Source organism: Rousettus aegyptiacus, unplaced genomic scaffold (genome assembly GCF_014176215.1).
Source record: "Rousettus aegyptiacus isolate mRouAeg1 unplaced genomic scaffold, mRouAeg1.p scaffold_m13_p_1, whole genome shotgun sequence".
Taxonomy (NCBI): domain Eukaryota; kingdom Metazoa; phylum Chordata; class Mammalia; order Chiroptera; family Pteropodidae; genus Rousettus; species Rousettus aegyptiacus.
The window spans coordinates 88,119,901-88,188,924 of NW_023416284.1; the positions used below are offsets into that span (position 1 = coordinate 88,119,901).

A 69,024-nucleotide genomic window follows, 5' to 3' on the forward strand; every position below is an offset into this window, starting at 1 on the left:
CATTCAGAAAAAGTGAGAATAGTGGTACTAATATTGGATGAAATAGACTTTGAAATAAAAAAGGTAAAGAGAGATACTGAGAAATCTTTCATAATGATAAAAAGGAATCATGCACTAAGAAGATATAACATTTATTAATATCTATGCTCCCAATCAGGGAGCCCCAAAATATATAAAAACAATTACTAACAGAACTAAAAGGAGAAACAGACCAAAACACTGTCATAGCAGGAGAACTGAATACTCCACTGTCACATATGAACAGATCACGCAAACAGAAAATCAATAAGGAAATAATATCCTTAAATAATACATTAGACCAACTGGACATATTTGACATTTGCAGAGCCTTTCATCACAAAACAACTGCTCATATATTTTTCCCTAGTGCACATGGAACATTCTCAAGGATTGACCACTTACTGGGACACAGAGATAGCCTCAACAAATATAAGAGGATTGAAATTATACCAACCATATTCTATGATATAATGCCTTGAAGCTGGAGATCAACTAAAAAGAAAGCAGGAAGAACCACAAATACATGAAGATTAAACAACATGTTACTGAAGAATGACTGGGTAAGAGAAGAAATAAAAAGAGAGATCTAGAGACATATAGAAATGAATGATAATGATAGTACAACATATCAAAACTTTTGGGACATGGCAAAAGTAGTCATAAGAGGAAAGATCATATCATTACAGGCCTACCTCCAAAAACAAGAACAAGCCCAAATAAACAACCTAACACTTCATTGTAAAAAACTAGAAAAGGAACAACAAATGAAACCTAAAGTCAGCAGAAGGAAAGACATAATCAAAATTAGAGCAGAAGTAAATGAAACTGAAAAAAAAAAGATAGGAAAAATAAATGCCACAAATTGCTGGTTCTTTGAGAAGGTTAACACAATTAGCAAATCCCTGGCTCGACTCACTAAAGAAAAAAGAGAAAAGACACAAATAAATAAAATAGGGATGAAAGAGGGTAAATTATGACTCACATCGCAGAAATACAAAGGATCATGCAAGAATACTATGAAAAGTTTATAACACCAAATTTAATAACCTAGAAGAAATGGACCAGTACTTAGAAAAATACAACTTTCCTAGACTGAATCAAGCAAGAAGAACTGGAAAATCTAAGCAGACCAATCAGCAGTACAAAAATTGAAGCAATCATCAAAAACCTACCAAAAAGTAAAAGTCCAGGGCCACACGGCTTCACTAGTGAATTCTACCAAACATTCAAAGAAGATTTAATACCTATTCCCCTCAAACTCTTCCAAAAAATCAAAGAGGAGGCAATACTTTCCAACTCATTTTATGAGGCCAATATTACTCTGACCAAAACTTGGTAAAGATAACACACAGAAAAAGAAAACTACAGACCAATATCTCTCATGAACACAGATGCAAAATTCCTAAATAAGATACTAGTGATCTGAATACAGCAACATATTAAAACAATTATATACTACGATCAAGTGGGTTTCATCCCAGGGGCACAGGGATGTTTTAACATACACAAATAGATAAATGTGATACAGCACATAAACAATTTAAAAAATAAGAATCATATGATCATATCAATAGATGCAGAAAAAGCCTTCAACAAGATACAGCATCCATTTATGATCAAAACACTTAACAAAATTGGTATAGAAGAAAAAAGTACCTTAATATGATAAAGGCCATATAGGACAAATCCTCAGCCAATATTATACTTAATGGTGAAAAACTGAAGGCAAGGCTGTCCACTATCGTCACTCTTATTCAATATAACATTGGAGGTCCTAGCAAGTGCAATCGGGCAAGAGAAAGAAATAAAAGGCATCCAAATAGGAAGCGAAGAAGTCAAACTGTCATATTTGTGGATAACATGATTCTCTATACAGAAAACCCTAAAGACTCCACAAGAACACTATTAGAAACAGTAAGCAAATACAGTAAAGTTCCTGGATACAAAATCAATGTTCAAAAATCCATAGCGTTCCTATACTCTAATAACGAAGTGTCAGAAAAAGAAATGGAAAAAAGAATTCCTTTTGCAATTGCAACAAAAAGAATAAAATATCTAGGAATAAATCTAATGAAACATGTGAAGGACCTATATAATGAAAACTACAAGACCCTGTTAAACGAAGTTGAAGAAGATACAAAGAAATGGAAAGATATTCGGTGTTCTTGGATTGGAATAATTCACATAGTTAAAATGACCACATTACCTAAAGCATTATACAGATTTAATGCAATCCCTATCAAAATCTCATTGGCATTTTTTTTTTAAAGAAATGGAACAAAAAATCATCAGATTTGTATGGAAGCACAAAAGACCCTGAATTGCCAAGCTATCTTGAGGAAAATAAACAAGGCTGGAGGCAACACTCTGCCTGACATTAAATTATACTACAAAGCGACAGTAATCAAAATGGCATGGTATTGACAGCAAAACAGACACACAGACCAGTAGAACAGAATTGAGAGTCCAAAAGAAAACCCATATTTATATGGGCAAATAATTTTTGACAAAAAAGCCAAAAACATACAGTGGAGAAAGAAAAGACTCTTCAATAAATGGTGCTGGGAAAACTGGAAAGCCATCTGCAAAAGAATGAAATTAGACTGTTGTCTATCACCACACACCAAAAGTAACTCAAAATGGATTAAGGACCTGCATATAAGACCTGAAACAATAAAATGCATAGAAGAAAACATAGGAACTAAACTCAAGGACCTTGGACTTAAAGAGGATTTTATGAATTTGACCTCAAAAGCACAGCAAATAAAAGCTAAGATAAATGAATGGGACTACAACAAAATAAAAAGCTTCTGATCAGCAAAAGAAATTGCCAACAAGATAAAGAGACAAATGGGAAAATATACTTGCAAGCAACATGTCTGATAAGGGCCTAATATCCAAAATATACAAAGAACCCATATGACTCCATAACAACAAGAAAACAAATGATTCAATCAAAAAATGGGCAGAGGACTTGAACAGACACTTCTCCCTAGAGGACATATAAATGGCCAACAAATATATGAAAAGATGCTCAACATCACTAGCTATTAGGGAAATGCAAATCAAAACCACAATGAGATACCATCTCACACCTGTTAGAATAGCTATAATCAATAGGACAAGTAATAACAGATGTTGGAGAGGATGCGGAGAAAAAAGAACCCTTATACACTGCTGGTGGGTCTGCAAATTGGTACAGCCACTATGGAAAACAGTATGGAGGTTTCTCAAAAAACTGAGAATTGATCTACCATATGATCTAGTATTTACCCCCAAAGATTTGAAAACCCATATCCAAAAAGATATTTGCACACAGTTGTTCATAGCAGCATTATTCACGGGAAGCAACTGAAGTGTCCTATGATAGATGATTGGCTAAAGAAGCTATGGTACATATATACAATAGAATATTACTCAGGCATAAGAAGAGATGAAATACTGCCATTGCGACAACATGAATGGACCTCGAGATAATCATGTTAAGCAAAATAAACTAGACAGAAAAAGTTGAAAATCACATATCACTTATATGTGGGATATAAACCTAAATGTAATAAAGGAACAGTACAGAGACTCATGAACATGGACTATAGACTAGTGGTTATCAGAGGGTAGGGGGTGGGGGATGAGAGGGGAGGTAGACGGGGTATAGGGGGTCAAATACCAGGGAGTAGGGAGAGGGTGAAGTGGGTAAAGGGGGTCAAATCTATGGTAGCTCAAGGAAACTGGACTTTGGGTGGTAAACATATAATAGAATATACGGACGTCAAATGATAATGTACACCTGAAAATTATATAATTATATTAACCAATGTTACCTGAATTAACTTAATTTTTAAAAATATATATGGGAGGACTGAAAAAGAATGGCATGGATGATAGAGGCTCTGTTCATCCCTCTGGCGACCAAATCAAAGTTGTGACAGAAACAAGGAGCAGCATCAAGGAAATACTGCCTGGGAGTTAGACGTACAAGTCATACGAATATGGAGGAATCCAAGAATGCACCCTGAAACAGCAGAAGGTAGGATGGGGCAAGGACATGGTGCTGCCCGGTCCCCAGTGCTGAGTGAGACAGAGGCTGTGGCAGCAGCAGTGGCACCGGCAGGAGCCTCTTAAGAAAGGGGCCACATCCGCAGGTGGATTTCCGCAGTGATGGACCTGCTCGCTCTGAGCACCATTGCCAATTTGGCTGCACACAGGGAGCACCAGAAGCTTACAGGGAGACATTGTCAGAGTGAGAGCCAAGACGAGACTCGATCGGTACAGAAGTGCTGGTGGTATCCATTGTTCCCTGTTGAGCCCTCCCCACTATCAGTGTGCTGGACCTAGCGCTGCCCTAGCTGTGACGTCATCAAGCTGGATAACAAAGGTCGTTCCACCCAAAGGATTCCCTGAAACCCCGCCTACCCCAACTTGGGCCCCACCCAAGCTACATCCAGGTGTATTCTCAGCCAGTCAGGTGCTCCTTACTGAAACTCACACTGGTGGAGGCAGCTGGCCTTGTTTCCTGGTGTGGCCTTTTGAGGCAACTATAAGCACAGCACCTGTGGATTGCTTGTGGAATCTTAGCAGGTGGTGCCGGAGGGGTAGAGGCTTGGGTTAAGTTTGGCCTGCAGGTGAACCCCTCTCAAGACTGCACTTCTGGATACCTACTTCACAAATCCACACTAATAAGAGCAGAAGCTTTGCTTAGTATATAGAAACAAACACAAAAAGGAAGCCAAAATGGGAAGACAAAGAAGCAGAAACCATGTGAGAGAACAGAACAGAGATCCAGATATAATGGAGTCAAGCAAACTAACAGATGCAGAGTGCAAAACACTGGTTATAAAGATGTTCAATGAACTTTTGGGAAGTGAAGAACTTCAACAAAGAGATAAAAAACATAAAAATGGAAATATAAATTATAAAAGAAAACCAGTCTGAAATGGAGAACACATTATCTGAGATGAGAAGTATATTAAATGGAATAAACAAAGCAATAAACAAAGTGAATAAAGAAGAGGAAACAAGGAGCAAACAGCAAAAAAAAAAAAAAAAAAATCTCCTGGGATCTAGATGAACAAGCCATACAACTAGAGAGAGAAATAAGAAATCACTCTGCAACAGGAGTATCCTTGTCTGGAAAACAAAACAAAACAAAACAAAACACCAAGAGAAAAGCAATTAGTTACCCTCAAGGGAGCTCCCATAAGACTGTCAGCTGATTTCTCAACAGAACTTTGCAAGCCAGAAGGGATTGGCAGGAAATATTCAAGGTTATGAAAAGCAAGGATCTACAACCAAGATTACTCTATCCAGCAAAGGTTTCATTTAGAATCGAAAAACAGTAAAAGAGCTTCCCAGACAAGAAAAATCTAAAGGAGTTGATCATCATCAAGCCAATGTTACAGGAAATGTTAGAGGGACTTCTTTAAGAAGAAAGAAAAAGAAAAAAAAAGATCAAAAATATGAATAATAAAATGACATGTGTAGCAACAATTACTTTAAATGTACATGGATTCAATGCTCCAATCAAAAGATAGAGTGACTGCATGGATAAGAAAACAAGCCACTTGCATATGCTGCCTACGAGAGACTCGTTTCAGATCAAAAGACACACACAGACTAAAAGCAAAAGGATGAAGAAAAATGTTTCATGAAAATGGGAAAAAACAAAAACAAGCTAGGGTAGCAATACTTACACAAGACAAAATAGACTGTAAAACAAAGGACTTTAAAACAAGAGACAAAGAAGGACCTGGAAATTTCACTTCTGGGCATTTCTCTAAAGAAACCCAAAATACTACTTCGAAGGGACATGTGAATCCATATGTCCATTGCAGCATTATTTACAATAACCAAAAAATGAAGGTCACTTGTGCATTCATCAATAGATGAATGGATAAAGAAGAGGTGGTACATATATACAATGGAATATTCCTCAGCCATAAAATAGAATAAAATCTTGCCATCTGCAACAACATGGATGGGCCTAGAGGTTATTGTGCTGAGTGGAGTAAGTCAGACAGAGAGAGACAAATGTTATATGTGCAGTCTAGAAAACAGGATAAACAAACAACAGAAACAAGGTCATAGATACACAGAGTATTTTGATGGTTGTCAGATTGCGGGGTGGGAGAGATAAACAAAGGGGAAGAGGATTAAGAGGTACAAATTTATAGTTACAAAATAGTCATGGGGATGTAAATTATAGCATGGAGATATAGACAGCATGATTGTAATAACTATGTATAGTATCAGATGAGTACTGGTTTTATTAGGATAATCATAAGATACATAAATGTCTAATCAATGTATTGTACACCTGAAACTAATATAATATTGTATGTCAACTATAATTTAAAAAGAAAAAAAACTCGTACTGTTTTTCCACATAGCTTGCAGGAATTCTTTTTTGGAATGTTGGCTATCATGGCTCCTAGTAGTTTTAATAAGCCTTGCTTAATGCCTGTTCTGCCTATATCACAAATTATGAATGCCTGGCACAATGCCAATCTTATTTACTTCATCCAGAAAGACAATTCCTTGTGTGCTTTTTCTACATCATAATTGGCACCTTGGAGCATTTTGGCAATTACAGATTCAATATCTTCACCTATATATCCAGCTTGAGTCAAAGACGTACAGTCACAGACAGCAAAAGAGACATCAAGGCGTTTAGCTAGGGTTTGTACCAGCAGAGTTTTGCCTGGCCTAGTTGGTGTATGCTTACACCAAAATTTTACTCTTTTCAAGTTTTATGTCATCATGAGAAGACTCCAACACTTCACCTCCTGAGGCATTTGTTGATTTACCTGCTGCTGCATTGACTGTCCTAAAGCATTACCATGTGGATTAGTTCCAGCAATCTGAAGTAATTTTTTTAAATCTGTACTCATCCTCCCGTCTTCTCTAGGTGTTAATAATGTCTGCTTCTCAACCTCTGCTTGCTGTCTCAGATTAGGGGATATTATTTATAGTCTCTTATAACCATAAGAGCAACTGAAAGCACCTTCTTAGCAAATAACTGGCCAACGACTTGTTGAAGTAGTCATAAATCTTCTTGAACACAATGCAATATATATATACCTTACTGTTAAATTGTACACCTGAAACTTACTGGATTTTGTTAACCAATGTCTCCTTAATAAAAATTAATTTAAAAAAAAAAGAAGAAGAAAGAAAAAAATAAATCTTCTTGGGGAGACGAGGTGGTTGCTGTTGGAATACCAATTTTACAGTTTCTGCTGCTGATTCAGTTTCTTTATGCTTTTCTTTGAGTCTGCTTTAGATAGCACAAATAAAATGATGACATTTCTCACACTTTATAAAATGAGTGGACAGCACAAGGTCTCTACATATGTATGCAAGTCACCACATTCAGGACAGCACAGCTGGTTTCCACTTTTCCCAGAATTCCCAGAGCCCAGTTTCTCACTGCTTCCCTCACTTGCTGATTTCTTATTTCCATCTCCAGAGCTATATTTATTTATCCCATCTTTTGAGGCAAAGTATGCTGGTATTTTTGTAAAGGTTCTAAAAGAGGCTCTTCATAGAATCTGAATTTCAAAAGTCTTAAGCCTTCCTAAAACAGGTATATGAATGTGACAAGAAATACCTAAGCAGGGGAGAATAAGGAAATGATGAGCCACATAGTGACTGCTCTGCATCTACAAGCCCTGCAGCCAGACATCTCTGTGGGGCTTCTCCCTCTGCTGCTGTTGGGGTCTCAGCAGTCTGACTCCTACTCAAAGGGAGTGTTGAATTGGCTCACCTTCTGCCTACCCTAGGCCCAGTGCAGAGTTCGCCTGCCTGGCAGCCAGGCCTTGGTGCTCTTCGTGCCCCACTGCCATCTACCCAACACAGTGGAAACCTAACCCCTTTCCCTCCCTCCCCTCCTCCGTGTCCTCCACCCTTACCCTTGTCTACTCAGCCCTCGGTCATTATTTCTTCAAATTAGTTATCAATTTCTTGCTTTCTTTTCTAGTACCCTTATGATACAAATGTTGTTAAACTTGGTGTTGTCCCAGAGATCCTTTAAAGTATCCTTATTTTTTCTTTTTGCTATTCTGTTGGGGTGTTTTCTGCTCTCTTATCTTCCAAATTGCTAAATTAATCTTCTGATTTATCTAATCCGCTTTGGGTTCCTTCTAGCATATGCTTCATTATAGTTATTGTATTCTTTATCTCTGACTGGTTCTTTTTTATGATTTCTATATATTTTTTATACTTACCATTTCTTTGTTGAAGTTCTAAGTTTCTTGAGCATCCTTATAATCAGTGTTTTGAACTTTGTATCTGATGTATAGCTTGCCTCAATTTCATTAAGTTCTTTTTCTGGAGTTTTGCCCTGTTCTTTCATTTGAGATATGTTTCTCTGTTTCCTCATTTTGGCTGCCTCTCTGTGTCTATTTTTGTGTACTAGGTAGATATGTCACATCTCCAGTCTTGGCAGGATGGCCTAATGTAGTAGATCTCATGTGGGGCATAGTCTCCCTGATAACCTCAATCAGGTGTTCCAGGAGTCTCTTGTTCGGGTTGTATTTTTTCTGTTGTAGTTAAGCCTTGATTGCTGTTGGCCTGTCAGTGGGTAGGACTGACCTTCAGGCTGACTGGTTGTGAGGATTGCCCATGACCACAGCATATACACTGCTGTGTGGGGGCTGACCCCTAGAGTGGGATTTGCCCCAACAGGTTCTGTTGTCTGCTGAGACCACCCTTTTTGTCTTCCATTTTGGGGGCTAATTGAGTAGTGTCTTCTGTGGTCTGATTCTGGTCACCAGGTGTATTGGTTCTGGGATCTCTTGGGAGGGGCTCCATTGCAGGCCAAGTTCAGCTACTGCCATGACAAGCGCAGGCCACCAGGTAGGAGCTACAAAGTGATCCGCAGTTGGTCGCTGCTTGTGCCAGACCTGGAGGCATGTGGGAGAAACCATGATGCAAACTGAGTCTGGTTGCTACCAGTACCGGGCCTGGGACAGTTCAGCAAGAGGCACAGGGCACTTCAGGCCTGTTGCCACCTGCCCATAATATTCAGCCATGGAAAGATCTTTGGGCAGTGTGTGAGTTGGGTAAGGCGGGAGCTCTCAGGGAGTCACCGAGGTGGGGTGAGTAGTGTTTACTAGGTTAATGCACATTTAGATTTGGTGCCAATACTGAGCTTTGAGCCATTTAGCAAAAGGCACAGGGTACACACCCAGGTCAGCTGCCACTTGCCTGGAGCCTGCAGACCTCTCATTTGAGAATTTGTTGTTTTTTTTTTTTAAAGACTGCAATCCAGGCCAAGGCCAGCTGTGTGCCACTGAAAGAACCTCTGTTGATGTGTGAGTTGGGTGGGATAGAGTCTTAGGGAGTCACTAGTCTGGAGTGAGAGTAGTTCATCAGGCTAATGCAGATTGAGATTTGGCTACATGGTGTGAAGGCTCAACAAGGGACCAGTGGCTCTCCCTCTAGCCCTCACCCTGAAGCTACACAACTCAATTTCTCTATGTTATGTCTCTGGTGCCACTCTGAGCCTGTTCCTCTGCAAGAGCTCAGGGTGAATTCCTGTGAGCAAGTCATTCTGTGCACGGGTCCTTTAAGAGAAGGCCTGGGTTTTCAGAAACCTTCTGTCTCACCTGAGTGGACAGAATCCCTGATGATTTTCATAGCCAGATTTTTGAGGGCTCCTCTTTCTAGCACTGGTGCTCCAGGCTGGGAGCCCAGTGTGGGGCTGGGACACCCTTGCTCCTCAGGGGGGACCTCCGCAGCTGAGTTATACCTCCTGATTATCAACCACCACTGTGGGTATGGGGCCAGCCTGTTTCACATCTCTGCCTCTCTAACAGTCTCAAGGTGGCTGCTTTTTTATAGCCTTAGTTATAGGACTTCTCTTCAGCTAGTCTTCAGATGATTCTCCAGGTTGATTGTTCTGTAATTTAATTCTAATGTTGATGTGATGATCACAAGAGGAGGTGTATATAGTGTTTACCTACCCTACCATATTGACTGGAACTTCATTCCTTCCCTACCTTTTAAATAAAGAATAGAATTTAGGAGGTTTTCAGTATGAATCTCTTAGTGGTAAATTATCTTAGTCTTAATTGTCTGAAAATGTGTATGTGCATGTTTGTATCTATTATAACCAAATAATGTTTATCCAAGGAATGCTAGAAGGATTTGACAAAAAAAAAATCTATTGACGAAATACATCAAAATATTAAATACCTCCCATAAGTAAAGTTCAACACCTTTCATGATAAATACTTTCAGCAAAAATAAAATTACCTCTACCTGCTAAACAGTTTCTACCAAAAACCTATCACAAACATCACACCTAATAGTGAAAGTTTAGAACTTAAATTCAGGAACAAGACAATAATGGCCACCATGATGATATTATTTAACTTTATTCCAGAAGTCCGAGCTGACATGAGAAAATGAAGCAAGAGCTTAAAGGATTGAAATATAAAAGATCAATTTGTTACTATGTGCAAATATCATACACAACTCAATAGAATCAAAGGACAACTAAATTATTAGAACTAAAGAGAACTGCTTGATGAAGATCTATAATAAAAGTCAACAAAACTCCTAGAGAGTAAACAAAGAGATTTTGATAACAATATTCTATCAAAAGATGGGGGCGGGGGAATAAAACAAAAGAAGACCTGAATTTAAAAAACATGTTAACGAACAGGCAAATTTAATTTACTCACTCTAGTAATTCTCTATTCATTTATAAATCCTATGTAATTACAATTAGAATTCAAGTGAGATTATTTTTGGATACATGTGTAAAATAGATTCTAAACTTCATATAAAAGGGCCAAGGTCCTAAAATATGATTTTGAAAAAGGAATCGAGGAAGTGGAGAATTGTCCTACCAGCTAGCAGAACTTATTACAATGCTCTAATAACTAGGACCAGGATATTGTCACAAAAATAAAAGGATAACTAGGTCAATGGAACTGAATGGAGAGCCCAGAGTGGATCAATTCTTACACTGATCTTTGTCTCATTGTTACGGAGGCAGCATCACAACCAGTGATGGGAGAGGATGAACTAGTCAAATTTTAGCACCTGGTCTAATGGCTTTCCCTCTACAGGAAGAGAGCTAGTATTTGATTCACATCTCACACCATATACAAAAAGAATTCTAGATGTTAAAAAACCTAAATTGGACAAAGTTAAAAAATTGCAGATTAGATAGATGGATAGATGACTATTTATCTAGCCATCAAACAAAGGGTTAAAATCCAGAATTTATGATAAACTCATATAAATTGATAAATCAAGTAATCTGTAAATTAAGCCATAAATTTAATGTGACCCCAAGAAAAATATCTATGGGTACTTTCAAAAATTGGAAAGGCAGTTTTTATAAGTCATAGGGTAAAATAAATAATAGAAAGGAAAAAGAGATATGATGAGGTACATGTAGGAAAAAGTAACCTCATTATATTATTAATATGTAAAGCCTCAACAGTGTGGCATGAACACAAGATAGATTATAGAGCAGCACAGAAAATCCAGAAACACAGCCAAATACATATGGGAATTTAGCATTTGATAAAGATGCCATCTCAAATTGATGGTGGAACAAATGATGTTGGGACAAGATTGCCACTTAGAAAAAATAAATTCATTCCTTAGACCTTAAACTAAGGTAAATGCCTAACATAGCACATACTTAAAAGTAGAAAATGAAAATACAAAAAAGAAAAAAGCCCACAGAGTTATTTTATAACTTCAGAGTGGGGAAGGTCTTTATAAATAGGATAAAACATGAAATATTGATAAATTTACCTACAGAAAAATGTTTCTGCATGGCAAAATTCACAAAAACAAATTTAAAAGACAAAGACTGAGGAAAATATTGGCAATTTATATCATAGATTAGTCAAAGGTTAAGGGCCAATTTCTTCAAGATACAAAAGAGCTGCTAAAAATTAATAAGATTAACAATCTTATAGAAAAATGAGCAAAGGACATGAATAGACAGTTCACAGAACAGGAAATATAATGACTCTTGAGCACATGAAAAAATTTTAGCATCACTCATAATGAAAGAAACACATTTTAAAATGACATTGAAATGCAATTTTCTACCTGGTAAAAATCTACCAGTCTGACAATAACACAGTGATGGCCAGTGTCAGGAGAACCAGGTTTTCCACATTTCTAGGCCACTGTAAATGGGCACAGGGTCTATTTATGTGGTTACATGAAAGAAAAAGACAATTATGCAGAACAATATATGTATTACACAACCATAAGGGTAAAAAATTATTTTCTTGAATATGCATATGAACTCTCTCTGGAAGGACAAATCTAACAGCATTAGTTGCCTCTAAGGAAGTGGACCCACTCACCGGGAAATAGGGTGGAAGAGAGACTTTTCGTTGTATACTTTCTTACATTTTGTGAATTTTTAACTTTGTAAACATTGTTGGAAAATTTAATAATAAAAAGAATGAACAGAGATTGAACTGGAAATTTACAGAGCAATAAAATCAATTGACCAATAAATATATGAAAATAGTGATCTTGAAAATGCAAACTAAAGTAAAACACAATTCTATACCTCAAATTTAAAAGTCTGGGAATGTGGCCAAGGACATGGGGAAATGCAGACTCCTATATCTTGCTGTTGAGATTATAAATTACTAAAATTTATTATTCAGTAGAATTTAAAATGTGCAATTTCATTTCAAGATTATATGATAATGATGATAACAATACTGGGAATACTAGTAATAAATAAAAGCTAACAGTTAAATGCTTACCATGAATCAGGCAGAGTTCCAAGTATTTTGCATATATTAACTCATTTGTATAGGGAAGTATCTCTATTTAGAGGACAAGTCAACTAACTTGAGGTCAAAAGAGACTAAGTGATTTACCCAAGGTCATTCAGTAAGTAAATGGTGGAATGGGGATTTGAACCCAAGTAGGCTCCAAAGCCTCCTTACATCCTATATGATTAGGCCCCTCCAGAGAAAATCTTGTATATATGCATTTAAAGACGTGCATAAGAATGTTAAGGGCACTATTATTTTTTAAAGCAAAATAATGAATAAAATGTATCAAAATTTCTCAATCGTAGCACTACTGACATTTTAGACGGGGTAATTCTTTGTTTTGGGGACTGTCCTGTGCCTTCTAGGATATTTACCAGCAACCCTGGCCGCTGGATTCCAACAGTACTCTCCAATCTGTGACAAACAAAAATGTCTCCAGACATTACTGTTAGGTAGTTAGGTAGGCATGAGGGACAGGAGTGAAGGCTCAGCTCTGTAACCATAGAAACTACCCTTGAAGACCTTCCTTACAGACCTCCCAGAAACACCTCCCTCTAGGGTTATAAATTACCCCAAATCCTAGAGCACAAAGGCCATAAAAGCTGCTGGCTAAACCAGCCACAAATGCATGCACAGAAGGTACTACACTAACCTGCTCATAACCTCAGCTTCATTATTATAATATCATACCTATGCCCAGAAGTTCATGAATCTCATTATAACAGACTGAATTCTGGGTTAGCACATGCGCAGTAGGCAGGGAATTATATAACAATCAAATGTCAATCAGAATGACCTCACATGCAGATCACCTAGGAACACCTTTGTATTCCCCTAACACAGCCCTAATACAGATCTCCCCATCTCCATGAGGTTACAGCTCTCTTTGCTGGAAACCCACACCTTCCTTGGAGCATACTCTTTTATCTTTTCACCTTCCAAATCCCACAGGGCTGCAGCCTTCCTTAGAGTAACCTGTCTCCTTCTAAAATGTACAATTAATATCTTACTCCTAAAACTTGCTGAGCTGGAATTCTGTGTTGGCAAAAAGAACCAAGAATCCCATGTTACCAGGGCAATGCTGGAGTTTAGATTACCCTGAACCATAACTTTACCAAATGTCCACGGGGGGCAAAACCTCTGGTTGAAAACCATGGATCTATCTGTATTCATACGGCTAGGTCTAAAAACAGTAATGAGTATGAGATTTGTACATATTCAAAAATACAAAAAACAACACTCCATGTAGTTTGTGATTCCATATATGTACTACAAAAGTATAAGCACATGGTCTGTAAGGATACATATCAAATTTATGATAGCGTTCACTTCTGGATAAAGAGGAGAGGAATGGAACTAAGAAGGAGCCTCAAATTTATCTGCAACATTAAATTTTATTTTTAAAAATTCTGAAGCAAAATTGTCAATTCTAAGTTATAGTTACAAGAGTGCTTGTTATATTATTTTCTATTCTTTCCCACATTAACTTTTTAAAAATAAAACAATTTAGGTAAAAAAAAAGGAAACATATTAAAAATGAACAATGGTTATTCAAAGTAATTTTTAAATTTTAAAATAAAAGTAAAAAGTTCAACCTCCCTACTACTCAAAAATACAAGTAATGAGATACAAATATAATACTGACATAAAACTTGGTACTCATTAGATTGGAAATTTTGAAAAAAATGGCCAAAGCTGATAAGGATGTAGAAAAACGTAGAACATTGTTGCAAGGAGTAAGAATGGTCACTATATTTTTGGAAAGCAACAAAGTAAATGATATAAAAGGCAATCGACTGGTGACTAGAAAGCATATTATAAGAAAATTAAAATGTAAATGGAATTTCTAAAAGGTCTTCAGACTTCAAGATAAGTCAGGGGCTTTGGGGGTAGGAATGAGGTAAAAGGACGGCTTACACGAAGAGAGCCAAGCTCCCTTGGAAAGAGATTTTTGTTAAAAGAGAAATTAGAAATTGAAAGTAAATCAAACAGTGGTTAAAATACCTTGATTCAAATGTTTGCAGGAGCTTTTCCTCTATCTGTTGAGAGCTCGCTTCTGAGTATGTCCTCAGTTTGGCTGAAATTAAATTCCAATCAACTCTTACAAAATTAAAAGAAATGTTTGCTGGGTTGGTAGGTGGAATGAGGTTATTACATGACCCCATTTAAAAGGAATAGTTTATTTCTTTTTTTTCTTTCATCTATTTCTTTTTCTTTCTTTCTTTCTTTTTTTTTTGTTAAAATGAGTAAAGAGTTTTAAGTCTACAGAAATATTGTGCACAGAGCAAAGAAAATCATAAAAATAAAGGCATGGAGTAATAGAAGTCAGTTTATAAGTAATAGTTATAGCACTTAGTATGACATTGGAATAAATTGTTCAAAAAAAGGATTGGTCATGGAATTTTTAAAAAAACAAAATGTAATTTCTTTCTTAGAGAGACCCATGAAAACACATAAGCATAAGTCTAGAGATAGTTTAAAGGCTGTAAATAGAAAATGCAAATAGAAAAACCCCATGGCATGTTCACTTGTCTCCCTTTGCCAGAAGAAATTGCAGGCTTCCTAAACACCCCAACTCCAGCTTAGGTACAAGCAAGGGCAAAGGAAGGAGCTGAAAAGATCTGGTCTTCGCTTGACCCAAAGAGATTGTTTAAATCATTGGCCTGTGGGATGGCTAATTTTGTGTGTCCATTTAGCTAGGGTGTGGTACCCAGATATTTGGTCAACATCAGTCTAGCTGTTGCTGTAAAGGTGTATTTTTAGATGAGATTAACATTTAGATCAGCAGCCTTTGAGTAAAGCAGATTACTCTCCCTAATGTGGACGGGGCTCATCAATCAGTTGAAAGCCTTAAGAGAAAAGGTTCCCCCGAGAAAGAGAAAATTCTGCCTGCAGACTTCCTCCAGCTGCAATATCAACTCTTCCCTGGGTCTCCAACCTATGGCTTGCCCTGCAGAATTCGAACTTGCCAGCCCTACGATTGCATGAGCCGGTTTCTTAAATCTCTCTATATACATCCTATTGTTTCTGAATCCAGATACAGCCTGCATACTCTCAACACATGCTCTCAATAATTATAGTACTTGTGCACTGACATCAAAGAAAATTGGCAATAATACAAATATGGTTGCACCTGAGGATCTTCAGAAGACATCAGACTATGTAATATTTTGTACCATGGAAGTGCTGTGCCCAAAGGTCTATACAGAGATCATTGTAATTCCCCACTCTGAGAGCCACATTTTAATAGACAACTCAGACTAGACCTCCTTACAGGACAAGCAGCTTCGAAATCCCTTTGCAGAAGGCAGAGATGAGGGTCTGGTGTCAGCCCTGAGGAGACACAAGAACAAGGGGGAGCTGCCTTCTGAACGTTAGGTTTGCGGTGGGATGCCTGTCCCTCCTATGTTATTGACACTTCTGTGCAGATTGTTATGGGCTGAATTGTGTCCCCCACAATTCATATGTTGTAGCGCTAACTTCTGGTACCTCAGAATGTGGCTGTATTTGGAGACCATGCCTTTAAAAAGATGACTAAGTTAAAATAAGGCCTTTCGTGTAGGACCTAATCTAATTTCACTTGTATCTTTATGAGATTAGGACACACACAGAGACATTAGAGATGTTCTCGCATAGAGAGAAGACCATGTGAGGACACAGCAAGAAGCTGGCCAGGACAGATACCTCAAAAGAAACCTTAATCTTGGACTTTTAGCTTCCAGAACTGTGAGAAAATATGTGTTGCTTAAACCACCCAGTCTGTGGTATTTCATTATGGCAAATTAATATACAAATTAACTCCCATATCGCTGTAGAGCCCATCTTACATTTCACCCCAGCTCTGAGTTTACAGCTCCTTATAGGGGGGTCTCCCTACTCCTTACACCTCCCACTGGACATAGCAGTACTCGTGGCTAGTTTTCTTCCATTCCAAACTCTTCAGTGCAGGCACTCCACAATCCTCTTGGTGGGGTGTAAGCTGGCTCAACCTCCCTTGATAGCACGTTGATGATCTATGCTAACATTCATTAAAAATGCGCATAAGACCTTTTGATCCAGAAATTTTATGTCTAAAAATTACCCTGTGAAAATAAAAACATACTTAGAGAAAAGGAAAAAAATCTTATTTGTCCACGACAATAGATAGTATTTCTACGTCGGGCACAGTTCTAGGCACTAGCGATATCACAACAAACAAAGTAGACAGAAACCCTACTCACTGAGGAGAGGTAGACAATCTAACTAACTGAATTATACATTAGAAGGTAATAAATATTATGGAAAAAATAACGCAGGAAAGAGGCATGGGAGAAGGTTGTAAGGTTCTAATTTTTAACGGGGTGGTCAAAATGGGCCTAAGGTGCTAATAACTGGACAAGAACTTGAAGGCAGTTAATAGCAAAGTGTTTTTGCTGGTTGGTGGAACTAAGGATAATTATTTTCCTTTATACTTTTCTGTACTTTCCAAATATGTTGCAATTAATATACTCACTTCTACAACGTAGGGGAAACAAAACACAATTAGTGTTACTTTAAAAAAATCTTCAAGCAGTCCCCATTCTCTAGAGGACAAAAGCTAAACTGCTGATATTTAAAGTCTAAATGAAGAGCCTCCTCCCTTCCATCTAAATTTATATTTAGTTCCTCTTTTCCAGTCAGACCAATGCTCTGTGACCTAATTTGCCAAGTAAGATTGCCAGATTTAGCAAATAAAAATACAGGACACCCAGTTATGTCTAAATTTCAGATAAACAATGAAGTATTTGGTACATGCACTCAAAATTTATCTGAAATTCAAGTTTAACATCTTATATTTTATATCTGGCAATGCTATAAGTGATATTTCTTCCCCATCTATTGGAATAATCTCACTTTTCCATCTTCCCAAATCTTTCCAGTTAAACCAGAGGGTGAGGAGGAAGGGAAGGAATGGTTGGGACTTTAAGAAAAGCCAGCCTGTCAGCTCCTGTATAAGATATAGATGCGAGTAGGTGTAGGGCATAGTTAAAAGGGCTTCTTCTTGACATTGGCTTGTGACTTTCCAGCAGATAAAGGATGCACCTTTGATTAGAGGCCCCTGACCCTAGAGTTAGGTAAATAGGTGAATGTTCAAAGTTTCTCACCAGAAAAGAAAGTTTTTTAGTTTGCAAACATTTATTCTAATCTTCTGGCTATTTTAATTCAGGTAAAATGTCCTTTGTCATTTTTTTAACTTTAGTCTTTTAAAATATTACATTTTAATGCTTTTAATGCTGTTGACTAATAAAAAGGAGACTTTGAAAATGGACAGCTTTTGTTTCAAACAGGGACGCATCTTCACTTGTCTGACCCACCCTTTGTTTCACACTGTCCCCTACTCCATTCATTAGCTCCAAGGGGACCTGAGAGCACCTTAAAGAGGATCTCTGTGTCAGACTCATAATCAGCTCAAAGTTTCTTCTAGGTCTGCAGGAGAGAAGGCTGATACTCCCCCAACTCTTGCAAGATAGCAACGTGCTCTAGCCCAGAGTTGGCACATAACTGCTGGGCGCTGCCAGGCAGAAGCTCCCAGGCTAACATCCAGCCTCTCCAGTGCATAAAGCTGTCTAACATTGGCTGGCTGTTCCAATGAGTCCACATCACAGACAGATGGAGAAGCCATGGGAAGCACACTCAGGGCAGTAGCATAATGCCTCCCAAAGCCAAATTCTAGAAAAAATTTCTCCTTAAGGCTGTGAGAATAAAGGCTCTTACCCACGACCATGTCTTTCCATCTTGATGTCCTTAAAATTTACTGCAGTACCCGGTGCAAAATTGCTAATTCTTGTTTCCATATTAAATTGAGCCATTTTATAGAGACTGTGTATTGATGTGACAAAAATCTTTAAGCTATGTTGTTAAAGTGAAAATAGAACATTGAATAGCATGCAAGATTTTGCTTAAAAAGGGAGAGAAAAACACACACACATATATATATTTTTTATATATATATACATATGTTTTTCTCTGTTCTATTCAATGTTCTATTTTCACTTTAACAACATAGCTTAAAGATTTTTTTATATATACATATATATTTATATTTATATATATATACATATACGTGTGTGTATATATATATATACACACACATACACATATTGTATTTACTTCTACTTACATAAACATTGAAAGGATTCACAAAAAAAAAATGAAGATATTTACCTTTGGGGCAAGGATGGAGGCAGTGGCAGATGGAGTAAATAGGGTCAAGGCGTTTGCAAATCTTGATGTGTCTACTAATTTTTGAAGCAAATGAATGTATAACCCTTTAAAATTAAATGATATATTTTATTATTATAATTTTATTTATTTTATTGTGGCAAAAGCTAAACTAGAAATAGAAAACAGCTCTTTCCAAATCCCTGTCACCTTCCTTTCTTCGTGGGCTCACTAAGACCACCACCATACTTGAGTTTACATGATTTTATAACTTTAGCACCTATCACTCTCAAAGTTCTTTAAAATCTGCTATGCCACTTATAATTTCTGGTTTCCTGGATCATCCAAGATTGTCTTTTACTTCTTTGAACATAGCATATGTTGTTATACAGTCTGTGTCCAGTAATCCTAGTGTCTGAAGACTCCGTGGGTCTGATTCTGTTGTCTGCTATTTCTGCTTTTCTTACTGGTGGTCTCCACTCTCCGACGCCTGGTTATTTTTGCTTGTGTGTCAGATATATTTGAAAAGTATTTCTAGAAATAATTCAAGGCCTAGGATGATGTTAGTTTCTTACCAAAAGGATTTTCATTTTCAACACTAGCAGTCTAGAATCACGTCAAACAAGTTCAACACTTGATATTGGAGGGCCTGGGACTCTATTTTCAAGGTCCTTAAGCCTTTAAAGGCTGCCAGAAACTCTGCTTGAAATCTCAGCAACCTGCAGGATCTCATCAAGGGTCCCCAGACATAAACAACCCCAAGTTCCCACCTCGCTTCTACTATTTTTCTTTCCCAAATTTTGGTCCAGCAATTCACCACTAGCTCTTTAAATTTTTAAGATATTTTTAAAATATTTTATCCAGTTTTTTTAGTTGTTTTCATTTGGAAAAGGTCTGAATCACTCAGACTTGGTCTGGATTACCCAGTCTACTAATGCAAGCAGAACCCATTCTAATCCAGGCCTCAAGTTTTTTCAGTGGTTTGTTCTTTCTTAGCTTTCAGAAAACATTTTTTCCTCTTTTTTCCCCTTTAGCGGTAAAGTCTACATGGACTTTCCTGTGCGCACCCACTGGTCCTCCATGCCCCCAGTTAGGGCTGGAAAAGAATTTTGCATTTTCTATACTTAATATTCCAGAAGAGCTGGGGTTAGAGCAGTCCTCCTTACCAGGCTCAGAAACAGAAGGCTTGTTTGGGCACATATTCAGGTTGAGGTCTCTAAAACACAGGCACAAGCTGCTGCTGCAGAGAGAATTCTAGCTTCAGTGCAACATCCGCATAAGGAGCTGTCCTGTGGCATAAGAGCCCCTGATAGGTCTCAGTTTGCAGACCAGGATGTGACAAGGAGATCGGAGCTGCAGCTAGCTCTAGAGGCAGAAAGAGGAGCCAAACAGAAAACACTCAGAGGTGCTAATGATGCATTAAAAACCTGTAAGCCAGCTCTGATTTCCGCAGGCCTCACTTCTAAACAAAGCTTTTTCATTCCATTGGTTTGGGGTGAACTGGTCCTAGAGTTTTTGCTACATATGTTGGTATGTTGAAGGACTGGAGGTCCCATGGGGATAAAGTTCGTCGGCTGCTTTTCTGAGGCTGCCTCTGTTTGTAGGAAAGCAAGTGTTATTTCTCCAGAACCTCTTATAGTACTTGCTTTTGGTGACCATTCTCAGGGGTCGTCGGAGCCTTCCTTTCAAGGCTCTGGGCCTCGATTTCTCCATCTGCAGAAGGAGACCGCGATTTTGCGTGAGGTCCGAGCCGCGCAGGACAGACGTGGGAAACCCGCGCCGGCGCCCTGCAGTCTGCAGGGTCACAAAGGGCTGGGAGGAGACTCAGGAGGACCTGCTGGTGGTGAAGGCTGGGCGTTCCTGCCGGCTCAGGTGAGGTGACCTGCTCAGTGCTCGGAGAGCCAGGACAGGCCGCCGCCCCGTAGGGCCTGCGCCGTGAGTGCCGAGTGGGGCGGCCGTTGGGAACGTTAGGGTGGTTGGTGCGAGGACCCCGGGTGAACGCGCTCAGGAATGAGCCGGGCGCGTCCCGAGGCTAGAGTGACAGTTTTAAAAAGCAACCGGTTAAAGGTAATCCTGATGGTATTGCCCCGCTTTCAGTTGAGGTGATATTTTTTGTTTTGTTCGCATGTTTTCCAAGCACAAATTATATCATGAGAGCCACAGAAAAGTTTAGAGAGGTGGCGCTGGAAACACCTGAGGGCCCACATTGTGTTGACAAAGGTTTCCTGCAATTCTCAGGGTGCAGCCTTGCTGAGCGCTGCAAAGAGAGGAGCCGAAAACAGCCTGAGCACGCGGAGCCTCGGCCCCTTGAGACGGTTATGAACTCTCGGCAGGGATAACAGAGTAGCCGTTGAGCGCACAAGGCCAGGCCTGAAACTCTGTTTCTCACCTGTCACTCTCCGTTGAACCCTCCAGCCAATGCCCTCAAAAAGCCTCTTCCAGTTCAATTCTCCTTTACGGCTTCCTGATGGAAAATGGCCCCATCTGTGGCCTGCCTGATGGCCCCAAAACTCATGAGTGGGGCTCAGGGAGAGAATGGTCAAGGTCTGTGGAGCTTGAAGCTCCCACGTTGTTGGGCCCTCTTCAAGAAAAAGGATATAGAATTAAAGATATAAAATTAGGAACCAAAGTTAATAGCTACTTGCAAGGACAACAAATTTTGAATTTTAAAAAGCTGACTACAAATGTCAAAAAATCCAGAAACATATTTTTAATTGCCTAACCATAGCAATATTTTCCCTATATTTTTAGCTTTATATCTTTTGACACTCTCTTTGACAACAGTTTTGTAACTTTCTCTGGCGAGAATAAATAATATGGCATTTTCTCTAGCATGGTTAACAAAAAATTTAAAAGTTTAAAAAGTTAATTTTAGTTTCACAATCATGGGTAATGTCAATTTCAGGATTAACTTGGGAGAAACTTCAGTCAAGAGTTTCTGTGAGTTCTAAGATTTAAGGGGATTTCAAGTTTTCTTGGGTAATGTCTAACCTTAAATAACTCAGTAAGGTTCATTATGTGTTAATTCATTGTTATAAAAGTATTTTATGAGTTTTGGATTATCTTAGTAGATGCCAGTATTTCAAGCTAAGTCAAGAACTTTTTAAAAGTGTTTATAGGTTCATTCTTTTTCATCAATTGATTATTAAAAAATCTTGGAGTCTATTCTACTTAAAATTTATCTCTTCTCTCAATTATTGATTTTGGTCTGATCTGAAATTTTTTTCTTCCAATTTACCTTTTGATCTCAGAATCACTTCTATTGATTTCACATAGAAATACGTAAAAAAAAATGTTTTATGATGTAGAATAATTGTACATATTGTATTGTTAAATTTATTCCTGAAGAAAACCTCCATTTGGGCTAAACACTGACGAGATTGAATCCTACACTTAAAATTTTCTACGTCTGGGGGTGGGAAGAATTTATTGGCTCCACTGGCCACAGATTTCTGGTGCTTCATGTCATAGGACATGTTCTTATCATGAACATGTTTTCTGACACTGTACATTAGTCTCTTATGTCAGGAGAGTTGTTTTAGTCATTGGCAGTTGTGCTCCTGGAAGCCATTTCTACACGGAGATACCTAGCAATAACTTACGAACCCATATCCTAGTACCTTCTTAGGTACTCCCCGAAATGCCACCTGATACAACAGAAAGTGTGACAGAAGGAAGATGGCTGGGAAGAGACAACAATCTTAGCTGTGGTTAAAATATATTACTTTTGCAAATTTTACAAAAGAGTATGACCATGTGAACACATTGCTAGGGCCCATCTCAGGGCCTTGAAAAGGGCCAGTGCAAGTGAGGAGCTTCATGGCCCACTATTATAGCAAGATTGTCTCTGAAGTCTTCTCTCTGTTGAGGTCTCCCTTCCTGCTGACCCTCGTTCTCTATCTCACGTCACTCTCTGCACTTGCTGGGTCCTTTTGATTCTTCTCCATGCCTCAGTGAGGTTGGAAGTTCATAAATCCCCATATTACAAGGAAGTGGCTAATTGTGTGTCCCTATCCTTTTGCTGAAACAGGTGTGTCCAACCAAGTACTGACAGTAGGTCAGCCTCTCATACACGTTCCACTCAGGGTGGATTCAGCACTTTCTACAACCTCTACAACCAAAGCACCCATACAGATACATCTGTCTGTTCTTCTCAGGAGCAGCCATTCTGTCGAACTCAAAATAAGGATTTTTTTTTCTTTTTAAATAAAGATCCTTTATCAAGCTGATGAACAACTAATAGCCTCAAAACATCTCAAGCTGTTTTCTCCATGCCATTGGGTGGAATCCAGGAGCTTGTTACTTTTCCTAACAGTCCCTAGGATCTCTACGAGTTCTCCATGTCTCCTGGGTCTCAAATCTTGAGCCCCTGCTCTCCTTGACCTCGTTTTTCTGAGAACATCACCAAACATAGAATACAGCATCTTTCCTGTGATTTCTTGAATATATCTTACACAAGTAGTTGTGTATGATATATTGACAGATTATTTCCTGAAGATCCAAGGATAAATGGGGGGGGGGTGTTAAATGTCAGAGTAGAGAGTAGATTTCATTAGAGTACACAATCACAAAGAAGATATCTTAAGGTTCAATATTAGATATTCTGTCTTAAAAACATCACACGACATTTTTCACTGGCAAACTTTCTTCCTTGGTCTCCTACCTTCTGCTACCTAGCAGGCTCTGTCTCTCTTGGGCTATACTCCTCTTCCTCTTACACAGTTTTATCCCCTCCTTCTTCGTTCCCCCTTCCCAAATCTACACATTTCTTTGCTAAATTTCCGCAGTCAGATATTTCTTGCCCTGAGGAACTATATTGCCAGTGTTTAAGATGTTTTTAAATGAAATCTCCTAGTGCCTTGTGGTGGCAGCATTCTTCCTTCGAGAGGTGAAAAAAAAAAAAAAAAAAAAGCCATGCCCTGTTTTGGGGGACAGCGCCACCTACTGCCCATTGAGAGCTGCCAAACAGCCCTGAAGGACCCTCTCCATTGCCTGTCTGGACATGGCGGCAGATAAATATTTCAGGTAAAAAATAATTGTATAAAGTACATTAAATTTAAGGTGGTAATGAGACATCCATGGATTCACAGGAATTTAAACTTGGTAAGGCAATCAAGACTAGGGGATATGGATGGCATTGGGGCTCAGAAGGTTAGTTAACCTAACCTGTGTAAGGTTAATTGAAAAGATACTGAGTGGAGATCTGAATCTGGCCTCTCTGCCTTGAAGTCCACATGACTCTGCCTCTTGGCACTTGGAGGGAGTGAATTTCCTTTTATGGATGGCCAGAGAGAAGAAAAGGAACCTAGGAGCTAGTGGAGAAGAGAATTTCAAGAAAGGGACTGCTGATGATCTAATGTTTTAGAGTTGTCAGTTTAGATGTGGGCTGAGAAAACATCAGTAGGAATGGAATTTAGAATTTAGATGAAAACTTTTGAAAGAATGGCTTAAGATGCCCAGCACTGGGTTAGGCATTGGAGCATTTGAAAATATGGAAAGACATAGTCCCATCACTCATGGAGTTAAGCATGAGCCAAAGTTAGGGAAGTTGTCAAAAATTAAGTGGTAATAGAGGACAGAAAAAATAATGGCATAGATGATAGAGGCTCTGTTCATCGCTCTTGCAACCAAATCAAAGTTGTGACAGAAACAGCAAACAACCAGGAAAATTGCCTAGGATCTCGATGAACAAGCCGTACAACTAGAGAGAGAAATAAGAAATCATCCTGCAATGGGAGGAGGTAGGACAGGGCAAGGACACGAAGCTGCCTGGTCCCCAGCGGCTGAGTGGGACAGAGGCTATGGCAGCTACAGACACTGCTTAAAGGGGCTGTGTCTGCAGGGGGACATTGAGTTATTGGAGTGAGGGCTGGAGGCAAGGATCTATCCTAGACAGAAGTGCCAGCAGTATCCATTTTTTCTCCGTTGAGCCCTCCCCACTCCCAGCATGTAGACTCAACACCACCATAGCCGAGACTTAATCAAACTGGATAGCAGAGGTCACCCCGCCCAGAGGATTCCCTAAAACTCTATCTCCCCCAACTCGCTGCCCCACCTAAGCCACATCTAAGTGTGGCCTGTGAGTTAGATGTTCCTTGCTGAGCAGCACCTAGGCTCACACCAGAGGCAGCTGACCACAGTTTCTGGAATGGCCTCTTGAGGCAACTATAAGCACAGCATCTGTGGATTGCTTGCAGAATCTTAACAGGTGGCCCTGAGAAGAGCCACAGCCTGTGGCTGAACTTGGCCTGCAGTTGAACTCCTCTCAGGACTGTGCCACTGGACACCTACTTCACAAAGTTGCACTAATAAGACCAGGAGACTTAAGAGCTTTGTTTAGTACATAGAAACAGACACAGAAAGGCAGCCAAAATAGGAAGACAAAGAAGCAAAAACCATATGAGAGAATAGAATAAAGATCCAGAAATAATGGAGTCAAGTAATCTAACAGATGCAGAGTTCAAAACACTGGTTATAAAGATACTCAGTGAACTTAGTATAGATAAATTCAGTGAGAACTTTAACAAAGAGATAAAAATCATAAAAATGAACATGGAAATTATAAAAGGGAATCAGTCATAAATGAAGAACATATTATCTAAGATGAGAAGTATTTTAAATGGAATAAGCAGATGAATAAAGAAGAGGATCAAATGACCTATACAGAGGGTGGGGAAGCCAAGGACACTCAATCAAAATAGCAAGAAAAAAGAAGCTAAGACTATAATAATAATTTAAGGAGCCTATGGTACACTCTTAACTGTAAAAATATTTGTGTCATGGGGTACCAGAAGGAAAACAAGACATTGAAGAGCTATTTGAAGAAATAATGATAGAAAACTTCCTTAACTTGGTGAAGGAAATAGACATAAAATCCCAGGAAGCTCAGAATCCCAAAAACCAGGAACCCAAAGAGGCCCACACCAAGACACATCATAATTCAATCTTGAAAGCAGCAAGAGAAAAGCAGTTCGTTACCTACAAGGGAGCACCCGTAAGACTGGCAGCTGATTTCTCAAAAGAAACCATTCAGAATAGAAGAGTTTTCCACAAAATATTCAAAGTGATGAAAACCCAGGATTTACAACCAAAAATTCTTTGCCCTCAGAGCTATCATTTAGAGTCGAAGAACAGGTAAAGAGCTTTTCAGACAAAAATAAGCTAAGAGATTTTTATCAACACCAAGCCAGTATTACAGGAAATGTTGGAGGGATTTCTTTAAGAAGAAAAAACATGTATCAAAAAACAGGAATAAAAAACAGTAATAACTACATTCCTATCAAGATGTACCTCAAATAGAAAAGCATTAAGTGATCCAATCAAAGGATAAGGTGACTGAATGGATAAGAAAACAAGACCCTACATATGCTGCCTACAAGACACTCACTTCAGATTAAAAGACACACAGAGACCAAAAGGAAGGAGATGGAAAAAGATATTGCCTTGATAGACCTAGAAGGTACTGTGTCGAATGAAATGGGTGGGATAGAGAAAGACAAATATCGCACGATTTCATTTGCTCCATCTGTCCATTTACCCGTCCATTTTTCAAGCTTTTATTAAACTCTTTCTGAGAGGTGACATTTTGTGGTGATAAAGCATGTGGACCACAATGACAGACATCCAGATCTGAAACTCGGCTGTCTGTTTACCCCTCTGTGACCTTGGGCAGATTACTTAATCTCTCTATATTTTTGTTTTTCATATTATCCCATGAGATAGTACAGAAATGTAGAATGCGGAGGGGTCAAGGATTAGAGATTGAAGAACAGATATTATGTGTAGCTTAGGGAAAGAGCTTTAAGACAAATTTGATGCCTGGATTTGTGATTTCAGGTGGTAGAATCTGAATTTTGACAAGGTCCAGAAGTGGTCAGTAGAGTGGTGATAAAAGTAAAGGTCACTGGATTGATCAAGTGAAGGACTGAACAGCTCGTGTCGGCTGGTCATCTATACAATCCTTGAAATCACCCAGGATGATGCCAAGACATGGGGTGGGGAAAAGCCTGTGGGCCTCTTGCAGTCTTCAGTGAATCAAGGGAAGTGGCTCTGAGGAGGGCAGCAAGGGAGAGGTAGAGCATGGACAACCAGAGCCCCATAAGCACGTATTTTTATCTGGCTCTGGGGGAGTCATGCTCAAGAAGTGCTGGTATGAGGCAAGGAAGACAGTCACTCCACCTGTGACCCTGAGATTCAAGAGAGACACCTCCTTTGAGAAGAAAGCCAGGGAAAGATGACTTTAGATAAAGTAACTTTTTGGTAGCAACCTCACAGCAGACAGTGGCCAAGTGGGATTGAAGAAGGAGACTATGGAGTGAGGTTTTAACAAGAATCTCAGACCTTTTAAAGCCTTAACTGGCAGTCTTTAATAATGGGAAACCCTGTGGGTGCCAGCAGTGTCAAGGTTGAGAGCAGCCTGACTGGAGGGAACTTGGAAGACTGCAGGGTGACCAGTATCATGAGTAGATGATATGGTTCTGTGATGCCTGGATCTCGAAATCCCATAAGCTGGGGTTCTAGGGAAGAGTTCTTCATTCTATGAGTTGACTCTCAGTTTACATCATTACATTGAAAGTTCCAAGACTTTCCTCTTCCTCTTATGCAAACAAACCACACCTTGCACTAGCCAAAGTTCATTTCATCTCAGCTATGCTAGGTCAACCACCCAGCCATGAGAAGTTTCATTTTCCTGGTAACTCAGTGTTTCTAGGAAACGATGGGCCCTTCACTTCTACCCCAGTTTTAACTGACACGTGAGCATATGTAATTGACATGCTTTATAAAGAGCCTTCACCTGTTGGACATATTTCCAGATCTGGAACCTAAGAAAATGAAGTTGTAGCAGGATAAATTGATGTAGGATACTAAGGAAGCTTTTGGGCAGGAGGACTAGGCAAGAAGTGTGGGGATGAGGAGAGGATAATGAATGCATAATGTTTAAGGGAAGTGGTGATGGGGGACTATTTTCTTCTTTGAGTCATCTTTGGAGATAGTTTGAAAGGAAGGAAAAGGTGCCTTCAAACATTACACAGGTCTCTAGTCTGCTCTAAGTCCTGTTCTCTTTCATTGTGGAATCCATATAACCTTGAAAAGGATGCTGGTTGAAAGAATAATGCTGATGCAAATAGTTGATAGTAGTATTTGATAGTAGTAACCAAATTCTTAGAGTGTGACTATGAGCCTTCTAGCATCCCAGTATGAGAGAGGGCATTCCAAACTCCTGCCAAATTCTCCCAACTGAAAACAAATCAGAGAAGACTTTCAACTTTTATTATGCTGTGGCTTCTGGCCATACACTCTGGACTTTTAACTTTGAGTTGTAAAAATATTCACAGAAAGCTCTGGAGAGGAAAACAGAATTGATTTTTAAATCACCTATTTCCTCCAGGGATATGAAAAATAAAGAGCGATTTCAAGTTTTGTAAATACAAGGAAACCAGAGGGTGCATGTCAAAGCCAATGAGATATTTCTGCAACTCATACAGAATTCTGGTGTGTGTGCTCTGTGCTAGGTTCCATTGAGGGAGAGAGAGAAGTTGCCTGAAGTTGGAGGCCCGTGTTGTGTCCTCTAGGCTGCTGTAGGGCTACCTCCTTCTAGCTGGGCCATCCTCTCTGAACTATCTATGTATGCAAGTGGGGAAGGAGGACCTATTAGACAGGAGGCTGGCAGTGTAGGGTGGAGGCCATGGTCTCCTTGCGGGAGAACAGCCGGGAAGAGGGCATCTGCCCCATCTGCCAAGAGCACCTGAAGGAGGCAGTGAGCACTGACTGTGGACACCTCTTCTGTCGAGTGTGCCTGGCCTAACATATGGAGAAGACCTCAGTCTCCGGAGTCTTCTATTGTCCCCTCTGCAGGAAGCCCTGTTCTGAGGGGGTTTGTGGGGCAACCTACATCTGCCACAGCCACCAGAAGAAGGTGTGCTGGTTCTGTGAGGAGAGTAGACTTCTTTTGTGTATAGAATGCCTGGTGTCCCCTGAACACAAGTTTCATTGTGAGCTGGCCATTGAAGATGCCATCAGCCATTACAAGGTAAGGGCAGGTAACTATCTCCCTGAGTTATTCCTTTCCACCCTCTGGCCCTTATGCCTGGTATATCACAGAGCCTCAATAACTGACACTTTTTGTTTTTTCTGCTTCATCTTATTTGGACCTTTGTTTTGCTTTTCCTTGTATATTTTGCTACTGGTGTTAAAGTGTCAATGTATTACTATGAGTCTGAGAGGATAATGTCACTGTGATGTCAGATTCCCAGATAGTATGAGCTCCTCTTGCTTTGTTCATCTGTAGAATGAAGGAGTTGGACTAGATAATGCAAAATTCTTTCTGTACTAAAACAATACAGTTTCCCTAGTTGATAGTACTAGAAATTTGGCTAGACATGTAATCAGGTTTTACATATGGTAATAATTATCTTACAAATATATTGAAATGAAAATTAGTGCATGATTCTCATTCTTTCTCTTCCCTCTCCCTTTGTTTTTTCTTTCCTTCCTTTTTTTTTCTATAGTAATTATTTGTATTCTATTTTATTTAATTTTTTATCATGAAAGTTATATCTCTTGGTAATACATTCAAGTATAAAGTCAAAACTAAAAATCTTTCTTCCTGCTTTCCTCCATTCTCAGTCCCCAGAAGTAACCATTGTTAGATTTTTTGTGTATCATCCTAGAAAAATTTTTTTATGTGTGATGCACTTCTTAACACACACACACACGCACACACACACACACACACAGATTGTCTTTCTACTTTTTCCATATCCATTTATCATCTAAAAATACATCTTGGACATTTTCACAATTTCTTGTTAGTGCGTATACATTTTATGAATTCTTTTAAACAACTGCATGGTATTCAATTCTATGAATGTACCATAAACTTACAGACATTGTGTTATTTCCAGTTACTGTTTTGTTTCAAGGTCACATGGGGTGTTACAATGAATATCCTTCAACATACTTTGGAGGACTTAGAATATCTAAGATATAATTTGGTGAAAGTGTAAGGTAACTTCCAAATTATAATCAACTTTTCCTATCACCATTTATTGAAGAATCCATAGTTTCCCCAGTGATTCGAATGACAATTTTATAATATGCCATATATACTTACATATTTTTTAATGTTTTATTCTTCTGTCTCCACCTGTACATAAAACCATTTTAAACACTATACTGTTGCAATTTGTTTTAGCGTCAGATAAGTTTTAGAACTCTTATTTTTCAGAATTTTTGTGGAAACTCATATATGTTTATTTTGCCAATTAGCTTTAACATCATTTTTACCCACTTCCCCCTACACCTCAATCCAGTTAGTATTTGAATGGAAATGACAAATTTTCACTATGATGTCTTTCTATCCAATAATAAAGAATGAATTTCCAAAGTCTTTTCAATAATTGATTCTATGAGAACATGATATGATACAAGAGGAGAAAGTGGGGAGTCTAGATTAGAGGTGACTGTAGGAAGGCAGAGAAATAATTCAGAAAGCCAAAGAGGCATAGTCCTCTAGCTCTAACCTCACTCCCTCTAGGAGCAATGTAGCAAAGGAGCAGGTGGTTTTCTACCTGCTGATGAGGCACAAGATGAAAAAAAAATCTCACTCAGTGATTTATTCAGGTCTGTGCTTTGTGTAGAATATTGTGCTAGGTATTGTAGAAAGTAGAAAGACGATTCATAATACTTGTCCTCAAGTCTGCCTTTAAATTATGACAGGAAACATAAAGTAAATAAATAAATAACAATATTCGTTCATTTAAGAAAGACTTAAGTAAGTTCCTACAGTGTGTTAGGAACTACAATACATGCTAAAAATGATAAATGATAAATAAGACAGACACCATTCCTACCAGCAGGGAGTTTGCAGTTTAGTAAGAAAGATAGACAAGAAATCAAACTTCAAGTTTTTATGAGTTGGGCAGAAAACAAACATGGGTCTGAGGTGGAGAGAACTAGTGACCCGCATTAATGTGGTCAGTGTGGGCTTCATGGAAGAGGTGACGCTGAATCTGAAACCTAGAAAAGGAGAAGTCCACCAGTCTAAAGTCCAAGCAGAAGGGGAGTACATGCAGAGGCCTAAGTCTGGAAAAATCTTGTTCTATTTGAAGAATTTATAATTAGAGTTTGAACTGACAAGATATACTGATAGATTAGAAGTGGAGTGAGGAATGAAAGGAATCAAAGATGACTTCATGAGTTTCTAGTTTGAGGCACTGGATGGATGATGGAAAGATAAGCATGGGGAAAACAGATTTGAATGAAACATCAAGTTTCATTGAGGATAAGTTGAGTCCAACTTGAGACACGCTGAAGTAGGATTTTAGATATGAAATTGGATATGAAATCTGGATCTCCAAAGAGTGTGGGTAGTATTTCCAGAGCCTAAAACAGGGATCCATCATAATAAAGACATTTAAATCCAAGAGAATTGATACAATATCTTCGGGAGAGAGTCTAGAGAGAAAAGAATTTCCAAGGTCCTGAGAAAGGCTATCATTTAGATGTAAGGTAGAGGAGGACCCAGCAAGTGAGACCTAGCAAGGCAGGAGAAAAACGAGGGAAGAGGTGTTCCAGATGCTAAAAGAGAAGAATATGGTAAGAAGTGATGGTAGAGTATGTTGAATGATGCTGAGCACCCAAGTAAGACAGGAGGCAGAGAGGTGAATGATGGGCTAGGAGGAGGTGCACTTCTTCCAATGTAACAACAGGGAGCAAAAGAAGGTGTCTGCAAGTGTGGGTAGTTTTGGAGTTTGGGAGATTGCTTGAGCGTTCTAGTTTATTTTCTCAATAACGTGTGAGGAAAGAATATCAGCAGTGTGGTAAAGATGGAGTGTGTAAAGTTTGAAGAAAAAGGAGTGGGGAACTGAAACTATGAGAGAAACTGAGTAGGACCGGAAGGCAATTTGGGGCACCAATCTGAGTTTTGAAACAAGATTTAATGTGTTTCATGAGGCTGCTTGAGGACAGCCAAAGAAAAGGTGATGGCGGGACTTATCGAGGGATAAGGAGTTGCCTGAAGAGTGATAGAAGGAGAGAGAGGCAAGGGAGTTGAGCATATTTCTGAAGGAGTTATTGTAATGGTGGATCCTGTGTGTGTTTGTAGATATTGATAGCATAGGTGCGAATAAAGATTTCTTATGACTACTCACCATGCCTCTATTTCTTTGAATTAAATCTTATTAATTAAATATTGTTAATTGTGTCTTTTATCATGGAATTACTTAATCCCTTACTGTAATCCAGAAAGACTGAAAAATTTGCAATGCTACGAAAGTACACCTGTTTCCTCACTGCCCAACCCCTGTTGGTGTCAATCACATTAATTGTATTTTGCGCTTTTCCTAAGTATGCAACAGTGACTGACATCGTTTTACTTTGCTTGATTATGAATGCTGGTGATAGGCTTTTATCCATGTAAAGACTCACTATCTACATTTTCCCTTAGAATCAGAGCATAAATTCTACATGATTTCATCAAGGTAGTTCATCTTTTAGATAATAAAGTATATTAGTTGTGTTTAAACTCCATTTCCTTTTTATTGCATCATTGAGGGGAAATTTTAGAAATTTGTGTTTAAATCAGTTATATTTCTCAGAAATTCATCAAATTGATTATGCTGTACTATTTCATTTTTAAAGATCTATTAAGTCCTAGTTTATTTGGAATTTAATATGGTGTGTTGTATAAAGAATTATTCCACATTAATTTTTCTTTATTCTGGTATCCAGTTACCCCAAAAACATTTCTGTGAATTCTTTCTACAACTATGTGTTGTTTTTGGTTTGACATAAATTTTTGTAATTGCATAATTTTTTTAAGTCTGGCCATTTATTATTTTTTTATTCTAAAGTTATTATATTGTTTTGATACTTGTTGCTTTAAGTTTTTGAAAATCTACCAGCATCTTTGCTATATAGTTTTTTTTTATAACCTAATGTTCTCGCTGTCTGTCTTTCAGAGGAATTTTCTTATGTAATGCTTCCAAGTTCTATAGAGATTTCCCTCAAATTTTGATTAGCGTTGCATTAAATTCTGTTGATTACATTAAGAATTGTGACTTTTGACTTCTTGACCAACAGCAGGATATGTTGCTAAGCATTTTCTGTTACATTTTTGAATCAGATGTTCAATTATCCTTATTTAAGCCTCATATTGAGGGTAGCTATACTTTTGTAAGGTTCATTTTTTTGACAATGGCACTTGTAGATTCAAATCAGAGTCTTTGCTGAGTTCATATATCCTTTAAGTTAATTATCTAGATGAATGATCATGTGGACATTGTCAGGTTTAGTCATTATAGCATTATTTTTCCTCACCATATTTAATGGGTCATATCCATATTTTGGGGGCATTTGTAGCTCTGTAAAGAATATTCTTTTTGAAAGTTGGCTTTTTTTTTTTTTTTTTTTTTTTTGGTGATTGTATCAGGGGAAGGTATCTTTTTGTCTGTTATTCACTTTTTCTTTTATGCATTTTGTTAGTAAGCCATTTGAGAAAGAATTTCAATCTTGCTAGGTTTCCATGTTTCATCACTACTTAATGCCTTTTCCAGTCAATTTGTTTCTGTGAAATCACATTTTATCTGATGTTTGATAGGATCAGAAACTTGAAAAAAATATTCATTAAGACAAAACAGGTCTTGCACTGTTCCCTATGTTTCAATTTGTCTTTTTTTTTCCTGAGGAATATTTAGGAAAATAAAAGTCTGTAGAATTTTGCATTTAATTCTAATGAGTGCCTTAGTCACATGATATGCACTCACTAAATATTATTTAAATGCAAAAATGGATGAATAAACAGAAAACTTTACCTTATTCATTTTGAATATTATAAATGACAGATCTATATTTTCTTTGATTATTTCATACATTTACCTTTATCATTATCCTTGTTTCCTTTTTTCTCTTACACAGTGTTTGTAGTTGACTTTAAACTCTTCGTTAAATTTTAAGCTACACCAGAAAATAGAACTGTGACTTTTTGGACTGGATATTAGAAATAGGCCTGATTACAACAGGCAGAAATAGGTAGTATTCTATGCAGAGGGAAGTGAAAGATAAGCCATGAGGTGTGGCTGCATGAAGCATGTTCAGGAAATCACAACTAACTCTCTTTAGCTAGTTTAGAGAGTATGGAGGGAATAGGGAGAGGTAAGGGTAGAAATATAAATTGGGGTTAGGTCACGGAGAGCCTTGGATTAAGGAGTTTAAGCTTACTTTGGTGATGGGATACCATTTTGAAGAGAGTAGTAACACAGGTAAAAGAAGAAATATTATGGAGATTTCAAGCTGGATGACAGACAGAATGGTGGGTCCAATGACAGAATTACAGAAGTCAAGAATAGTAGACTGTACAAGAGGATGGCAAAGGGGATGATAAGTTTGATTTCTCCAGAATGACTTTGGGATGACAATAGGGCAGTAGGAGATTCTTAACTCTCGGCTGGAAACATGAGATTGATTGTTAAGAAAAAGATCTTATGATGATAAAAATATGAAGCTTTCAGAATGGAAAGTTAGGAACACAGTTTGCAAATAGAAAAGGACTAAGGAAACAACCTGAGAAAGGTCAAGGAAGGACAGAGGGTAGAGGGGTTGAGTGGGTGAAACATGAGGGGTGAATTACATCAAAGAAGAAGGCACCTTATTTTATTTCTGGAGATCACTGGTGATGCTGGAGAGAAAAGTTTCAAGAGTGAGGAGAAACAAAACAGATGGCTTAGGAGCAAGGGGTCATGAGATCGTGAAGACTGCAAAAACAAACTACTCATTCAAGAAGTTCGACTGTAAGGCTAGAGAGAGAGTAGATTGATGAGGTAGCAAGGTGAAGATTGTTTACTTGCTTATTTGAACTTTGTGAGGCCTTAACTTTTGTGCTCACACAGCAATTCTTCAGCCCAGCCCAGGTCCCCCTCACAATGGAGACACATGAGTGAAACCCACCATGCTTACTTACTGCCTTCCACTTCCTCCCCTAGTGCTCTGTTACTTCTCTGCTAGGAAATGCCAACAAATAATACCAAGTTATGTGGCAATTTTTTAATAACTTTCTAGTGACATCGTCGTCTCCTCTGAAGCCTTTTGTTTGTCTGAATGTTCTTGCTGCTCTCTTGCTCACAGTCCCTTGATCTTGATTTCACCCACAGACTCTCAGGGCCAGAAAAAATTTTCAAAGACAGCTTCTCCAACCCCAACTTCTACCTCCAGTGATGTGGAAACAAGGCAAAAATGACAAAAATTAAAATTGTTGCCCATAAACAGCCAACAACAACAAAATCTCCTAAATATTTTTTTTATTTTGGCCCGCAGTTGGATTTAGTTAATGAACATATACTTTTCAATTAATAGCACATCCTTACTTTTAGTCTACAAATTCTTTTTCTGTGTATTTGACGGTTGCATTCAATCATCATTCCTCTCTTTCTCATGAGCAACCATTTAAAGTGTTTGTTGTATTTTTATTTGTAGATGGTTGGTAAAACACACATTATTGTATTGTGTGCTGGTATATCGAATTAACAAAATTATAGGCCTCCTTCTATTTCTTGCTTTTCCACTCTACCATGTGTTTAAGGTCAGTCCATATTTTGTGTGTCCTATACAATTGACCCTTGACCATCACAGGGGTTAGGGATGCCTACTCACTGCACAGTAAAAAAAAATCCCGTATCACTTCAGAAATACATAGTCCATTGTTGCTGACAGCTGCATAGTATTCCATAGCAAACATCTGCCATATCTTATCTGTTTCCTCAAGAATGGACTTTACATGTCTCCAGCACTCTGTTACCACAAACGATGCTGTAGTGTGCACATCCTCTTAGGACCTAAGTGAGAAATTCTCTGGGATATTTAGCCAGAAATAGAACCACTGGCTCAGAGAGGAAAGCACACAGGTGGCTAGGACCCTCACCAGTATAGTTGGGTCAGTGCACATCTCATCAGCCTGCAGTATAGTCCTTATATCCACATAAATCTCTCTCCCCCCAGATGTTATCCAGTTGTCTAATTTTTATCAATCTGATGAATATCAAATAATGTTTTGTTGTGTTAATTTTCATTTCTCTAATCACTGGTGAGCTTGAACTGCACTTCAGCCTTTTCTATTCCCTCTTCTTTAAATATTCTTTGCAAATTTTTCTCTTTGGTTCCTATCTTTTTATTAGTTTGTAGGCTTTCCTTTCCATATTCTACATTTAAATCTCTTGTTTTAACACCTTCTATTCTGTCATTTCTCTGTTAATTTTGCCCATGATGTTGTCATTGAACAGTAATATTTAATTTAGAAGTAGCCAAACTAAATAATGCCTTAATGGTTTGTGCTTCGGGAAGTTTATTTAAGACATCTTTCTCTCCCAGGTCACAAATTTATTCTCTAACATTATTTTAACTTTATAGTTTCACCTTTCACATGTAGATCTTTAATCCATCTAGAATCTACCTCCACATATAGATCTAGGTAGGGATCAGCTTTATTTTTCCCTATTATTGCAAATTAGTTTTTTCAACACCATCTTCTACAGATCCTATCCCTTCTGTTCTTGATTTCTGTACTACTTTTTCTTTTAAATTCTTTTGTAGACATGGGTCTGTTCCTAAGCAGTCTCTTCTCTCATTTTCTATTTGTTCTTATACCAGTACCACGCTATTTCGTTACTATGGCTTTGTATACCTTTATATCTGGTAGGGTAAATATGTTTTATAGCTAATCTAACAAGGGATTACAAGAATAATGCTTTCAGAGTCTTTTGTTGATGTCTCTGCCTTTTTTCCACTTTGATTCACTAAAAGCTTATGTTGATATCAGTATCAGCTTTGTTTACTTTTGCTTCCCTTGTAGTGTACCAAAAATCTGAATTTTTTTTTAGGAAAGGAAATCATTTGTTTCTGATCATCATATTCTTAAATCATATATCCTTAAATCATCTATTCTTAGTGTCAGGAACACAGTGACTTATCCAGACACTGATTTAAGATTTAGAGAGAGGTCACATGCTTCCCTGGACAATGGGTTTGCCTCTGATGGAGGGCTCTTTTCCCTTCCGAGTGGTACTAGAGGCCTCTCATCTCCTTTGTAAGTCAATGTCTCTAGACTGTCTTCACTTGTTGATGTGAAGTAATGAGAATTGCTAATGATCAGCATACAACTTGCTGTTGGGAGAAAAATATCATGAAGTCAAGTAGAGAAGATTCTGTTACTATGTTATTTTTGTGTAGTTAAGGCTTTATAAAAATTACTCATTTCTTTTCCTCATCATTATTCATTAAACTCATGTTCCTTACCTCAAGCAAGACACTTTGAGGGATGCCTGTTTTTAGGCAAAATCTTACTTTACCCCCAGTCTGTCAAGCAGGTGTGTCTGTCTCTCTAGGAACGACTCAACCGCAGGAGCAGGAAGCTCAGAAAGGACATTGGGGAACTTTAGCGACTCCGGACTCAGGAGGAAGAGAAACTGCAGGCTATGCAGGTGGGTTTTGAAAAGTCCTGGGAAGGACTACCTCTGAGTGTCCCTAGGTCCCTTACTCCCTATTCTGGCCATATGTCTGTCTCCTGATACAGGGGAAGGTCCTGGAGGCTGGAAACCTGGGTGCTGGGCTCAGCTGGCCTCAGGGTTTGCTGGTTGAGTGACCTGGGGCAAGTTGAGCCCTCTGAGCTTCATGTGGTTCATATGTTAAAAGAAGCCAGTTCTGCTCCACCTAGCTCCTGAGGAAGATCAAACGAGACAAGCAGCTCCTCATTTGAATATTACTACACAAAACATAGGTCCCTATCTCTGACAGTCTAACTTTCTGTCCTGCTTGCTTACTTACATTTGGGATCTCTCCTCACCCTATAACCTAAAGGTTGTTAAAAGCAGGCAGTAAAAGGCTAGAGCTGATCAGGGTGTGTGTTTATGTGTGTATGACATGGCATCTGTGGATATTCACTAAAGCAAGAGGCAGGAAAGGGTGGTGTTCCTTGACTTATAAGGAACACAGCTGCCTCTGTAATACCTGTGACGTGCAGAGGTAATGCCACAAGGGAAAGAAGACTGAGGAATCAACTTTCTCACTCAGATGCTGAGAGACTGAAGGGCCAGGAGAGAGCTGTCTGACAAGTGAATCTAAGGGGCTCCCTTTTCTGTAGTTTCAGGTAGCCTGTGGGCCCCACGGGCTGGAGGCTGATATGGAAAACCAACTCCAAACCGAGAGTCAGCTGGATGACTTCCCTCAGCAGTGGCCAGACCAGCTGAAGGGCATGCCAGCAGAGGTATCCAGAATACTTGACATCTCCAGGACAATAACACAACTCAGCAGCCTGGTTACTGATCTGGAGAGGATGGCCAAGAAACTGGATGCCAGCATGCTGAAGGTGCATACCACAAAGCACATTTCAAAGACAGGGATTCTTCACAAATTGTGGGCAGCCTACCTGTAGCACTCTTCTGGAATGTGCAAGGAGAGGCTTCTCTGTAACATGGTGGTGGCTAATCCAAGGCTTATACAATACTGCTGCAGCAATGTAGGGCACAAAAGAGAGGTGCCATTCCCTCCAGTTCTCAAGATGACACCTTAGGGTGGTATCTAATAGTGGTTTGGGGAAGATATTGGGAGGTGACAGGAACTTGAGAACCAATTTTGATTCTCATTCTCTGTCTCTCTTCTAGAACGCCAGTGACTTATTGACCAGGTATGAGCCATCCCATCTTCCTCCCACATGTGCTTACACACACAAATCCACACAAACATCCACATCCACATGGGCTTTATCAAAGTTAAGGAGATCCACTGCTCTGTTAAATTTTGTATCTTTGTGCTACATGGTCAGTGGAAGATTCAACAGAATATACTGAAGGATTTCTTTGTTTCTCAGAGTGTTCCTCAAAAATTAGGAGCTTTTTATCCCAAGCTACAGAAGAGTCAACAAATCACTTCTTCAGCCATCCTCAGCAACTCTGACTTGTTCATCCCTGGGCCACCTCATCCTCCTCGCTCTCCTTCCTCCAACCTGTCTGGCCTCCCATTAGGTCTACCCAGTGACCCTTTGGGCCTGCAATGTCCCCCTTTCCTCATGAACATGACCCCTTTTCCTCATTCCCACAGCCACGACCTGATTCCTGACCATCTGACACTTGGACAATAGCCACAGCCTCCTTCCTGAAACAAGTTCTAGTTTGTGGCTCCCACTGCAGAGGTCAAGATGCAAGATTTCCACTTTGCCTGTGAACTCAGAGCAGTGCCCATTTCTCACAATCTATTATTAAAATAGAAGTATTCTGGCACTTGGGGGGCCACCTCTGTACATGGAGCTGGCAAGTCCAAGCTCCTGTAGCACTGTCATCTCTACCACTCACATGGCACTTATTATATTGTGGGAGGACAGATTCTAGCGTGCCCCCTCCCCATGATCCTCCTCTCTTGGTGTTCATGCAGTTGTGTGATTCCTTCCCCTTGGGTGTGAGCAGGACCTGTGACTTTCTTCTAATCAATAGAATGTTTAAAGGTGATCAATAGAATGTGGAAAGGAGATGGAAAGGTGGTGTCTTTCTGAATCTGAGTCACCCATGGGATGTGGCTACTATGTTACATGGCAAAGGGAATGAAATGTTACTTCAGTGACTCTCTTTTGAGACTCTACTTGTGGGATTGGTGCAGTGAGTGGCCCTGTGGTCAGTGGGAAGCCTCTGGGAGCTAAGAGCAGCCTCTAGCTTTAAACCAACAAGAAGCAGGGGCCCTTAGTCTTGAGGCTGCAATAAAGTGAATTCTGCATGAATTACATGTTGTAATTCAGCCTAAGTGAATGTGGAAGTGGATTTTTCCCCAGTTGAGCTTGCAGATGAGAATCCAGCGCAGCTGACAACTTGATTGCAGCCTAATGAGACCCTAAGCAGAGGGCCCAAATTTATGACTCATAGAAATTGCAAGGTAATAAATGTCACAGAATCTATGACATAATAAATGAATATTTTAAGACACTAAATTTGTGGTAAATTTTACAGACCATAATACATTTATATATTAAGTATTTGCACATCACTTCTTTGGGTAAGGACAGTAGTCTGACTTTGTGTCTTTAGCATGTGCTCAGTGAAATTTATTAAGTGGATGCATGAATAATCAAAAGTAGAAGGGCCATTTCTTGATGCTTCATGTTTAACAAAGAAAGTCTTTAACTAGTATGTATTAAGCCCTTGCTGAAATAGTCAATACTATATTAGGCACTGAGAGATATAAAAAATAAAACATGGCTGCAAGGAGTGCTGTGTTGTGGTGCAAACAGTAAAAAATTTGACTTAAATTCAATCCCAGTCCTGACACCTAATAATTCTGTAACCCTGGGCAAGTTACTTAGCCTCTCTGAACCTCAGTATCACCCCCTCTAAAATGAGGATATTGGTACCTGTAGCCTGGGATTGTACGAAGAATTAAATATTATTATACTTGCTGCAGTGCTTAACATCTCATAAACACTCAAATGTGGAAATTCTAACTTCTTATTTTACTTCTCCATCCGGAAGCTTTTAATATAACTGTAGAACCAGGAAAAACACATAGAATAGCAAGAGAGCATGTGACTGGTGAAATTAAGTGTCACAGTTGTTAAGTGCTGTGGGGATTCAGAGGAGAGACACCAGTGAGGATAAGAAAGTCATGGTTGGGTTTGTGGGGAAGGTGTGACTGGACAGTGGGAGAGAAAGATGAGAGCACCCACGAATGAAAGCATGGAAGTAGGAATAAGCCACAGCACGTTTGAAGGAATATGAGACCAACTTGCTTAATTTGAAATATTCAGGAATGGGGGAGACCAGAAGTCAAACAGAGGGTTAAATAAGTGACACCAAGACATAGGCAGCCGTCGAAAATTTTGAATCAGGAGTGAAAAGAACAAGTGGTGTCTAAGGAAAACCCTATCTTGAAGTCATCAAATTTTAGGATCTATTCACTTCCTCTGCACTGACTACACACTCAAAAACAGGTAAACTTAAAGTAAAATTACACTACGAGAGGAGCAAGTGCTGATAGGCCAATATGAGTATTTTCACTCACTAGCAGTTTCATTTCTCATTGGAAAAAACAGAAATTGTCTTTCTGAATCCAAGTCACTCATGGGATGTGGCTAGCATTACAATATTCACAGGACCCACTTGGGCACCTATTTTTGAACAAAGCAGTGCAGCATAGGTGGTTTACAACTCTTGAGGTAGATATGGATTAAAATCCTGACTGCATGATCTTGCCTGAACAAATAACCAAAATTCAGTTTTCTTAACTTTAAACGGGGATAATAATAGAAGCTACCTCATAGAGTTAGCTGAGTTAAGTGCCATAATGTGTGTAAAGTCCTCCAACAGGCCAGGATCTTCACATACATTTACCATAGAAGCTAACAGTCATTTTAAAGGACACTGCTAAAACCAATAAGAATAAACAGAAAGATATAATGCACTTTTTGGTGGAATCCCAGATTTGGGAGCTTTGGACATTTTTTATTGTTATATAGGGACTTGTATGTATCTAGTTGTTGTTGTTGTTGTTTTTAATATACAGCACTTGATATGAAATATTGATCAGGGAAAGCAACTCAGCAACCTCCAATCCCTGGCTCCTGAGCTTCAAGTCTTTTCTGCCTGCCAAATTGAGGACAAAGAATAGGACTTCTCAAATGACTTCTCAGCCTGTGCCTCAAAACACTGTGCCCTCTCCCTTTGAGGTTATACCTGGATGGTTCACTTCTCCCAGGGGCCCTAGTGGGGAGATGATAGAACATTTTAGTTTATGTCTGATCAGAATAAAGAGATAGATTGTCAATGAAGGGGAAGTTTAAGCAGAATAAAACACAACACCAACAAGGGCTAGAAAATGAAATGTATAGCTATAATCAACAGAACAAGTAATAACAAATGTTGGAGAGGATGCGGAGAAAAAACTCATACACTGCTAGTGGGACTGCAAATTGGTACAGCCACTATAGAAAACAGTGTGGAGGTTCCTCAAAAAACTAAGAATTGATCTACCACATGATCCGGCAATTCCTCTCCTGGGTATTTACCCTACAGACATGAAAACCAATATCCAAAAAGATATTTGCACACCGATGTTCATAGTAACATTGTTCACAGTGGCCAGGACATGGAAGCAACCAAAGTGTCCTACGATAGATGATTGGCTAAAGAAGCTGTGGTACATATATACAATGGAATATTACTCAGCCTTAAGAAGAGATGAAATACTGCCATTTGTGACAACCTGGATGGACCTCGAGATAATCATGCTAAGCAAAATAAGCCAGACTGAAAAAGTTGAAAATCACATGATTATCACTTATATGTGGGCTATAAACCTAAAAGCAACAAATGAACAGGACAAACGGAGACTCAGGGACATGGACAATGAACTAGTGGTTACCAGAGGATAGGGAGTTGGGGAGGAGGGAAGAGGTAGACAGGGTGAAGGGAGTCAAATATAGGGAGATTGGGGGAAGGTGAAGTGGGTAAAGGGGATCATATATATGATAGCTGAAGGAAACTGGACTCTGGGTGGTAATCACACAATAGAATATATAGATGTTGAATTATAATGTACACCTGAAAATTATATAATTGTATTAACCAATGTTACCCCAATAAACTTAAAAAAAATGAAATGTGTTAAGACAATGTTTCCATTATACATAGAATTTAAAATTCCACCTTGGAACAACTGAAGTCACTTTCCAGTTCTAGGCAGCCATATATTAGTGCTCATCCCTGTCCCTGAATCAGCACCAGGTAGGGCGATTTCTGTAGTCACTAATACTCAGCTTTTTCACACCACACATGGCCATAGCCTCCCCCAGCACCACCTGGCTTCCCATCTCTCCTAGAGCAATCTGCTCCAGATCCACACATCCCTAAATCCCCGGTTCTCTTCTTTCTCCCATCTCATCCCTCAGATGTCATTTCTTGTCCAGCCCTAGAATAGTCTTAATTGTTTGGACTAAGGGTCACAGGTCATTGAATTCATCCTCCTGCCTCCACCTGGGATTGTTTAACCCAGCATAAGGGTTAAGATAGGCTATTTCTTCTCTCACAGTTGAACTATTTGAGATTCATCTCTTCCCATCATCTTATTCCTTTTATCTCATTTCTCCAACTCAGGTGGTGACCAACAGGTGAGGAAAAAGATTTCTCCAAGGGTTGCGTGTTGTTCTTGGGTTATGGTGTATGGTCATGCCTCCCATGTCCCTCTTTCACTAAGGCCCTGCATCTTCAACTTAGCCAGAAGTGACACCACCAGGAGGAGGGAGGCATTGAGTGGTGTCAGTGTTGGGAATGGCAGTACATCTGCTCATGAGGACAATGGAGATGACTCAGTCATCTCTTCTTCTTAAGAAGCTTCTCCCCTCCACCACCTTGCCCTTTCCTCATTCACCACACTCATCTTTTAGACTCATCCTTTCCAGAAAGCCATGCCCAACTCAACCCCGCTCTCCAAGATGGGTTATGCCCCCTCCTCTCACATCTTCCCTAAAACCCAGGTCAAACCCTTATTTCAGCACCATCACCCAGTGCTGTAATTTTCTCTTCATGTTTCTGTCTCTTCCCATGAGCTCCTTCAGACAAGAAACAAGTTTTTTCCTTTTTATTTTCATATCACCAATGACTACCATACTGCTTAATTCACAATTAGCACACAATAAATGTTTCTTGAGGAATGAGTAAACAAATCATAATATTTTTGGAAGAAAATAAGATGAAGAGAAGTGAGACTCCCTGCTTCAGATCACACAATTTGTGGGTATGAAGCCCAGGTGTTCTGTCTATGAATTCAGTATTCTTTCCTCTACACAGCTACTTCCATGCATGGTGGGGATGGTGGTGAGAAAAGCGAATAGTGGCCCAAGTCCTGGGACACTCTGACTATCTACTGAGCATTGAGGAAAGGATTTGATCGGAAGATTGAAGGTCATCTCACCATGTCCCTTGCCAAAGTCCTGACTACATTATATTATCTAAAGCAATAATTTCTGTTTCAAGTCTTCCAGGTGACTCAGCCAGAGGTCAAGTCCATACAGTCATCTTTTTGAGCCCTGTATTTAAAAGAGGGTAACTTCATCCTCTCAGGAGCTCAGGAGGAAACTGGATCCTCGGCCCCAGAGCCCAAAGAAGGGGAAGACCTTCCGAGTGAAGGAGGCAGTGAAGGTGTAGATATGTTCCTGGGTGACAGCATTGACAAAGGTCACCCAGCCCACCTCGTAGTCAAGAGACACCCGCACCTTCCTGGGCTGCTCCTCCAGGGCCAGCCGTGTGGGGAAAGAGGCCAGGGCAGAGACAAAACCCCATGCCAGCCTCATGGCCCACACCCCATCTTCTGGCCGAAGCCGAAGCTCCCCCTTCCGCTGCACGTCCTCACTGGCCACACCCACAGTGCAACTGCCCCCATGAACCAGGTCTACACTCACCACCCATGTGTGTCTTCCCCTTGTGAACCCATGCTGGGCCAGGACACAGGTGGCCCGGTCAAAACGCTGGGGACTGTCTGGTGTGTTCTGCCATTTGTAGGAGAATCGAACCTGCTGGTGGTTCTCAGACACGAGGAGCTTGGGGTGGGAAGTCTGGGGATCTAGAGAGATGTGAGCTGTGGGGGAAACCAAAAGGGAAATAGATGTCAGCAGACATGTTATCTCCTTCAAAAAAGTCCTAGAAAGTCCCCTAGGCACCCACCTATTAGTGCTATTATTGCCACAATGTATATGGTGTTTATGTGGACCAACACCTGGGAACTTGTTTGAAATAGGCTCTAAGGCTTCACCCCAGACCACCCAAAAGGGAATCTGCATTTTTAGAAGAATCTGCAGGTGACTGGTACGCATGTTAAAGCCTGAACAGCCTGCCACAGAGGACACGTCATCTTTCATATGCATGGTCCCCTTGGTTCTGTTGGGTCTCTGGGAGTAGTTCTGCTCCCCACAAGCTGGTTAACTCCCAAAGCTGAGCGTGCCTGCTCTGATCTCCTGCTGCTGACATATGATGGTCTCCTCTTCCCATATCTTGGATCTGAGGGGACAGAGACATTCTCCTCTCAGTCCATACTTCATAGTTCTTCCCAGGGCACCTATGACTCATTCGGTCTTTGCTCCTGGCAGGTTCTTCTACTCACCCATGGGTTACTCATTCTGCCTCAGTAATTCTAAAACCATCATGGTCTGAGGGCCACTTTTTAACATAAAAACTTCTGCAGATCTCTGAATGTTGTTACTTTTAGTATCCATAAATTGAGATAAATTGATAAATTCAGATATTTCCATGGGTGAGAGAATCCCTTCCTAAACTGTGATTTTTCAGGGTCTTTGGCTGATAGACTGTGAGCAACAGCCTTGAATGAGGTCCATTCTGTTCATTTCTTTCTCACCCACAGGCTACTCTCCTTCTGTCATCTATGAAAGGACACCTGCAAGGGATTAGGGCCTCCAGTCAGTTCTAAGAATGTGATCAAAGTTCTTCTCATCCAGAAAGCCTTTCCTAATAGAACTTGTCTCATTTTAATTTAATCTTGCTACTCCCCTCATCATGTGTAGGTAAGAATATGAGCGTCATGCCAGGTGTGTGGTTTGTGTATGCTTTCTTCATGGTTCTTCCACAAGCCTTTGTAAGGTAATGACATGTGTGTATACATGTGTGTGTGTGTGTGTGTGTGTGCACGTATTTTTTTCCTTTTCAATTTAGATTCTTCTTTCCCTCCTACCCAGACATAGGATGCTTACCTGGTTCATAGTCCAACTCGAAGCAAAGTTTTTCTGTAAAGAGGAAATAAAACAGGATGAGACTTCATTAGTCTCACAGAACTATAGAACACTTAATGAGAAAACTGAGGTCCAGAGAAAGGAAAAAACGAAGAAAATAACAGAAGCTGAAACCTTCTAGACCAATGGTTCTAAACTTGAGCTTGCGGCAGAGTCCCCTGAGCACGCGTGTTTCTGATTCAGATTGAGAATTTGCATTTCTAACAAGTCCCCAGGTTCTGCAGATGCTGGTTGAGAGTTCCACTATGAGACCCATTCCCCTGGTCCTGAATAGGCAGAGACCATGTCTGCCTTGCTCACCTCTGTATCCTCAGTGCTCCATGCAGAGCCCAGCACATAGTAAATGCTCAAGAAATGTCTATTTAATGAATGGATAATTGGGTTAATTTTTTCTTGTTCGGCTTGGAAATTCGGAGAGTAGTCTTTAATTAGAGTAAAATTTCTTTCACTGCCAGGTCACTGGGAGTATTGCAGTGAGTGAATTTGTGGGGAAAACTCCTCTAGGGTGACACTTTTATAGGTGGGTCATTTAAAAATAGGTGGCATCATTCATGATGTCACATGTGTGGAGAGGTAGGTGTTGGCAGAGAGCCACATTCTTGACTTTCAGTTCAAATCCTCCACACCCTCTCTTACCACCACTCCCTGTTCCAGAAAAGGGCGGTGCAGAACCAGACGAACAGGGGGAGCGGGGGGGCGGAAGCCAACTACCATGGGGCAAAGAGAAATATTGTTGCTGGTTCGTTGTTAACAGTGCTTATCATCAAAAACTTATCATGTACTACAAATGCTTTTATGGGTTTTTTCAATTATTGAGAATGATAGCTCTTATTAATCATTATCTTTCTTATTGCTTAATGCAATTAATCAGATTTATTTAATTGCTTTCCAAACCAGTTAAATTTTTTCCCAGAAATCTTCACTTTTATTATTTCTCTTCATCGTCACATCATTCTAATTTTATGAATATCTACAAATAAGGAAACGAAGGCACTGAAAGGGTACAAACCTTGCCAGAAGTGACACAAGCATGGGCAGTGGAGCATGGGGGCCATTTCTAAAGCCAAGCTTCGTGGTCCCCTGTGCTGTGTAAAGGCCTGGGGTGTGCTTACCCAGAAACATCTTCATCTCCCTCTGCAGTGGGAGGGCCTGCTGGGGGAAGTCCCGAATCCTCAGGCCCAGCTCAGGGGACACAGCCTCTGGTTTCCGGCACTTTCTGGTTTCACATCTAGGGACACAGAAATGGTGGAGTCTGGGAATTCTCCGCCTTAGTGAAACCTCCAGACTCAGTCAGTTGCCCTTGTCTAATTGGGCATGGAGGTGCCAGTTCCTATAGGAAGACATACTTCCTCTCGGATGGACCCCACTGCCTGATCTTGGGCATGCATATCTACTGCTGTATATGCGAATGCACTTGAATATGTGAAAGTGTACATGTGAATTTTTATCCTTAATGTGAGAGTGTTGTATATTTGTATGGCACTAATTGGGCTTGTGGTGCGTGCATATGTATGTATGTGGGAAAAGAGAAGAGAAGAATTGTATCACTTACCTTATTAGAGTACTTCTGATATCCTAGGGTGGGGCGGGGGTGGGGGGAGAGAAAGAGAGAGAGAGAGAGAGAAACAAGGATTCAGTTTCAACTTTCCTTCTCTCACTTTTCTTATAACTAGAAAAGACAAAATACCATATTCTTATCTGTGGATAGAAAAGGGATACCAGATCCATAGAGTCACAGGGTTTTAGAGTTTTATGAGGCTTTCAAGATCAAAGGGCCCAACCCCTTATTTTTATTGATCCAGGTAGTGAAGAGGCCTACCCTGCCATTAGAAGCAAAGGCAAGTCCCACTCCAATGTCTCTTGTTTCTCAGTCTTGAGCGTGTCCACCTAAATCATGCTACCTTTCTGATTCCTTGGTGAGACCTCAATATCTCTCCTCCAGTGTGAGGAAGTGAAATAAACCAGGAAGAACTAACTAACTGGTAGGCAGTGGCACAGAAAATAGTTTGCCTTGGAAGTAGCACCTGACATTTGTTTGCATAGTACTTATGCTTTTCAAAGTACTACTTTCACTTGCATTCACTGTTGGAACCTCACAAAACCCCTGTGAGGTAGGTAAGAAAAATTATTTTCCCTATTTGATGGATGGTAGAATGGAAAGACCAAGACCACAGAGCAACATGACCAAGAACTTTTGGGGAAGCCAGGGCTAGAATTCAGAACTTCTGGTCCTGTGACCCATCTTCCATTGGGGATGCAGAGATGTATATGAGTGAAGGAGACATGGCTTAGACATAGTGAAATCCAAAAAAAAAAAAAAAAAAAATCACTGGCAAGGTGAACAGGGACAGGTCTCACCGTCAGAAGCTCCCTTGCTGGCCTCTCATTCTTTTCCTCCAGTTCTGTGATCAAGGAGCTGAACCGGCAGATCTCCCCAGTGACCAGGACATCAAACTCATCTCGTTGTTTCAAGATGTCCCCATCCAGCCTGTCCAACTGGGCTAAGAGGATGCTCTGCTGCTCCTCCAGGAACTGGCTCAGATATGCAAACTCAGAAATCACTTTTTGTCTCTTTGTGGCCACCTGAGTCTGAAGGGACCAGAGAGAAGGTCAGCAGGAAGTTATTCCTCCTCCTTTTCCCTTTTCTTCTTTTTCTTTAATTCATTCCCATCTCCCTCCCGGCCCAAATCCTGCAAGGTTTAGTGGTAAAATCAGAGCTCCCAGCCCCACCTCCAGGTCCCCAGAAAGACTTAGAACTGCAGCATGGTTTCCTTTCCACCTGCTACGCGTTTCTGGGAGCATGACCTCAGCACCATCTGCTGGAGTTCCTAAAAGGGTAGGCTCAGAGGAGGCTTTCACCTTTTACGAAGCACAGTACACACTATATGCACAGCATTACAGGCACGATCTCATTTTAATCTTTACAGAAATGTAATCTCTATGTCACAGAAAAATAAACAGAGCAGAGAGTTGCTTGAAGTCATGAAAGCTGGTTAGTGTCAGAATCAGGATTCAAAGTCGGATGGCTTCAAAGCCCTATATGCTGCAGTGCCTCAGTTTCAGGAAACCACGAGCCCCTGAGAAAAGGGAGGGGCTGCGGAAGGGTTGATGACCTACCAGGAGAACTTGTATCCTTTGACTTTCTCTTGACTGGATTTCTTGAATCTCCTCTCTCTCTTTCCTTAGACACTCAAGACACTTCTGTATTTGTTCCTGGAGATAAGGAGCATAAAATATTTAAGAGGGAAACAATGATTTGCTAAGGGTGGTCATCTCATCCAACCTTCTGCCTACAGGAATGGAATGACCCAAGGGAAGGCGTCACTCCCTTAGCTGACAGTGCCTGGGCCTTAATTGTCCTTCACAGCTTACTCTCTTTGGGTCATTTTCCTCTTGCTCTTATTCTTCAAGAATTCTGATCAAGACTCTCCCCCTTTATCCTGTGTTATCATAGACTGTGACTTGGTGTTCCCACCTGAGCCTTTCTTTCTTCATGTGAAACACCCTAATTTCTTTTTCCTTTGGTAAGTGGCATCTTGGATCTGTCTTGAGCTTGATATGCTTCCTTTGAAATTATTACAGCTTTCTCACATATCCCAAAGGGAACACATCGAAATAACCCTCTCCTGTGAATGGAATCAATTTCCTGTGAATGATTCTGAAGGGGAGAAGAAACTTGGATAATGCAAAAATAACTGATGAACTGTTCTAAAGTTGCTGGCTCTAGAGTAGAGTGAGGAAGAGGCAAACACATGCAAATGCTCATATAGGTAAATTTAGAAGTACAAATAGAACTCTCATCATCAAATACTAATTAACTAATTGACATATACACACACTCGTGCTAAAACACAATATATAAACAACTAAAACCAGCACATACTCATTTAATAACAGACAAAATTACATGCCACATATATTTAGTTAACTTGCATATATGTAAACAATGTGTAAACACCAATTTATTCACAAATATGAGCACTCAAACAGTTACATTTACACACTCAAATTATTAGACCTCCTCCAAACACACCACACACATTGATAAATATGCAAACATTAATAAGTAAACTCACCTTTGTGCAATCATTCCCTCAAATACAAACTCAGACATCCTCAGACATTTCTGACTGATCCATTGCACAGACACACACACTCACATTTTGGTCACTCATCTATTCAACAAATATTCATTGAGTTCCTATTATGTGATGGCCATAAGTAAAACACATGGAACATGCTTAAAATTCAAACACATGATTTTCCATAACTGAGTATATTGCCTGGGTGATGATAGAAGTAAGGAGATAGAATCTGACTTCATAGTGGCCCAAATAATCCACAGCTCTGCTCTAATTCTCTTAGTCCAGATTCATCTTGGGAAAGCCCCAGCTTGCCCTCTCCTACCCTGTAGGGAACCGCTGCATCCTCCAGAAAGCGTACAGTGTGGGCTCGGTGCTCCCAGGCCTCCCGGCACACCACGCACAACTGCATCTCATCATCCTCACAAAAGAAGTAGATCTTCTCCCGGTGCTCGTGGCAAGTGTCCTCCTCTTCTGAGCCTGGCCTGGACACCAGCTTGAGGCGCTCAATGTTCTCTACCACACTAGCCAGCTGCCAGTTGGGTCGGAAGCTCCCTGTACGGAAAGGCTCCTTGCAAAGTGGGCAGATAGGAGGCTCCTCAGGGTCTGGGCCCGGGATCTCACAGTAACGGGTGAGGCAGCCAAGGCAGAAATTGTGGCCACAGTCAATGGTGACTGGCTCCCTCAGGGATCCCTGGCAGATGGGACAGTTGACCTCATCTGCCAGGCTGGTCACAGAGGCGACCGAAGCCATGATGCCGCTTCACTTTGGCTTCCTCAAGGTCACCCTCTCTGCTTGGATGAGGAAGAAGGGCTAGGAGAACAGTGAGGACACACACTCACACACTCACATGTGCACACAGTCAGAAGCAGGTACATCTTAAATATGCACCGACAGCCTCATGGATATACACACACATGTGTGCGTGCAAACACAAAGGCAAGGCACCACTTACATCTCTGGTGGCCAGGGCTCTGCTGTCCTCTTTCCAAAGGAACAGACACGCACCCTCCAATGTTGGGGACAGAGAAATAACAGAAGAGGGGGAAGAAGAAGGGGAGGAAGAAGGGATCACAGCATTCTAGAGATGGCCTTAGTTACTCTCTGGACCAGTATCCATGACCTGAGACTTGCGGTTCCTTCCGGTCCATCCAGAGACACTCACAGCAGAAGGAAAGTGATGGCATCTTGACCCTCTACAGTTGAAAGGGATCATTCTTTTGGGAGGCAGGAAGAAGACTGAGTCACAGAGCAGTGATGCTCCGCCAGCCTCCCTGCAATATGACCAGCTGTCTCCAGAGAGATTGGAGGTATCAGCCAGTCCAGGGGAGTGTGGAGACCCAGATAAAGTGGTCGCGCCCGAGAGAACACGGTACAGGCAACTTCACTGGTGATGCCTCAAATGGCCTGCCACAGAGTTCCAGAGAGGTTGGCAAATAACCTGTGTGGGGAGGAGGAAGAAAAATAGCAACAGCTAGCCTTCATTTATGAGGACTGTATTCCTCACACTGAAACATAGGATCTTATTTCTTCCTCCTGTCTGCTCTATGACATCAGTACTGTTAGGATATTAGCTGAGCACTCAGCCAGGTTATTTAGCTTGCCCAAGGCGCACAAGTAGGAAGATGGGCAACCATAATTTGCACTCAGATCTGAGTCTCAGAGTCATGTTGTCAAATAGAAATACAACATGAGCCACAAATGCAACTTGAAATTTCCTAGTAGCCAAGTTAAAAAGTAAAAAGTAAAAACAATTTCAATATTTTATTTAGCCTAAAATATTATTATATTAACATTAATATCATATCACTTAACCTGTAATCAGTATAAAAATTAGTAATGAGATATTTCACTTTCATTGGTGCTGTCTTTGAAACCTGGAGTGTGTTTACACAGATAGCACATCTCACTTGGGACTGGCTACTTCTGAATGGTTAGCAGCGAAGCTCCAAGGGCTGTACTCTTGGGCCGAGGTAGTGGGAGCAGGGAAGGTGGGAAGGGAAGGTGATGTACAAAACAGCTGAAGTGCAAAGGGAGCAAGACAGGATGGAATGCTGACCATCAAAGAGGGAATGGAAGGAATTTTTCCTTGGTTTTAGTTACAGTTCGGGTTAGTGGATGAAGAACCATGACTGTTTGATCATTGCCTTGGCTCGAAGTTCGGGAAAAGCACAAGGCTGGAAGCTGGCAAACTTGAATTAACCCCACCTCTTCGGCTTTCTAGCTCTGTGACGTAGGGGAAGTCATTTTGTCTTTCAGTTTACATTTCTTTCTCTGTAAAAGGAAAGTAATCATACTTTCCCCCAAAGGTTGTCATCAGATTGGATACAATATGAAAATACTAAATGTCAGACAAATGTGGTTGAATTTGTTTGTCTCATTGACTGATTGAGTTTTCTAAATTTTTTCAATATGAATCATTTGTATTATAATCTTTTGCCTTCTCCTGCCTGCAGTTAAAAACGAAAATTGAAGTACAATGTTGCCAAAACTCCACTGGGGACACTGGGGAGACCAGTCTGGGCATATGAGGTGAGTCAGGAAAGGGGGGCAGAGGAAGGGATCCATGAGTCGTTGCCACGAGTGAACCTGAACAGTGTCCCCAGAGTCCCGGGAGTCGCCGCCCACTCCGGCTGGACTTTGCTGCTGTGGGCGCGCCTCAAAGCCAGCAGTTTATGGCTCCCACCTGCTCAGTCAAATAGAAAGCAGTGTCACCTTCCCAATCTTCCCACCCCACTGTCATTAAGGAAGAGATACCAGGAAACCCCAACTCCCTGTGACCTCATGACATGTTCTGCTCCCCAATCTATGAACCTGAAAGTCCAGGAGTGGAGAAAAGTCTGTCCAGGCCGCTGCTGGGAAATGCTGGGTAATTTGAGATGGCTTGGAGTTTGGACCTACTTTGCTGATGGGTGGTGGCCAGGGCTCTGGGGAATACAAGAGGTGGGGCCAGGTGGATTCCCTGCCTGGACATTACTGCCTTCCTTTCTCTTGTCCTCCTATTCTTTTCCCTCTATGACTCATGTGAAAGTGATTCAATTCCAGGGAAAGAAAATTTGTGTGGCCTGAGGCAGAGGTCTGAGTGGATGAGCTAGGAAAGGCACTGAGATACCCTCAACTTCCTCCCACGAAGGAGTTGCTTGTCTTGCCTGCAAGGGACCCATGGAGGATGCAGTGACCACCTGTGGACACACCTTCTGCCAGCTGTGCCTCCCCCCACCCTCCCTCATGGGGGCCCAGCCTTCTAGCAGGGTTCTGCTCTGTCCCCTCTGCAAAGAGAAAGAGAAGACAGAGGTCCTCATAGCCCCCATGCCTCTGGGCCTTCTGGGAGAGACATATTACAAGGCACATGGTGAGAAGATTTACTTCTGTGAGAATGATGCCGAGTTCCTCTGTGTGTTCTGCCAAGAAGGTCCCACCCACCAGGCTCACACCGTGGGCTTCCTTGATGAGGCCATTCATCCCTACCGGGTAAGAAGCATGACTTTAGTTTCAGCCTGTTCAGGAAAGAACAGTACTGTCATGGTAAGGGGATGGGGCGCAGATCTGGATAAAGGGCAATAGCTTCCACATTACAGAATCCAAGGCTGTTGGGACACCGGAGCATTCCCAGACTTAGGGGGCCATGGTTCCACTTGGATATGCAGTTGTTCACAGTCTGAAGGGGAACTTTAGCTCCAGCCCCCACAGTGATAGAACACAAAGAGTTGTAGCCATGGCTTCATCTCTGTGGAAGAAAAAGAGCCTCTGTGCAGAGCAGGATCTCCTGCAGGCTAAGGGCTGGGTGAACCTCATCTCCTGGGATACAGACTGGGTATGAGATTTACCAAGGCCCTGACCATAGGGCTCGGAGGGAAGAGAGGGCCAGGGAAGGGCAACCTGCAGGCACTGCTCTTCTTTTCAGGAAAGGAAGGTGTGGCAGTAGCCCATCTAGTCTTGGGGACATTATCCATTCCTGTCTGCCTCTTGGATCTCTCTCTTGTCATCCAGTCACCAGGTCTGGAAGTGGTTTCTTCAGAAGCATTTCTCAAGTCTTTAACTCTGCATTATCCCCACAACTACTAATCCAGGTTCTCAATATCTGTCGCCCAGACTTTGCATGATCTCCAATGCGTTCCCTGTCTCTAATCTCACCTTTCCAATCATCCACCAACCTGCTTGGAGGTAGATCTTCCTAAAACGCAAAGCCGATCATATCGCTCCCCTATCCATAATACTTCCATGGATCTCTAGTGTCCAAAGAAGGCCTAAAGTTTTTAGGAAGGCATCCAAAGCTATTTGCAGTCAGAGTCCTGCCTACCTGTTCAGTATTATTTCTCAGCCACCCTTCCCAAAGCACCATGCGTCCCGCTAGAGTGACCTGTACATACCTGCTGTTTTCTGAATTTCTTGTTTCTAATACTTTTCACATGTAGTTCTTTCCTCCGAGAATGCGCTCCTCTTCCCTCATTATTATTATTATTTTTATCATTTTAACAGTTTTTAAATGTACAGTTCAGAGTCTTTAAGTCCACTCCTCCCCTTCTCTTACCCAACTGGAAATTTATCTTTCAAGCCCCACCGTAAATGTTTTCTGCTTTCTGAAATCCTTCCCTTGTTCCAACAAGCATAACTGTCCCTCCTCTGCATTCCCATCTCTCTGTGTGCCCACCTTGATTATTGTATTTATTTGTATTTTGATCATTCACGACTGATTCTTTCCCTAGATAGTGATCTCTTTCAGGACAAGAACTGGGTTTTTTCACCTCCGAACTCTTCAGCACTCAACGGTGTGCCAAGAACATGGTAGACAATTAATATCTGTATGTTGAATTATGAATTAAGCCACCTCTTTCACCTATTCTTTTCCCCACAGGATCGTCTCAGGAGTCGATTGGAAGCTCTGAGCATGCAGAGAGATGAGATTGAGGACATAAAGAGTTGGGAAGACCAGAAGATTCAAGTGCTTCTGGTAAGGCCACATTATTGTCCACTTTCTTTTTGGGGGGTTTTCTTAACAGAATCTGGAGAATCCTGTTGTCGTCTGATAGCTATTGCTTGGCTGGAAAGAACTGGAAAACTGTTCTCATTTATCTCGGGGCCAAAAGTGTGGAATCCCAAAACCTCAGAGCTGGAAGTGGTTTTGACTCTCCTCCTCCTTCTCCCTCTTCCTCCCCCTCCTCCTCTTTTTTTTTTTTTAAAGAAATCTGCATTTATTTTCATACAGGTTCATTGTTCTACAGTTTCAATGTTTTTCTCTCAAAAGAACAAAAGACTCCCAAAGCTTAGAACTGGATCACTTGACCCTTTTTCTTCTTATCTCCTCCAAGTTCAAAATGCTTGCATCTCTTAATGGCCAGCATCCTCTTGGATCTGCAGTTAGGCTCAATACATTCAAACCTCAGCACAATCTTCCTTGTGGTTTTAGCTTTCTTCCAGAAAATTGGCTTTGTCTGCCCACATAGCCACTCTGCTTCCGATCATAGTGGGCATGCAGGGAATCCTTGCCCTTCTTATACTGGGTTACTTTGTGAGGCTGATGCTTCCCACACTTCTTACAGAAAGTCTTTCGGGTTTTAGGCACATCGACCATTTTTGCAGAACACCATAAACTTGGCATCCATGCTCCTTGCCTTGATCTGCTCGCACCTAACAGGAAAAGTGTTTTGACATCTTCTAATCCAAGACCCATCTTATCAATCATATTTTTACAGAACAGAAAATTGAAGTCCAGGAAAGCAATGCTCCCAAGGCCAGATGGCAAAGCCCAAGTTTATGATGAAATGGCTAGAACCTGATCTCTTGACTCTTAGTACATTGTCCTTCCCAGTGCAGTCTATCTGTCTGCTGGCCAGAAGCTGCTTTCTAGTCCTGACTACAAGGCTGATTCTGAGGACAGTAGGCAATATGGCTATATCTGACTCCTTCCCACATCTTTTCTTGTGCTACAAAGTTATTCATGAGGAGATCTACAGTGTGGGAATTTCTGGTACCTTGACCAAGGAGACAGAGTTTTGGGACAGAAAGATTTCTCCACCATCCCTCAACTCCCATCAAAGTATCCCTTGTAGAAAAATGGTGACCTCAGTGGCTAAGACCAATGCCACACACTATTCTGATAAGTTGTGCTGACTCTAATTACAGCTTCCTCTCACTTCAATAGCTTTCTAAGAAATAACTATGATTATCTCCATCTGCTTCTAGGGAATGTATAGTTGGGTTAAGATGGTATCATAGATGTGGAAGGATTTTTGAAAAGTTCAGCATGGTTCAGAGAGCCATGTGGCATTATTATTAGAATCTCTAGGTAAGACAAGAGTATATAGCCCTCATCATTAGTAAGTTTATCCTGAGACCTACCTAGTTCTACCATAGTGTTCTCTGTAAGAGTAAATCTTGGAACTAGTTACTCTCTAGTTCTTAATCAATAGTAAGCATGTAGATGATCATCCCAGAAGCCAGCTCTGTGAGCTTTTCCCTAACCACGTTGGCCTTTCTACCCCTGGCAGACTCGGATTGAAAGCAAGAAGCAGCAAGTAGAAGCAGCCTTTGAGAGGTTGCAGCAGGATCAGAGGAAACAGCATTGTCTCCTGCTGGCCAGGCTGACTGAGCTGGAGTGGCAAATCTGGAAGGAGAGGGACGAGTACATCTCAAAGGTTACTGAAGAGGTCGCCCGGCTTGGAGTCCAGGTCAATGAGCTGGAGGAGAAGTGTCAGCAGCTAGCAAGTGAGCTTCTACAAGTGAGAGACACTTCATCACCTTCTGGGATAGGAGAGGGATTCCAAAGGAAGGGGACACTGTGCTGTGGACAAAAGATACTGGAGAGAGGCAGGAAAGGGAAATGATAATTTCTAATGGGAGGGAGTGATGGTTTTCAGGTTGTCTTGTCCCAGAGAGGTTACAGAGATGCAGACCCCAAAAGGTTAGACGACCTGCCCATGCATTGTGGTCATGTCAAGGGCTTTGGAGTCAGACAATCTTAGGTTAGAGTGTCGGCTCTTCCCGCTGTGAGATCTTGGCCAGTCTTGTAATCTCTCTAAACATGGAGATAATAATATCACCTCCCTCATTGGGTTGCTAAGATAAGAAACAATCTATGCAAAATGCTTAGCACGGTCCCTAGAAAACAGAAAAAAAATAATAAATGGAGCCTATTGTGATTATCATGTATAGTATCCTGTTTCACGTCAGGTCTGTCTGATAACTCCACCATCTCTTACTTGCTAGATGCAGGACACATCCCCAAAATAAGGCTGAGACAAATGAACTGACAACAGAGTTCCAAATTAGTAAGGAAGCATGATGTAAAAGAGCAGTCTCATAAGTAGATAATTAAACAGACACAACTTTCTGCAAGAGGAAAGTTTTGATCTTCTATGTTAAACAGGAAAGGATGTACAGAATCTCTGATGGGAAGGATGTGTGGGAATTAAGTGCATGTTCTTTTTAATTTTGTAGGATGTCAGAGTTAACCAAAGCAGGTAGGGCCCGCTCCCCTGTCTCATCTTTATACTCAACAGGGGGACTTAAGGGGAGGGGCATATAAAAGCAAAAGTAATTAGATGCACCATCTCATTCACTCACACATAAATAGCCCAGACTTAAAGGTTTGTGTTCTAAAGGTTCATTTTTAAAATTGACCGTTTGGTATCAGGGACACACTTTTTCCCCCAGAAGTGAAGTTATAAATAAGAATCATGTTTTTAGGATGATCCAGGAACTTCTATTTAATCCCTGAAATTATCAGTGCTTGAGTCAGTATACAACAATATCAAAAGTATAATGCTAGGGAAATTTCTATATAGAATATGATAAATGCAGAACCTTGGAATACCAGCCTGTTCTTTTAATCATTTTTCACATTCAACTTCCCTATTTCTTCAGAATTTCAAGTGCTAGGAGGCATTATAAATATATGTTCCTTTTCTTTCTTCTCTGCTATGAGCATGAGCAGTCTGCCCTGGGGTGAGCGGAGACACAGCAACTAGGGAATGCTTGTCATATGCTGTGTACCCTTGCATGCATAGAGGGGCTTAGCCCAGGTGTCCATGAATCAGGAAGTGTTTCTAAACATTCTTTCAGAGTGTTAGAGATTTAGATCTAGGAGGACCTGAAAGTTCTCCTAGTCTGATGAAGAAGCTGAGACCCAGAGGCAGAAATGCTTGTTCGAGGTCACACAGCAAACAATAAGCAAGAACTGAGCTGAAACCAGATCAAGGGTTTTTTCACTGTAGTATATGGTTTTTTTACATACACACTTACACCACCACCACCACCACCACCACCACCACCACCACCACCACCACCACCACCAATCCTTTTTCTCCTGTAACGAAGAGCACACAAATTAGTCTGGTTTTCATATGGTACCATACTGCCCTCTTTCCGCCCCCACAGGCCCAAACATTCTCTTAAAGGACCTATCTGTAATTCTTAAATAGTTACCATTAGTTCTTCTTAGGTCAACTGAAATGTTTCTTGCTTTAGTAGCTACACATTTCTAGGAGAGATAAAGAGATGATAGTCTAATTATTCACCACAGATACGAAGATTCTTTAGTCTGATTTTAGACTCACTTGGTCTATACCACTCAAATATTAGTTTTGAAAATGACACCTGATTACTGACTTGCTTGCAGGTGTGAGATGAAGACTTTTGTGAGTCCAGAGGCCATTTCTCCTGACCTTGTAAAGAAGATCCGTAATCTCCACAGGAAAATGGTTACCCTCCCAGAAATTATGGGTACCTTCTCAGGTAAAGGGAAAGGCAGCAGCTTTTCTCATTTCCCATTAGTTGTCCTTCTGTCTTCCATGCATCTCCATCTTTCTTCACCTTCAAAACTCACCTCAACATGTCTTCCCTCCCTTAAGCCTTTCCTTAGTGGTCCCATTCTGCCCAGGAGGAACTGTTCCCTAAAGCATTTCCTCCTCTCCCCAATGACAGGCACAAGGACTGAGAGTCCAGGGAAGTGAGGACGGCTTCTCTTTTGTTAGACCACAATAGAAGCTGAGCCTTCTCCCATCCTTGTCCTCAAATTGTTCCCAGAATACACTGCCACTGGAGGTACCTATAAGAAATAACATCACAGATCTTTCTGTTCTGCTTCCCTCAGAAAACTTGGTGTGTCATTTGGAAACAGATTCAGGTAAACAGCTGGGAGTTTCGAAGGTGTTCCTTTATTCATCCATTTCAATCCAATGCAGCAAACAGAGTGATTAAATATATGAACTCTGGAGCCTAATTGCTTGGGGTTTCTGTTCCAGCTCTTGCTAGTTATGAGACACTGGGAAAATCATTAAGATTCTTTGTCTCACAGTTTCTTTAGCTATAAAATGGAAAGCATAATAATACCTATCCTATAAGTAGCTGGGAGGTAAATGAATTAATACATGGGAAAAGCTTAGTATAGTACCTGGCACAGAATGAGTGCTCAACTAATGTTAGTTACTTGTATAGATCTTATTTATTCAAAAATATTTATCAAGCCCTTATTTCTTGCCCAGCATTGTGCTAGACTCTTATTGACCTGAGTAAATATTGTATTTTTTAAAAATAGCTATTACTTTGAAATTGATGCTTAATTTAGAAACTATTTCCATAAGCATCACGTCATTCTGCTTCTCAAACTTAATGTGCAGAAAAATCACCTAGGGGACCCTTTTAAAATAGATTCTGATTCAGTAGGTTTGGGATGGGGCCCAAGATTCTGCATTTCTAACAATCTCCCAGGCAAAAGCTGACTTTGAGTAGCAAAACCTTATAGCACAGAACCACTTACGGGTCAGGTAGAAGAACTGTCATCCTCTGCCCTCACGAACCAGAAGGGGAAAGTGAAGTACAGAGAAGCCGGGCTAATGGCAGGCTGCACAAGGCGGGTGCTCTCTCTGCCTCCCTCGTACTTCATTCCGGGCTCCAGGGGCACTTTTGGTGCTGCCAGCTCTATTGATGGCGCGCTCTCCTCCCTCTAGGGGTCATCACTCTGGACGCTCAGACCACCAGCCGGTGTCTGGTGCTCTCCGAGGACAGGAAGTCAATTAGGTACACCCTGCAGAAGCAGACCCTGCCCGACAGCCCCCTGCGCTTCGAGGGTCTCCCGGCAGTGCTGGGTTCCGCGGGCTTCTCAGGTCGCCATCGCTGGCAAGTGGAGGTGCAGCTGGGAGATCGCGGCAGCTGCACAGTGCGGGTAGCAGGGGAGGGGGTGAGAAGGAGGGGAGAACAGGACCTGAGCACCGACAAGGGAGTCTGGGCCATGATCATCTCTCACCAGCAGTGCTGGGCCAGCACCTCCACGGGCACCGACCTGCCGCTGAACGACATCCCGCGCAGCGTGGCGGTCGCCCTGGACTACGAGGCGGGGCAAGTGACCCTGCTCAACACTGAGACCCATGCGCCTATCTTTACCTTCACTGCTTCCTTCTCCGGCAAAGCCTTTCCTTTCTTCGCCGTCTGGAAAAAAGGTTCCTGCCTTACTTTGAAAGGCTGAGCCTGGAGCGTTCGAAGGGCAGTGTGACCAAGAAAGCAGCGCACTGGGATCCAGCTCCGCCGCCAGTCAGCCGTGTGACATTGGCCGATTTATTGTGCCATGGAGAAGGGAGGTTGAGTCCGCACAGCTGTGTAGTTTTTACTTTCCGTCTTTCAACTCCTTGACGCTGCGACTCTCCCACTGACGCTCCCACCTTCCCTGCACCTCCTAGTGGAAAAACCAGAGGGCTAGGCGGTGCCTAGGGCACCAGCCAAAGCTGGGGAGCCAGCGGGATTTTGGAAAAAATAAGAATCTAAAATAAATTTTCAAAGCTTCAAAATAATCATCAAGGGAAAATCCAGAACTTTGTTGGGCTTGTACTGACTGACTTTTTATTTCGAAATAAAGGCTTCTGCCTTTACAGGGCCTCTTCAACCAGCCCTGGGTGGACCTAGGACCTCTTCCTTTCTGACACCCTTCAAGTCATTTCTCTTTCTTGTAGAGAATGTCCTGACAAAGTGAATGACAGAACCAGACTTCTGCATTTCAATGCTGTTGGGGCTAAGGAAAGACTTAAAACCAGTGGAATGTCTATGACCAATGCACAATCCTGTTCCTTCTTTCACTCAGGACTTGCCTGATGGCAGTGGAACTAGACTCCACTGTTTAATAAAATGAGGCTGTATTCAGGTATAACTACCCTTTCAAATATTTATTATTATTACCATTGTTTTTGGACACAGACACAGGCCACATGTTAACTTTACAAAGCAAAGTATGACTCTGTAATGATTCCCACACCACTACCACCACCACCACTCTTTCTGATTCCAGCTCTCTCTCAAGTTTAACACATTTCCACCCTCCCAACCCAACCCCCGAAGAAATCTACCTTCACCCCTAATCCAGATTCCCTCCAGTATGAGTCAATGTACAAAATGACTTTATGAGCACTGCTCCCAAAGTGTAGGCAAGGTCAGATGTTTTAAATTAAGACATTCTAAACACTTGTACCATATGTGAATTTTATTTCAAAATTGTAACAGGAGTCGTTGTGATGTGAATATTTACCCTAATTTAACTGGGCAAAAAAAAAAAAAAAAAAAAAAGCCAGAGGACTTGAGATTTCTTCTGCCCTCCCCTGTGACAAGCAGAACCACCAGAAAAAAAAAAAAATGAAATCGTTTGGTAGTCCAACTTAGTAGTAATACTGCCTAATGTTTGTTATAAAAGTAGTATATGCTCATAGTTTAAAAGAAGATTCAAATATTTCAAAGAGTATATGTGAGAAGTCCGTCTCCCCACTCAGCACTTGCCCTTATCACATCCTACACATACAATTGCTATCAAATTTTGTGTATCCTGCCAGTTTTGTATACAAGTGTATTTATTTTTTTACACGAATTTACCACAAATTCTCTTTGCAACCCCTCTAAAAGACAAACTATATGCAACCTGTGTTCATTGTAACACTTGTCAAACATTAAAGAAGTCAAAAAGTTTTTTTTCAAAAATACAGTTTCCTTTGAAACTTGTAATAAACCTGTGGATATATAGGCCTTATTTTGTTTCTCTCATTGTGTGGTTGCCGAAAACTGGCACAGCTGGTCTTTATAATCGCTAGAAGTAGAATCTATAGGTCCTAGTCCTCGGTCCCTCAGTCCAGTGACCTTTCAACCACATTCAGGCTGTTTAACTTCCTCTGCACTGAACTCGTGTTTTGGACACGTACGGCTTTTTTGGTTGAGTATGAAATTGAAAAAACTGATGTTCTTTTAACTAAAATTACATTGGCATCGACTGAAATTTTATTGAATTTGGGGAGGGTTAGGAGGATTTAATTTAGAGAAAATTTACTTTGTCATCCTATCCATAAACATATTATCTCTCTGGCTGTTTAGATTTAGTTTTATGTCCTTTAATGAGATTGTGAAATTTTCTCTATAGAACAATTTGGTAATATCTAGTAACATACTGTCCTTTGACCCAGTACTCCCTCTAGAGAAATGTTCACACACATAAACAATGGAACATCTAAAATAGTTCAGTACAGCTCAAATTACAGAATGGAGAATAAAGTGTAATATATTCATATTATATGTTACTGCACAACAATTTGAATGAATGAATCGTAGCTACATGTATCTATATGGATAAACTTCATTAGGTAACTTAGAGCACTTGTCCGTAAATCTGAAATATTTTGTGAGAAAACAAAACCTGCTCTTCATAAAGTGTACATTTTGAGGAGACTCTGATATTTATAAGGTTTGCACTGCTATTATGTTTTAATTATAACTTATAGTTGGTATAGAAAAACGATGTTGATTTTAATAAGTTAACCTTGTATTCAACTATTACTAATTCTAATAGTTTGTTGATTCATAGGGGTACCTGTTCTATAGAATTATTATGAGGTTTAAATTAACAGATGTAATATAGTTCTGGAACCCAATTCCAATGTGGGGCAGGGGTGTATGGTTTTCCTAAACTACCACCAATTTTTTGGATACCAGCTGGGTGTCCTACAATTTAACACAATTGTGACACTATTAACCCAAAGATAGCATCAGATTCCACAAGGACTCAGTCCTATAAGACTGCTCTCCTTTTCAGATGCTACTTGTAAGTCCAGGTTGTTACCTGGGCTTTTGACTGACCATCTATAGAGTGGAGGTCCCATGAGTCTTGGACTTCAGATGCCAGTAGCAAGTCTAGGTTGTTACCTATAAATCTGATGGACTGGCTATAGAGCGGAGGTTCCTGCAACCCTGGTTTAGATTAATTCTTTAGAGCAGCTTACAGAACTCAGGGAACCCATTTACTCACTGGACTGACTACTGATTTATTATATAGGATACAAATCAATAGCCAGATGAAGAGATACATAGGATGTGGACTTTAACGAAAAAGTTTCTGTCCTCATGAGTTTGGGGCCCAGCACAGTGGTATGTGGAAGTGTTATAGTTCAACCTGGAAGCTCTAAGAACTTCCTTCTTTTGGGTTTTTAGGGAGACCTTATTACATATGCATGGTTGATTAACTCATTGGCCACTAGCAATTGATTCACCCTCTAGTCCCTCTCCCTTCCCTGGAAATCGAGGTGGGACTAAAAGTTCCACCCCGAGTTCACCACTTCGTTTCCTTGGCAACTGGCCCCCCTCCTTAGGTGCTTTCCAAAAGTTAACATAAGCCCAGCTGTGGAAAGGGACTTGTTATGAAATTTAAGTAACCCATTTCACCTTTAGGCTCTAAGTATTTTCAGGAACTGAGGATAAGAGATCAATATAACAAAAGATGCTCCCATTATTCTTATCATTCATGAAATTCTAAGGATTTGGGGAACTGTGAGCCAGGAACTGTGGATGAAGATCAGATATGAGAAAAATATATTTGGTCATTCAGATGTAAATCACAATACTGCAACAATTAATTGGCTTGGTATAGTGCTTGGCATCTAGTGAGCAGTTAATATTGCTGTTTGGCCATGTTGTAACAGAGTAAAATCCTCAGTCTGTCTTTGACTATCTTGTTCAAGTCTCCTTAGTTCCCATGGCTTTTAGGCTAATGGCTTCTACTAGTCTTACACACAGACATGCTAATTGTTAAAAGAATTCTGCTTGCTACTTGAATTTTATAAACACAGCCTCTCTTAATTTCCCCTTCCCTAGACATAAAAAAAGCCTGAGCTCTGTAAGATGGATTTGAGGTACCACCAGGGCTGTCATCTTCTTAGTAGGCACCTTCTCTATCAATAAACCTTTCCTTACTCCAAACTCTGATGTTTCGAGTTTTGGCCTTTCAAAGTGTCAGGCACAGATTTGTACAAGTAAAAATGGTAATGGAGTTGGGACAAATTCCCTTAGATTGAGAACTAAGGGAGGCAGGAGGGAGGGAGGAAGGAAAGGAAGGAAGGAAAAGAAGGAAAGGAAGAAAAGGAAGGAAGGAAGGAAGGAAGGAAGGAAGGAAGGAAGGAAGGAAGGAAGGAAGGAAGGAAGGAAGGAAAGAAAGAATTCGAATCCACAGAACAAAATAATAAGGAAATTGCTGTGTAGATTACCTTTAACTTGGGTCTGTGGGCTCTCATGAGTGAAGATTATCTTTGTAAATCCTTTCTCTCTCACCCCCATTACAAAGAAGACACAAGAGCTAATTGTCCTCATGATGATATTAAAGTCACTGCCACCAGGAATTGAAACTGGGCAAGTGGCCCTAAGAATTATGCGAAAGTAACAGTGAATGCAAACAAGTCAAGGTGCCTGGCCTTGGAGATGTGAAGGCCTCCTGTTTTAATCTTGGCTCAGCCAATGACTTGGATCTTGGGAAAACCATCCCATTTGTCCAGGGCATAAAGAGCACACAGAATCCCTTCAAACTCTGAGACCTTGTGACTTAATTTATATCCTCAGGGTGCTGTCCATGTAAGAGAGTGAAGGTAAGTGCTGTTTCTACTCAACCTTTAAGTATCACCTTGTTTCTCATAGGACTGGGGACCAATTTTACATACTTTCTTCCACGTCTCTTAGAAAAGTGATGACCTCATATCTTTGTACTCCAATGAGACCTAGAGGAAAAAGGCGATCTTTTTTTTTTTTTTTTTTTTAAGAACGCCAAGGTTTATTGGGTGCTATGTGTTCCTCAAAGGCCTAGAACCGGTACTAGGATCACATTATCGTCCTTATTATGCTATCTTCTGGGACAAATTGATAGAGGAACCACATATTTGTTTTGGAGTTTTTGAAATTTTTGTCTTGAATCAAATTTATGGATGATGAGCATAACTCATCCTGAGCTTCACTATTTTGTAAGCTCACTACTACATTAGAAATAACAATAACATGTTTCTGCCGGTGGCAGTATGAGTTAAGTGGTTGGCCAGAAGTTTTTTGCAGTTTCACAAGAAAAAAGATGAGTACACTGAATGTTCAATGAATTTTGTTTTTACTATTTAATCCTGCATGACTGAGAGTCAAGGAAGCAGTGGCTAGAATGTGACATCGTCTAGAGTGTGATACTTCCTTGAGTACAATACCTCTTCTGCTCCAGATTTCAGGTCCCAGGGATTATGTTTATCAACCTAGAAAGATCAGCAGATGAAGTCTTGGACCAGTAAACAGAGTCACAGCCATAGTTGAGACTGGCATAGAGCGAGGTGCCTGTGAGGGTGAGGACTGTATGTTCTAAGAAAGAAGTTGGGGGAAAATCACCCGGTGGCACAGGAGACAGGAGGGAAACTTTTCCTGGGAATTCCTCTGAGAAACAGAATCCCTGGCCAGGTATATAATTTGTGAGGCGAAAACCCCCAAGCCAAAAAATAAACACAAAATTGGTATTGGACAGGTACTGCACCGGGGTTCCATGGCAGAGCACTGCATAGAATGCCCTCAGAAAGCCCTGCTGAAGACAAGCACAACATAAGTTATTAAAAACTCATGAAAAAAGGGCTCGCTTTCCCACTGGAAAACACAAACTGGAGTACAACCTCAAGACCTTCAACTATAGAACAATCAGAGAACAAAAGAGACTAAAACCAGCTATTTAAAAATGATTAAGGAACTAAAATGGAAGATAAGAAACATGAAAATCTGGTTCAAAGAATCAAGTAGAACTTCTATATATAAAAATATGATGAATGCAAATAAGGTCTTATGTACCTGATTAAACAAATGAATACATGCAGATTGCAGACAGAGTTTATGAACTCTTAGAAAATGAACCAAAATGCAGCACAGAGAGATATGGAGATGGAAAATAGAAATAAAGTTAAGAGATTTAGAAGATGGAATGCGAAGCTCTAAAATATGACATATGTTAAGTTCCAGAAGAAAAAATAGAAAAAAAAGGGAGAAGCAATATTTTAAGACATACTGTTAATTTTCCAGAACAGAAAAGAGGTACCATGCATAGATTCAAGAAACATAGTCCTGGACAGGACAAATTATGACAAATCTATCCCTAGACACAGAAACTGAACAAAATAAAGACAAAGAGAAAAATCTGAAAAGCATAGACAGAAAACAGATTACCTCCCAAGAAGCAGACAGCTCAACAGCAACAAGAGGGAAGTTTTCTCAAACTTCTGAAAAACATTAAACTAAATTTCCATTCTGTTAAATTGTAGCTCTAGAATGAGTATGAAATAAAATTCACAGAGGAAAAAAGGTAGTTTACCACGAATCTTTGCTAAGAGATTGACTTCCATTTCCCTCTCAAGAAGAGGGAAATTAAACCCAGAAAAAAAGAAGGGAGGCAAAAAGAAGTGATAAGCACATGAGTAAAGATAAAGAAGCATTAACTCTATAGAAAACAATAATAGTGATTAACGGGAAGCATATTAAAACAAAGTACACACAAGATAGTTTTCAGATAAACTAAACATTAAAATTTGAAGGAAAAACCATAGAACTTTCAGAAGATGATGTAGAGTATCTCCATGACCATGGGGTAATAAAGGATTTCTCCAGTAAGACCAAAAAAAGGCACTCAGTACAAAGGTATGAGATTGATAAATTCTCTAGCATTAACGTTAAGAGCTTCTGATTATCAAGACACCAAAAAGAGAGTGAAAAGAGATGTCAAACTAGGGAAAGACATTGGCAATACACATAACTGACAAAAGAGTAGAATCTAGAAGATATAAGGAACTAGATTAATATCTAAAAGACAACCTGAGAGAAAAATGAAAAGACTTGAATAGGAACCTAAAGCTACCCTATATAAAGATGGCCAAACCTTCCTTAGCAACCAGCAAAATGAATTTATCACCATGATGAGAGTCTATTACTCATCAACAAGACTGGCTGATATTTACAAGACTGACATTATCAAAAATGAAGTTTACAACACTGATATGAAGTGCAAGGAGAAAGTTCATACACCACTAGCGGGAGTGTGAACTGGGACAACCTCTTTCAAAAACAGTTTGGCATTACCTAGTAAAGCTGAAAATTCACCATCCTGTAGCCCACAAATTCACTCCTGTATACATCCTGGAGAAACTCTTACACATGCACACTAAGATGAATGCAGAAATACTCCTAGCAACATTGTTTTAACAGCAAAAAAAACTGTAAACAATACAAATGTGGAACAAAGCCATGACTAATAGCATCACCTAGATGAAGTAGTGTTCTAAGTTAAAGCATTCCAAGGTCTTGTATTGTTTGGGAGGATGGAGGGACACTGATAAACTATTATTTGTTAATTCAAGTATCAATGTAAAGTTTTATGGGTAAACAGAAAGAGATCATGTAACATTCAAACCAGGAGAGGAGAAATAATGAAATAAAGAAAGCTTAATCAATCCAACAAAGATAATTTTAAAAAGCAGAAAAAAAGAATGATAGATAGCAATGATAGAAATTTATTGATCTGTCAATTATCATAATAAATGTAAACAGAATAACTCATATTTACCAAAACTCAGGCTTCTAGACTGGAAAAAAAAAAAATCTAGCCATACTGTTTACAAAAGAACTAATAAAACGATGATACTGAAAGATTAAAAATGATATGCCAGGTGGTGAAGTTGACATAATCATACCAATGTTAGAGAAAATATACTTTAATGCCCAAAGCATATATCAGGTTAGAGAAGGAAGGACACTATATTCTGGTAAAAGGAACAGTTTATCTGGAAATTGTAACAATTCTGAGCTGTGGTACATTACATCGTCAGAGTTACCAAAAAAAAAAAAAAAAAAAAAAAAACCTTGATAAACCAAGAATGTAGCTTTCTCCCAGTTATTGATACTTAGAGACAAAATATTCCAAAGGATATAGTATATCTGAACTACAAAGTAAGATCCTTGAATAACAACATAAAATTCATCTAATGGGTATACGCAGAACCATGAACTTAGTGAAAATAGTTTTTTTGAGTACTCATGGAAGTTGGGAAAAAAAAATGACCAAGGCTTAAGCTCAAAAGGAGAACATTAATATCGTTGTCAAAGCAGAACATTCCACACTCCCCATTTAAAATTTTCTTCCATTTTCTCCTTCCACATGTTAAGTTTTTAAGCTTCTCAGCCTGCTCATTTCTCCTGTCATTAACCAAGAATTCCATGTTTTGTCTTGGAAATGTTGGTTCTCCTACAGAGAACCAGCTGCTGGTGAAAGGAGTATCAGACAGACACAGGGAGCAAAGCTCTCTCCTGCTTGTTCTGATAAGGTGTCCAGCAAAGGGCATCAATAAGAACATCACAGTTCTGGGCATAGTTTTGTGGCAGCTCATAATTATCCACCTGTTTGGTTTTCTGTCATCATAAAACTGTTCTTGCAAATGTTATTTGTAACAAGATTCTTTCAAGATTCCTGAACTACAGATATTATGATTATGCTCTGTAGAATCAAAAAACAAACGAACAAAAAACCCCGTTAAGTTTCTAAAGTGCCTGCTTTATTAAATGATTTTCTTGCTTGATAACTGCTCTGGTAATAGTATTTAATAAACTTGTTTTCTAAAGGTATAAATGCTTGCTAAATTTATTTATTAACCAGAAGAGCACTGAAAGCTACCTATCTCCCTTCATGGCATAATAAAGTCATGAGTGACAGACCTCTTTCTTAAAATAATGTGTGAGTGATTTTAATTTTAATAAAATTAAAAAGATAATTTTAAAAGCCTTTTAAAAAACTTTTAAAAAGCATTTACAAAACTTTAAAAACACGCTTCTAAATTATTCATGGACCAAAGCTGAAATCATAATGAAAATGTTTAAATATTAACATTGAAAGACAGTGAAAACATCAAAAGTGTCTGA

At 40.2% G+C, this 69,024-nt stretch overlaps 3 protein-coding genes and 2 pseudogenes across 3 annotated transcripts; 2 read left to right on the forward strand and 3 right to left on the reverse strand.

The window, feature by feature from the left end:
• Positions 1 to 6,059: 6,059 nt before the first annotated feature.
• LOC107498072 lies at positions 6,060 to 7,935 on the reverse strand (annotated as a pseudogene).
• A 19,344-nt stretch (positions 7,936 to 27,279) lies between these two features.
• TRIM40 (tripartite motif containing 40) lies at positions 27,280 to 41,908 on the forward strand. The gene is given in 6 exon segments (XM_036237851.1): positions 27,280 to 29,001; positions 37,346 to 37,441; positions 38,101 to 38,325; positions 38,621 to 38,643; positions 38,829 to 39,015; positions 39,018 to 41,908. Coding segments are annotated over 6 exon segments (933 nt in total). The 5' UTR covers positions 27,280 to 28,656; the 3' UTR covers positions 39,075 to 41,908.
• A 1,651-nt stretch (positions 41,909 to 43,559) lies between these two features.
• Positions 43,560 to 51,140, reverse strand: TRIM10 (tripartite motif containing 10). The gene is made up of 7 exons (XM_016120664.2): positions 50,143 to 51,140; positions 48,853 to 48,948; positions 48,094 to 48,324; positions 47,288 to 47,310; positions 46,848 to 46,963; positions 45,697 to 45,729; positions 43,560 to 44,570 (listed from the first exon to the last, which is right to left on the reverse strand). Exons 1-7 carry the CDS (start codon positions 50,569 to 50,571, stop codon positions 44,053 to 44,055), a joined length of 1,446 nt encoding a protein of 481 aa, XP_015976150.1. The 5' UTR covers positions 50,572 to 51,140; the 3' UTR covers positions 43,560 to 44,052.
• TRIM15 (tripartite motif containing 15) lies at positions 51,100 to 60,497 on the forward strand. Its single transcript, XM_016120636.2, has 8 exons — positions 51,100 to 51,190; positions 52,910 to 53,289; positions 54,674 to 54,769; positions 56,307 to 56,537; positions 57,256 to 57,278; positions 58,436 to 58,551; positions 58,910 to 58,942; positions 59,766 to 60,497. The coding sequence occupies exons 1-8, from the start codon at positions 51,100 to 51,102 to the stop codon at positions 60,278 to 60,280; spliced, it is 1,485 nt and encodes a 494-aa protein (XP_015976122.2). The 3' UTR covers positions 60,281 to 60,497.
• On the reverse strand, positions 54,647 to 55,590 carry LOC107498073 (annotated as a pseudogene).
• Positions 60,498 to 69,024: the final 8,527 nt, after the last annotated feature.

Bases quoted from the DNA above. Each gene is read 5' to 3' on its own strand.
- TRIM10 (XM_016120664.2), bottom strand. From the start codon at position 50,571: ATGGCTTCGGTCGCCTCTGTGACCAGCCTGGCAGATGAGGTCAACTGT. The intron at 47,311-48,093 runs GTGAGACCTGTC...GCCCCACCCTAG, and splicing joins CAGCAAGGGAGCTTCTGACG to GATATCAGAAGTACTCTAAT. The intron at 44,571-45,696 runs GTAAGCATCCTA...TTTCCCCCACAG, and splicing joins CGAGTTGGACTATGAACCAG to CTCACATCTCTCTAGATCCC.
- TRIM15 (XM_016120636.2), top strand. From the start codon at position 51,100: ATGACCAGCTGTCTCCAGAGAGATTGGAGGTATCAGCCAGTCCAGGGG. The intron at 53,290-54,673 runs GTAAGAAGCATG...TTTTCCCCACAG, and splicing joins AGGCCATTCATCCCTACCGG to GATCGTCTCAGGAGTCGATT. The intron at 57,279-58,435 runs GTAGGGCCCGCT...ACTTGCTTGCAG, and splicing joins GTCAGAGTTAACCAAAGCAG to GTGTGAGATGAAGACTTTTG.